Genomic DNA, 72,089 nt, shown 5'->3' on the forward strand with positions numbered 1-72,089 from the left:
TAAATGAATTTTTACAAAATAAAAATAAAAAAATAATAAATTAAAAATGTTTAGTTTAAATTATTTTTTTAAGAATGAAGAAAATAAGAAATTAAACCCTATAACAACATAAAATTTGAATCTATAAACATAAATTAGTATTTATTTTTATTATTATTGATGATGTAATCATGTTAATTTAAAGTAAAAAATACAGGACATAACTATAAAAAAACCAAAGTCAATTAGTCTTAATTAATAGTGGACACATAAATAATATTGAAGTGTCTACCCTAAATGCAAAATCCTAAAAAAAAAACTAATGCAAATGCTACACTTAATGCTTAAAAATGAGAAGAAAAAAATGCAAAAATAAATAAGTATAGAAAATAAAAACAAAAAATAAATAAACAATGGCAGAAAAAAATAATAACTAAAAACATATAAGATATAAAATAAAGGCAAAACAAAATAAGATAATTATGCAAGATATAAAAAAATATAAAAATCCAAACAAGATCAAGATAAGATATATAAGACGATACTAAATAAGTAGATGTTGATCATAAAAAGAAAATAAATGAAAGATGATCATTCATTTAATATTTTCTTCAATGGTACATTAAATAGTTTGTGCAAAATGAAACATAATTAATGACAAGAAGTGCACAATCCAATAATGTTGGGACATGTTCTTTTTATGTTTGACAATATGAACATTTTTTTGTTCGATCATATTGTTCTTTTATGTCCATATCAGTTCTTATTCGACTTGACTTATGTCTCCCCTTTGATGTTATTTTCATGTCAAGACTTGAGCATAGTATTTGACCAGTGTATGCAGGCCAATACTCTTCATTTACGAGTTCCATCAAATAGTCTTTCATAACATGAAAAATCTGTTGCAATGTTGTTGTTTTTATTTTCTATATTTATTTATTTTTACATTTTTCTTCTTCTCATTTTTAAGCATTAAGTGTAGCAATTGCATTAATTTTTTTTTTTAGGATTTTGCATTTAAGGTAGGTAGACACTTCAATATTATTTGGGCGTTCAATATTAATTAATACTAATTGATTTTGAATTTTTTTATAATTATGTCCTGTATTGTTTAGTTGAAATTAACATGATTACATCATTAATAATAATAAAAACAAATACTAATCTATATTTATAGATCAACTTTTATGTTGTTGTAGAGTTTAATTTTTTATTTTCTTAATTCTTAAAAAAAAAAATTAACTAAACATTTTTAATTTACTTTTTTATTTTTATTTTGTAAAAACTCATTTCTTTATTCATTAATTATATTTCTAACTATTTTAAACATTAAAAATACTTATTTTTTAATGTATTCAAAATTAAAATTATAAAAAAATATTTAATTTATTATTTATTTATTTATTTTTGAAATGGTGCTAGATAGAGAAATAAAAAATAAAAGGGTGCTAGATAGGGAAATAAAAACAAAATGGTGCTAGATAGGGAAATAAAAACAAAATGGTGCTAGATAGGGAAATAAAAATGTAAATGGTGCTAGATAGGGAATTGAGCCGCAAAATAGAATGTTTTGGGGTAATTTATTTTTGGGAAATGTTTTGGAGGAACGGGGAAAATTATTTTTGAAAAAAAGAATAATATTATGCACGGAACAAAAATGAAAAATAGTGGTGGTTCTAAATAATACATTTTGAAAAAGAAAAATGACGTTTATTAACTTGTCATATTATACGGAAAATTATGACGATTTTTAAAGAAAAAAAAAGAAAAGAGATTATGGAAATAGAAAGTAAAAAATTTGATTTCTTCAAATTGACATTAGATTTCTACACAAGGATCTAAAAGCAATACTTAAAAATACAGGTATATTACATGGTAACCCATATTATAAAAATATTACCACTCTCATTTTAGAGGTTTTATGAGACTTTATCATATAAATAAGAGTCTCTTGTACATGTTTTTCAACTTTGATTTGAGTAATAAAGTGTTATCCAATTTGTGAGACACTTTTACTTATTCAAAGTTCTCTCTAGAGTTGTCTTCTTGTTAGACAAATTTCTAGACTCCTCCTAGTAGTGTTGACCCAACTTTATTCTATAAATTAAGTGTTGGCCTAACCTCACTTATATTCATTGTCATAATTCCCATCTCTTTCAAAATTTCTACAATTCTTCATGTTTCCGCAATATCAATTCATCTTCCATAGAAGATATTCAAATCAAAACAACAAAGAAGAAGATCTACAAATGAATATGCAAGTTAGGATTTCATCTATTTCAACGACTTTTACAAAGTCATCCTGTAGAACCAGAACAATTACAAAGAGATAACCTATTCCACATAAAGTATAAAGTTTTTTGAATAAAATTTGTTCTGTAATACTGATAGTGACTTTTGATGTAACTATTATAGCTACAAGTTAGGAAATAAATTGGCCTTGCAAGTTATCCCACATCCCCATCCCTATAAACTAGATTGGATTAGTCAAGAGGGTGGTGTGGTAGCTGGAACCAAGTGAGTGTACCTATATCCATAGGAAAATAAAAATAGTTTTTTTTTTGTGTGATTGAGTTTCAATGAAAATAGGTCACATCATTCTTAGGAGACCCTAACAATTTGATCATAATATTTTTCATGAAGGACATACTAAGAAAATCACTTTCTCTTTTCAAGGTCATAAATTTGTTTTGTATCCTCTTACACCTCAACATGTGAGAGAGGATAAAATAAAACTAAAAACAAAATAAGATAGTGAAAAAGAAAAAGAAAAATTTGAAAAAAATTAAACAAATTGTTTCCATATAGCCTCTTTGCATACTCACATCACCATCCTTGGAGAGAGGTACTTCTTCTTCCATTTATATTTCTTCTTCTACTTTTGCAAAATTTCTCAAAATAAAAAACAAAAATTACAAAAAACTTTGATTTTCACCATGGTTTTATACCATTTGTTTTCTTTTGCATTCTCTTAGTGTTTGCTATTTTTTTTACAGGTGGATTCATGAACCTAGTGGCTACCCGAAGCAGATCTGAGGACAAATTCTTTTGAACAAGTGAGAGCCTACAAGTCATATCCAGGTCCAAGCCGAAAGCCCAGACCGAGAGGTCCAAGCCAAAAGTCAAACCGGCAGCTCGCACCGAGAGGTCAACAACCTCAAAAGAAATAAGATTGTTTATAAGTCCTTGCAAGAACAAGAAGATTTATCTTCCTCCATGTTAGTACATGAAATAAGATGAACCTATCCTTTTCAGAGACATAGTCACGAGATCCAATTCATGGTAGCACTATATTGAATAAAATATTGTGAATCATCCTACCCAATATCATAAGGTTCAAGCTCTTAATAAACCCTTGAACCACAACATTTGACCCCTCAGTAGGTATAAAGACACCATTTAAGATGATATCTACTTCCTCAATTGTCAAGTCATCATCTATGATGATGAGAACTTTACTCCTTCCTCCTTCAAGATTTCGATTTAGAGATCAAGTACAACATCATATTGATCATACGAATTCAGATAGTTGATTTATTGTATCAGAATCATTTTTTAGATAAACAAGTCAATTCTTGCAACTTGTAGATATTCTTGTAATTCAAATCGTGTCTTGAGATATCCACGTGCATGTTTCTTCTAATTATTTTGAACTTGTAATTTTGTATTTACATGTTTTTTTTATATATTTTTTTTTGACTTCTTTCTTGTTTTTTTTTTTTTGCATCTTTCACTCTTTTGATTTTTTTTTTATAAACTTTAGATCCATCTTTCATTTTTGTTAGACTCTCACTTCACTAGATTAATATATGAAAATTTATCTATGTTTTAACAAATTGTAGTACCTTAACTATTAGATGTTTTGAAATACCAACATTTTGTGACATGAGTATCACATTAGACTATGAACATTACAAAAACAAATAACTGCAACATTGTATTTTAATGGTGATACAGCATGGGAGGAATTAAAAATAATGAAATATATATATATATATATATATTATTTTTATTTTATTTTTCTTTTAGAGGAGTTTAGGTCTTTAGAGTTGGGGGCAAAGTCCATTAACCTTATAACCTTCTCCTTAGCCTCCAAAAAGTTTTATCGTACTCTCCCCTCATTTTCTTCTCTCATTTTGCTATTTAGTCTCCAAAGATTAAGAGAAAGTTTTCTTATAATTATTTATCCATTTATTTACTTATAATTAGTAAATATTTTTTTTGTTATGCGAATATTTTCATCTAGTTTGAATAAATAAATGAAGAGAAAACTGCAAGTGATTTAGTTTTACGAAAAAAAAAAGGTTTATTTTTAAAAAGGAAAAATTAATTTAATAATATAAATTATTGTGATATGAGGTAAAATTAAATAAAGCTGTTTTCTTAAAAGAAGATTTTGAAAACAAATTAGGAATTTAAATTTTTAACAAATAATTTGTATGTCTAAATAACGAAGACGTTGCAGGAAGAGAAATAGAATTCAGTAAAAGATGTTTTTGCATTTCAGTAAAAGTTAGATTCAGGGCTTGATTTTTATTCATGGATAATTAGTCCTTAGAAGCAGTAAAAAGTATTACGCATATTTAAATGTTCAAGCTTAACGCATATAGAATAAAAAATATGTAATTGAAGTAAAATTTTGTTATATTTAGATTAATGTATTCTTATTCAATATCTTTATCTTATCTTTACTAATAATGATATATTAAGTAAATATATTTAAAAAAATAGTAAGTGGACATTGAAATTCTAAACCAGCAAATACTTTAAAATAAAAATAATAATTACTCTTTTATTCCTTATATTAGTATAAAAAATAATTTCATCCCTAAAATTTTAAAAAGTTCAATGTCTGTGAAAATTTCTTTAAAAAATTCAATTTGGTCATAAGGTCAATATTATTTAACTTTTTTAAGATAATTGAATATGGTTTCAATGATAACAATACATATAATTCAATATCCATTTATAGAATGATTAAGATAAAAACAGAAAGGTAATAAAAACAGAAAGAATCACCTTGAATTATTTTAAACAAATTTAACATTAAATTTTTTAGAAATCTCGAGATTGAATTGATTTTTATCCTGATATAAAGATTTAAAAATATAATTAAGTCTAAGAAAAAAAGAGTAAATTGGCTATAGAGAAGGAAAAACAGAATCCAATTTTGACATGACATGATAGTTAGACAAAGAATATGTATTTGATGGATTAACATAATAGTTAAACAGGATATTCATGTAATAAGAATAAATGTTGGATCTTCATATACAAAACTTTGTTAGTAAAGTGACAATTACATTATATTATATTGCTGTAAGTAGAATAAGTATCTTAATTGCTTGAGAAAACTCATAACAGAAAAAACTGTAATATAGGTAAGCTGATATGCAGCATAAAAGTGCTTTTGAGATGGCTAGAAATTGCTTTGCTTCATAAAAGATACATATTTTTTTACACTTTCACATTATATAATATAACTGTATACTATTCTCAGCAGGCACTTAAACAAATTTCTGTCAATTCATGTTCCCAACAAAAAGTTCATCTGATTTACACTATTCTGAAAGGTTTTGTTGCTGTACAAGTTAAGATCATATGCAGCAGGACCTTGTAGCCAAGGCCACTAGAAAGTCTCTGTAGTCCCCAGATGGAAGGCCTTCACATATAACATCAGCAAGTTCCTTATCATACTTTTCCTTGAAAACCCTTCTAATCTCATCCATGTCTACCTCAGCTCTGCTTACCAATGCTCTTGCAAAAACTTTTGTTTCCCCTTTGATGCTTGTGTACAGTTTCTGTCATTATTAACCAAGTTGCAGTTTTTCATATAATCAGTTTCTTCCTGAACTAAATTTATTGATGAACATTACAAACAACAACTCAAGAAAAAAGCAGTGCATCCCATATCCTATTGCTAGTTGATTCCATGATAGAAAAACCATTAAAAAAACCATTAATTTTAATCCTTAAACATACCATGTTAATTTCTTCTAATCCTTCTGGTTTAAGACTATAGATAGTAAAGTTTGACAATAATATATATGAAGATTGAAAGATATTGAAATCCTAGTATAGGAACTAAATGAATAAGAACTTATAAATATAAAATTTATAATTAAGGAAATTAAATGAGTAGTTAAAGAAAAAGGCTTACCTTTGCATAATAGTGTGCTGGATTACAAATGCATTTCACAACCACCATTAGAGCTTTATCAAATTGCCCATAATTCCCTCTATTGATAGACTGAAACATAGTGCATTGAAAACAGTAAATTTCAAAACTTTTCACATAATGACAATACACTGAACAGAATTTTTACCTTTGTGTAGTCATGACCATAAATGTGTTTATAGCTAAGAAATGTTTGCTTCAGTTGGGGAATGCTTCTCTTGCTTAAAATTTCTAATACAACAGCTTCATCTGCAGCTCCTAAGCCTCCCTCACCAGTTTCATAGAGCCTCCTTGCATCACTCTTGGATATGTGATGGTTGACATCTACTTGGTGAGCTTTGTGTGATGCAGCCAATGCCACAAGAATCTACAAAATCAAAGCAATTTCTTTGACAAATTCCCATAAATCAATTGAGTGATTCTGATTGGAGTAATATCTCTCACCTTTTGAAATGGGTGTGGAGGGTCCAAATGGATAATATCTTGGTCTAACTGTCTCCTGAACATTCTCTGGTAGGCCTGTGTGATGAGAAGAACATGACTTGATTTTCTACACACGAAAATCTCCACAAGAGCCTTGAAATCAGTCTCATCTTGTTGAAGAGACTCTCTAACCACAGCAGCATCCCTGTCATGAGGGTCAAGCATCCACCAGGACAAGGCAGAACAGTTCATGGAAGGACAAAACAAATCTTCATACCTTTGAAGATAGCTTGTCAACTCTTCTCCATAGATTGCCTTGAAGGTCTCTTTGAGTTTTTGCTTTTCAAGGAGGGTTCTACAAGTCAGAGATGGGATCAGTTGACTCAAATCCCCCAAAGAATCATGAATTCTCTTGCACTCAAGTTCAAAATTGTGGTTTGTCATTGTAAGAATGTTGTTAGCCATGTGAGGAAATGATATGTATTTAAGCAACAATTGCTTGAAGGGTAAGGCAGGAATCCTACTTTAAGTTTTTGTGCCTTCTTCCATGGGAGAAAAATGGAGTAGGGTGGACTCATCACACACTAATGGCTATAGGGTAGGCTTGAAATTAATGTTCAAAAAGACAAAAGCAAGTGAAGTTTCTATGCATTGAGTTGATGGTGATGTGTAAAGCAGGTTGTACTTGTATGTGCTTGCCATGTGAAGCTTGTTTAGTAGCTGAATTTGTCATTGGTATCCAAGTAGACTCTGACTCCACCATAACACCTTTCCCAACATCAACTAGCTTCAGAGTTTCCATTCAAAATAATTTAATATTCAACCAGAAGAACTACCACTTTTTAAACACTTCTGAAATGCAACTTTTTCATTGCATGTTTACAGACACATCAAATCATTAAATACGTTTGTGTTTTGTTGTATAATGAGTATATTTTCTAATCAAAATGACTTTTATCTTCTTGTGATTTATTACCAGATCCAGAAAATCTATATAATTAAAAACCATCCTCTCCCCCATATTAAATTTAGAATTATAAATTTCTTTGAAGCTATTATATATGAATAAAAACTAGCTACGTTGTTATGCAATTAGTGATCTCATTTTTTTTTAAATATCACATATCTTCCTTTTTTTTTCTCCACAATCTTGTTTTGGAGATGAAAAATAGTTCTTCAATGGCTTTTTCACTTTTAAGAGTGTATTTCTTTCTTGGTCTGGTGCATTGAGAACAATAAAATTGATGGAAATCATTCAACCTTAAAATCATTAGCTAGGAAGATTGAGCTTTATTGGAAAGGAGCACATGATTGAATACTCTTTTTCTTCTGCTTTGTAAAAATTGTACATAGTAGTTTAGGAATTATTTTTGGGTCTTGTATTTTGGGCAATATAGAGTAGAATTTTATTTTGGCTTATTTTCATGAGCCATGTTGGGCCTAGTAGATTATGGTGTAAATAGGAAGAGTCTAGCTAGGGTTATAATGGGCTTCCTTGTGTCCAATGCAACTCTAGGCCATTTAGGGTTTCCAAGAGAAGCATGGAGCGGTTAGGTGGAAGCATCTGATGTCAAAGCATGGCATGGGAAGCATGAGAACCCCACCTAAGCATAGGCAAGGAAGACATGAATGTCAACATGTCATCTCCTCAATAGAGAGAGTTTTCCTTCAATGAAGAAAGGTCATTCGTCAATCTCTAATTTGAGAGGATTTGCTCAAATGAGAGAAAACCATTTGTCACCATGGAAGTGGAGAGTTTTTAAGGTTAAAATTTGAACATTGGTTGTCATTAGCACTATAAATAAGTGTGCTAGGCCTCTTGTAATTCAACTTTTAATTGAGTAATGAATTGTTGTCCAAATACTGAGACACATCTACTTGTCAAAGTTCACTCTATGTTAGTACATCTTCTTGTGACTAACCTAGGCACTTCTAGGAGTTGGCCTCACCTCTTCTAAACTTCTTTCTTCACGGATTCACTTCATTTCTCCATTGAAATTTCACTTATCCATAGCTTTTGTAAGGCATCATCTAGATCCATCCAAAGACAACGGAAAAACAAAAGAAATGAGCAAGATCGGTTTGCATCAAAGATTTGTCAAAACAAGAAAACACAAGAAATGAGTGTTGAATTGTGTTTTTATCAAATTTAAAAATAAAATCCTAAACATCATCTAATTGGATATACTCATACAATGGTTTATTTCATCAAGTGATCAAATTAAAACTCTTAACTCGATCACATGACTTGAGTATTTTCTAGCTTATTTAAAAAAAAACATCAAACAACTTTTCTTGCATATGATGGATTATAACAAATGCAACTTAAAACCCTGACTGAAACACTTTGAAATAAAGATGGTTTTCAAATAAGTGTATTTACAATAAGTTCTCCATTCCTTAGTTAGTACAAATAATAATCATATAATGTAAATAGAGTAAGGAATAGTTAAATGCACACAACAATTCATATTGGTTCGTCTGTCGCAGTAGGCTACATCCATTTTTCAATCAACAGACTAACTCCCACTTGGTAAACTAATATTGTGAAGTACATTTCAAGTATTTTTTTTTTACTTATTACCACTCCTGACTAATCCCTTGAGTGTTCTTGACATAAGTAACTCCTAACTTAATAGAGTATTCTTTTATATTGTAACCATTCATTGCTAACCTCATTAAGTATTCTTGACACAAGTCATTCCTAGCTTGACCAAGTATTTTTTATCAAGTCACTCCTAGCTAAACTGAGTATTCTTTAGCAAGCCACTCTAAGGTAAACTAAGTATCACTAGTAAAAATTGTGTTATTGATGACCAAAAACAACAACGGTTCCTTCGAGTGTCGTCTATATTTAATTAGTGGCTCTTTTTATAAATATAACAACCTATATGACGATGGTTAAATGGGAATCGTTGTCATAGAGCAAAATAATGACGATTACACTAAAGGATATTACAAAACTTTGTAATTTTATCTTTAAATTTTGGATATTATGTTTTAAATTTCTCATTTATCTTACTTTTTTATGGTTTCGTAGTATATTATTCATTCTACCTGGTTGTAGAATATATATTGTATATAGGTTGATTAATTATCAAGCAAGAAAAAACATAAAATAAAATAAATTAAAAAAGAACATGAACCCCAAGAACGACGATGGTTTATTACAAAACCGTCATTGTATACCACCCCAAGAAGCCCTTGTTTACACATTCAGATCACCTATGATGATGATTTTTATCCAACCATCATCGTTGTCGAACCATGTGACGATGGTCCAAACCGTCGTCTAATATAATATTTTTAACAAAGTCTCGAAGATGACAATTTAGAAACCATCGTCAAAACCTGCTTTAAAACATCATTAAAGAAACTTGTTGTACTGGTGTATTCTTTATCAAATCACTCCTAGCTAATCTGATTATTCTTTACCAAGTCACTCCTAATTAATTGAGTATTCTTTTGGCACCTAATCACTCCTAGCTAGTCCTTTTAATATTCTTTTCAAAACCACTCTTGGTTTTAACGAGTATTGTTTACCAAACAATCAATCCTGGCTAAGGTATCGAGGTTGACTGTTTACATGATCATCACATCATGGAGTTTTTATATTAGGCAGTGTTTGGACCTTACAACAAGTGCAAGGTTAAGCTTTCTCTCTAAATTCATATCATTATCTTTATTCTCTAGAAAGGGGTTGTGTCTTTCAACGTATACAAAGGGTAAACACTCTTTCCTAGAATGTTGGATGAACACTCATAGTGTCTTCCATGTAGCTTTTATGGATCTAAAGATTTGGTAGCCTCTCAGCATTGGGATCTCTTATCTTCTTCTTAGAAGCTTTGAGGAATGCTCAATATTTGAGAAGCATTTTAGCATAGTGTAACCTTAGCTCTCTATTTCTTCTTCTTTATGAAAGGCTTTATATAGGTGCTAAAATCATATATCCATTAAGAGACCATTTCTAGTCGTTGAGAAACTTTAGCTTTCATCCATGTTCTTTTTGTGTTTGACGAGCTTGAAGTGGATGTTGAATTAAATGTACTCCATATAGCTTTAAATGCTCTTTCGAAATACTCATCTACATAGGTAGCATAGTCTTTTGCACAAACTCATGGTAAAAATGAACATCTTACATGGTAGATGGTTGAGCCCTAGTTGAAATGTTCTTTGTGTCAAAAGGCTGGTAAAAAAATCAGCTTTAGATTTTTTCCCAAGATATCGTTTTATCTCTTGGGAAAATGAAGGCAGTGGACATTTATTGCATCAAAAGAATAATTATACATATGTTCAAGTAGTAAAAAGTTAGCTTAATATGTGTGTGTAAGTTTAATCTTGTGTGTGCTTTATCATATGTAAAGGAAGATTACACAGTATTATATTGTTTATCAAATGGAACACTTGTGTCTTACATGATATGTGAATAAAACATTAGTTTTATATATGATGCATGATTATGTTTTATGCTTTGTTTGTATTTAAGCGTCTAAATCAAAATCACAAGGTGTTGGATTTTTTCTTAACAGATTCCTACAAGATTTTTTAGAGACAAATAATCTAGGTTTTTAGACTTTCGCAATAATGTCAATTGTTACCTCCACTGTATAGGAAAACTATATAGTATCTTGCCAATGTGATCACATGTATCATAATGTTTGCCTAGTGAACATAGTTTATTTAATGAGTTTAAATTTGTTAACATATGTTTCATACTTCCATATTAAATAACTCGCATTAAGCACATTGAGTTTGTTCATTTTTACCTTAGTTGAACCTTCATACATTACTATTAGTGTCCCACTTTTCTTAGCACTTTTAAAGGCATGATTTTTTTTATTTTTTTTTGTATTCTTCTTTAAATAAAGCAAGTGTGAGTGCCTTTCTAGACTTTGAGTTAAGCATATATCTCTTTTTACAATTATCGTCCATGTATTTCTTCGAAGAGTTTCTTTGTTGATGTATAAAGAAATATAGTCACCATTCTCCACTATGTCCATCATTTGACATAACTAAAAAACTGCAATTATCATTTCCTTCTAGTAGTTGAACTGAACTCCCTCAAACATGGAACTGTCCTTTCTCCGTGCTTTGTAGGATCCTTTATTTTGATCCTTCAAAGAATTAAGAGGTTGATTATGATATCAATTGAACTAACTTTAAGTATCAAAATATAAATTGTAAAAGTTAAGTATTTTTCAAAACTAAATTAATATAATATTTTTCAATCACAGAGTACAATAAAAATTTATTATGTTAAAAAACAACTGACATTGAAACATTAATATTTTAGAACATTTTGTGAAGTTATGCAAGTTTGTCAGACGATACTTCTTTATCTCCTCGAGATCAAGCACATATGTTTCTTGTATCATTAGACCTAGGTCAAGTTACTTGTGGTGAATGTTGAGTACTAAGAAGGAGGATTGTTTCATGACCTTTAAAGTTATCAAATTTCTAATTTGTTTTCAAGAAAATGCTTATAACAAATTATCTTTTGCTAAAGGTGTATCCATTAACACACCACCTATGTTTGGAAGGGTTCATTACCAATTTTGAAAAGTGAATATAAAAAATCTAATTGAATTTATTGTTAAAGACATTATGAATGTTATTGTTAATGGGCCATATATCCCAATGCATAAATTTTATCATTGCTCTTAGGTGGATTTGACTAATGTTGAAAATCATTACACAAAATATGATTGTAACATCAAAAACAATATCTACACTAAATCTTTATATTTTTTCATGTTTATCAATATAGAAGTTCCAAAAAATATGTGGGACACCTTAAAAGTTACTTATGAAGGCACAACTAATATTAAAAGAACAAAAATATATACTCTAGTGCAAGAATATGACATGTTTTGTTTGCAACAAGGTGAAACTATTTTAGATGTGTAGAAAATGTTTACCCACATCATAAATTATCTTATTGAGGTTGCAAATATTTTAAGAAGGAAGGTACTTGATAAATATTGGAAACCAAAAGTTATTGTAATATTCAAATAAAAGAATTTGTCTGCTATGAATCTTGTATCTTTGTATGGGCAAGATGAAATATCAAGAGTTAGAAATGAATAGACTTTTTAACCAAGAACTCAATAAAGAAAGAAATAAAACACACAAAAACAATTATACAACAAGAAGAATCGAGTGAGAAAAATCCTGAAGATGGAACATGCAAAATTTATCTCACTTGGTTAAAAGATTTTTGGAAAACAAGAATAGGAACAAAAACTTCAATCAAATGAAGCACTTTCATAACAAAATTTAATTATAATCTTCGTAATTTCACTTGTTTTGATTGTGGTGAATAGAAACAAAAGAAAATTAAGTGTCGAAACACACAAAAAAAAAAAATATACATTTAGTATAAAAAAACATAATTAAAAGAGATTATGGTTGCATGACATTCACAATGATACATCATCATTAAGGGTATTCTGAATTTTGAAATTTACTCTAACTATGAAAAACTTGTATATGCATTTAAGCATTTAATGAGATGCATGATAAGGAAAATAAGTTGTTATATTCAAATAATAGACTAAAAGGTATGAAGAGTTGACTTGAGAAAAAAAAATGATTTAATTAGAAGGGAAAATGGAAAATTCAAAATCTAATTACGAGGTATTAGAAATTATTTATAAAAGTTCTTCTTTCCTACTTCTCCATGTGCAGTTCTCTAATGTGAAAATTACATGGCTTTGGAAGATAAAATTTAGTTTTTGATAAAAACCACTTCCAAAATTCATAAAAGAAGAGCTAATTTGGATAAATTTTTATTCCGAGAATATTATATGCCTAATCCAAAAAAATTAAATTTAAAAATGAAGAGAAAAATTCAGATTTTAAAAACAAAATGAAATCTCAAAACAATTCTCCAATTCCTAGTCATGTTTCCTTTATCATGCTTTTAGTTATGTGGATATATGGATTTGTGTTAATTCTCTTCTTTCTTGTCCATCTGGTGACAAGTAAGAAGCACTACAAAAAATTATTAAATACAAATTATTTTCAAAAAAAAAATTAATTATTATATTAATTAAATTAAATACCACTTTATGGACTTAAAAATCATTAATATTTAAAGTTATTTTAATTAATAGAGTATTTAATCATTTTAAGAATTCAGTATAATCTTCTGAGAAAAATTACTCAAAATACGGAAAATAATTAGAGTGATGGTAGCACTACAAAATGTGGAGGTAGTAGACTCTTAAAATACATAAGTTAATTATAAATAAAAATATTATTTTTATATATGTTATGAGCTTGGTTATGAATTTCAGAATATTAAGATTCTCATTTGTCTTATTTTTGTTAATCAAAGGAAGTAGGGATGTGTATGGATTGGATTAATCTAAGTTCAAATAACCGGAGTAGAATTAAATCTAAATCTATTTTTTTTTTAAATAAACTAGTTTGAAATTTTGTAGATTCAGATCTAAATAATTGGATTAAAATTTATCTAAATTCATAATTTATTTTTAAATCCAAATCTGTGTTATGAAAAAAATAAGTTAGATTTTTATAAATTGGTATAGTATCAATTTTAGAATTGATACTTTATTTTCTCAAATCAGTATTAAGAATAATTTTTAAAATGAAAATTTATTGAAATCTTCAAAATTTCATAAATGTGTGATTAAATAATAATTCTAAAAATAAGTTAATTTTTGTTAGTTAATACATGTTTTATGTAGAGTTGTCCATAATCTTTGGTAAATGAATGTGAGCAACATCTCACTTCTCAATAAAAGAATATGAATTTTGTTTATCATGTTCCGTTTTCAAAGAAAGAATTGATCTTCATCTTCATCCTCTTCAATAAGTATGAATTTGGTATAATCTTCATCTCCATAAAAAAAACAGGTATATCCATACCGATCATCTTCCTATTCCAGCTATTAATTAATTATTTTTTATAAAAAAATCACATTAAAAGAAACATGAAATATTCAATATCAAATATTAAGAAATTATAATTATATAAATATCAAATAAAAGTATAACAATTAAACAAAAATTAAATGATTATAAAAAAGTGTAAAAATAATCACATATAAATAAGTTACCAAACTAAAAACCAAAAAAAAAAAATATAACCTTTTTAAATCACCTAATAAATTAAAGACAATTTAGTAATTTAAAACTGAAATTATAAGACGAGAATAGGTGCTGGACAGACAGTACTCATCCCTTTACTCATTCAATAAGGAGACTCCCAAGTAAAATCAAAACAAATGAGACAATAATTTGTCATTCCTATTACTTTTACTTGATTTCAAAAGATTCTGCAAAGTTCAGAAGATAGTCAAACCTTTGAGGTTACTCCTTTATGATCAACACAAGGTTAAATAAGGTCAAAATCAAGTTATTGTTGTTTAGGGTGTAGGATTTAACCTGACTTGAGTTACTATAGTAAATTACAAATAAAACAAATATTCAAACCTTTGAGGTTAAGAATGAAAAACTTAACAAGAATGCCTAAAGATATTTTCAGCAAAACTACACGGAGGAGAGTAGTGTCTGGAAAAGACTCGTTAAATCAAAAGTTGTGAACTAGAAATTATGCCAATAGAGATGTACCAAAGCATTGTGCCCCTTCCATCAGAGAAAAAACAAGGTGAATTTGAACAGTCAGACTGTTGGATTATGGAATTATCTATCTTATTAGGATAAGGGAGGTAGGATAAAGGAAGGAGAGATTAAATTCTTCTTTCTCCTTCCTTTGTCCGAAAATAAAGCTATATAATTCCAAAATCCACTTCTTTGTCCGAGTGAAGCTATATAATTCCAAAATCCAACGGTAGGATTCTCTACCTTGTTCCATTGAGATATATGTAGAGAGACACACTATTTAAAAAATTGTAAATTTTTAGTTGCATAACAAGTCTTTTACAGATTTGCTACTTGTTTCAGTATCTTAAACATGTACTCTTGTCGGCACTTCCCTTCCATCTACATTTGGGATTTATGAAAGAGAATAAGCACCTTTTTAGTGTTTGAACTAGTGAAAATAGTCCAAGATTATCCGAAAAAATCATTAATGCACACAGCTACTTGGGGGATGGAGTGATGAACTTGCCTAACCAATGTAGTTAAAACCGCAAGTAAACTCGCAAAATCTTACAATGCAACGAGTTCGGAGGCCAAAACAAGTTGACTTGGATGGTGGATCGGCGTCGGAGCAGATCGTATCGCGTCGCCGCAGAGTTCCCTGCATCGGAGGCCATCTCCGAGCTACCTCATACTTAGCGTGACATGTTGTTTGCCCAAAAATAAACCCTAAATTTTTTTAACCTAGTGTGCCCAATGCAACCCAAATCATATTTCTATAGAGTGAAGAGTGAATAATCAGAAACCCTAAAGAGAGAACAAGCACCACACCCATGGTTATCAAACTCACGAGTCAACTCGTTGACTCGTCCGAGTTTACGTGTCCACTTTGCCTTACCGAGTTAACTCGGTAGTAAACTCGTTTTTGGGGTAAACTCAGTGGACTCGACACGGACTCGGTGAAATCGTAGTGGACTCGCGACTCTAGTCCGAGTTGAAGAGTCCAACTGGGTTTTTTTTAAACCCAAAACAGTGTCGTTTGTGTTTGTGTGTGGACTACGTGTTCTTCTGTGGAGTGCGGCGGTAGATCGAGCAGAGCGTGCGATGGTCGCGGGTTGCAGGTGGTGGCGTCGCAGTGGTCGCAGGTTGCTGCTTGAGATGGGTGGTGTGAAATTAGGGTAGGGAAGGGATTAGGGTTCTATTTTTTTTTATTGGGCTGCTGCAGAATGAAGTCTGTTTTTTTTTAATTGGGCTTGCTGCACATTAATTTTTTTTGGGCAGAAGTTGAATTTGGAGGAGCAGTATATTTTTTAAGGAAGGTCTGGGAGGGTGTGGATCAAATTCAAGTGAGGTCAGTAGAACTGCATCTTCTAATAGAAGTAAAAATGCTCTAAAAAACTATTAATTTTTTGTAATAGGAAAGTAGACTCTTACGAGTTTACGAGTTTACGAGTCGAGTCTACGGAGCTCCCACGAGTCTACGTAGACTTGCGAGTTTGACAACCTTGACCACACCACATCGTCACGACCAGTTGCGAACACCGCTGCAGCCTCTCGCAAACGCCATCATCACCGATCACGAACACCATCACCGTTGGTCGCAACACCACTGCCACCTCTCACGAACGCCACGGTTGTCGTCACGTTCTCCTCTTCTCTCTCATTCTCCATCACAGTCACGTGTTCATTTTTTTCTTCTCCCAAGAGAGTGCCTTTTATTATGGCTTAATGAAACTAGTTAGTTGTTTTATGTGGGAACAATTTATGTGAAGTTAGTTGTTTTTTATGAACAATTTATGATTTATGAAAATGTTTCCAGTTTTGTTATGTATTGAATATTATTTTTCATATGTTAGTAACTCTTACGAGTCGAGTTACAATCCTCGGGTTACGATCTTTTAGCTCCATCCCAATCCTCGCACGAGTTACAAGTTTGACTACATTGTGCCTATCCATCATCTTTCTTAATAATAGCAAGAGAAGTTCCACTTTGTCCTTCTTCAAATGGCTAGCTATATATTATTGAGGGGAGTTTAGTTATTTCAAGAAAAATAAAGATGTCGTTAGAGACATTTAAACAATATGAAGGAGGTTAATATGATTTGTCCAAAGATTATGAGCAGAAAACTACACTTCTTTAAAGAGCAAATGCATTAGCAATTTTAGAATTATCACAAGGAGCAGAGGCAAATTTGCATGACATTGCATTAGACAGTTAACACAACAGTTCTTTCCATTATCCCAGCCAAGTGTGGATGACAATGAATGTTCCAGCCATCCCAAATTGCACACCCAAATAATCAACAACTAAGGTTTTGCCTAATTGAACATATTATCAACACTGGAACCACGTATTCTCCATCAGAGTTAACAAAAGTTGCTACTTATTGCTAGAATTCAAAAAGGCTAGATACCAGGTGCATGAAAGAGCCTCCCATACAGACAGCAAGATCAAATATTATGACAAAACCCTCCATGCACAATTAATCAGGAACACAAACTTACTAAATCAGACCAATACTGCCTTTCGTATCCGGCAGTTTGGTATATGTGTTTAAACTTTCTATAAAAAAAAAATTAATAAACATTATCACTTATCAGCAACTTTTACATACTTGGGTCAACTTGTTTTGGAAAAGCAAAAGCAAGCTTCCGCTTTCTGTTAATTACTGTACTTCGGAGTTTGAGAGAACAAGCAATGGACTATGCAGAGTTTATAAGTCACTTCGTAAAAAAGACTATACCATAGACACACACAAAAATAATCCACAAAATACATGATACAGAGAGTAGCATAAAGGCCAATAAACGATACCTAACACAATGAACTAATTGCTCGATGACTGAAGGGCTTCAGATATCAACTTAATCTGCTCCCCAATCAGTAGAGAGCGATTCGCAAGTAGTTCCATCTCAGAATGTACCAACATGTTCCACCTTCTCTCCAATTCCTTCCTCTTGGATTCTCCAATTAAAGTAAGTCCTCTCTTCATCTCATCCGCGTCCAGCTCTTCAAAACAAGAAATCTTGCGGTAAAGCAAACTCACGTCCCCACTATCATACTCTCCAGGCGCCGGCAACGCCAGCAGCGGCGCTGATGGCTGCGGCAAAACGTTGTCCTTGGCTTTTGGCACACTTGTGGTGGCAGATTCCTTCTTCTTTGGTTTCCTGCCTTTCCCATTAAACTTGGGCTTTTCCACCAGCCCGTTGGGCCAATCAATCCAAATCTTCTTGGAGAATTCAAACAGGGTCTGGTCGTGAGGTTTCAACAACCGAGGCTCCTTCCCCTCTGCCTGTCTCTCCAAATGAGTCTTGCACCTCTTCTTCATCCGTCGGATCTTCTCCTTCAGCTGCAAGCTGGAAAACTCCACGTGGAGTGACTTCTTAATGAAGCTGTGGAAAGCGTCGGCGTATCTGTAAGGGTCTTGCCCTGTCATTGAGATGAACTCAAGGATGCCCTTAAGAATGCCGACCTCGTCTTCAGGGCTCCAGATCCTCTGGAACAACTTCGCCTGGCTGCCGGACTTATTCCCGTCCTCCTCCGTCGCGTCATTAGCAACGGAGGAAGAAGGAGCGTCGGCTCGTTTCTTCTTCAAGCGTTTCGGGTCAGTTTTGTGGATGGAGCGCTTCGATACAGGTTTCACCTGCGCGGAGGAACGCTGGGCCTGGTCCTGGGGCTGGAGCTGGTCCGTAGGCTTGGATTTTGGTTTGGGTTTGGATTTGGATTTGGCTCGGGTAGGTTCGGAATCAGTGTCAGATTCTGAGAAGGAGGATTTGGGGTGAGCGTTGGAGGGAGGGTTTGCAGAAGCAGGGAGAGTGGAACGTTGCTTCTTGTCTTCTTCGGAAGAATCGTCTTCATCTTCAGATGAGGAAACCTGTGCTGCTGCTACTGGTGGTGGTGCTGCTGCTGCTGCATGCGGTTGAGAGGAACGCGGTCGGTCATCACCTTCCTCGGATTCGGAGGAGGAAGCAGTTGGAGGATCTTCAATGGGGGGAGGAGGACGCTTCTTCCGCTTCTGTGGCATGGTCAAATTTGGGAATTAGGGTTTCCGGAGAGTGACAGTGAGAAAGAACTCAACACAGGAAAGTGGATCGGTTATTACACAGGGAAACAAGGGAACCAACACCAAACATATATATATATATATATATATATTAATATTACTTATTGTAATTAGTTTTTTTATAAATAATAAAATTAATAGAATGAACTGTGTTCTAAACATAAACCCGGTAACATAGCGATAAATTTGTTTTTGTTAAAAATTGAATTGATGATTGTTTTTATAAATATATAAAAAAAATAATAAGTTTTGAAAAATATTGAAAGACATAATATTTGATAATTTTTTTATTGATGGAAAAAAAATAAACTTACACTTGTGTAATTTGTATTGAATATCATATGTCAATAATTTTATATAAAATAATATTTTTTTCAATCTAACCGCTAAATTATAATTTCAAAATTTCTTAATAATTGATACATGTAAATTTACACAATATTTTAATCTTTCAAAATACGGCTCAATTCCCTATATAGCATCATTTACACTTTTATTTCCCTATTTAACATCTTTTTGTTTTTATTTCCCTATCTAGCACCCTTTTATTTTTATTTCCCTATCTAGCACCCTTTTATTTTTTATTTCCCTATCTAGCACTATTTCAAAAATAAATAATAAATTATTTTTTTTTATAATTTTAATTTTGAATATATTAAAAAATAAGTATTTTTAATGTTTAAAATAGTTAGAAATATAATTAATGAATAAAGAAATGAGTTTTTACAAAATAAAAATAAAAAATTTAATAAATTAAAAATGTTTAGTTTAATTTTTTTTAAGAATGAAGAAAATAAAAAATTAAACTCTACACCAACATAAAAGTTGAATCTATAAACATAAATTAGTATTTATTTTTATTATTATTAATGATGTAATCATGTTAATTTCAAGTAAAATAATACATGACATAATTATAAAAAAATCAAAGTCAAATAGTATTAATTAATATTGAACGCACAAATAACATTGAAGTGTCTATCTACCCTAAATACAAAATCCTAAAAAAAAAATTAATGCAATTACTACACTTAATGCTTAAAAATGAGAAGAAAAAAAATGTAAAAATAAATAAATATAGAAAATAAAAATAGCAACATTGTAACAAATCTTTCATGTTACGAAAGACTATTTGATGGAACTAAAAAATGAAGAGTATTGGCATGCATACACTGGTCAAACACTATGCCTAAGTCCCGACATGAAAATAACTTTAAAGGGAGGACCTAAGTCAAGTCGAATAAGGACTAATATGAACATAAAGAGAACAACATGATCGAACAAAAGAATGTTCATATTGTCAAACACCAAGACACACAAAAAGAACATGTTCCAATATTATTGGATTGTGCACTTCTCGTTATTAATTATGTTTCATTTCGCACAAACTATTTAATGTACCATTGAAGAAAATATTAAATGAATGATCATCTTTTTATATCTATTGAAGAAACTATTTTCTTTTTATGATCAACATCTACTTATTTAGTATCGTCTTATATCTCTTATCTTTATCTTGTTTGGATTTTTATTTTTTTTATATCTTGTATATTTATCTTATTTTGTTTTGCCTTTATTTTATATCTTATATGTTTTTAGTTATTTATTTATTTTTCCATTGTTTATTTATTTTTGTTTTTTGTTTTTATTTTATCATTGTTGTTTTTATTTTCTATACTTATTTATTTTTGCATTTTTTCTTCTCATTTTTAAGCGCATTTGCATTAGTTTTTTTTTAGAATTTTGCATTTAGGGTAGACACTTCAATATTATTTGTGTTTCTACTATTAATTAATACTAATTGACTTTGGTTTTTTTTATAATTATGTCCTACATTTTTTTTCTTGAAATTAACATGATTACATCATCAATAATAATAAAAATAGGGTTTAATTTCTTGTTTTCTTGATTCTTAAAAAAATAATTTTAAACTAAACATTTTTAATTTATTACTTTTTTATTTTTATTTTGTAAAAACTCATTTCTTTATTCATTAATTATATTTCTAACTATTTTAAACATTAAAAATACTTATTTTTTAATGCATTCAAAATTAAAATTATAAAAAAGAAATTAATTTATTATTTATTTTTTAAATGGTGCTAAATAGGAAAATAAAGTATAAAAGGGTGTTAGATAGAGAAATAAAAACAAAAGAGTGTTAGATAGGGAAATAAAAGCAAAAAGGTGTTAGTTAGGGAAATAAAAATGTAAATGGTGCTAGATAGAGAATTTACCCTTCAAAATACTCCACTTATTTTACTTATTTTTCCATGTTTTCTCTATCCGTTTGTTGCTTCATATCATTATTACAAGTTGCATTTTCTGTTTTCTTAATTTTTTTTCTACTTATTTTGTTTTCATTATTTATTTTACCGTTTTTGTGATTTTTTATAGGATTTTGTTTTGAGCAAATGATTTGGCATTGCTCTCTTCTTTCCAATTTTTACATTTTCTTGTGTGGGTTTTTTTTTTTTTTAGTTTGTAAGTATTTTTAGTTGAAACACTATACCTACAAAATATTTTAGAACTAAATTAAATTAGAACGAATTGTTTAGTATTAATTTAATTCAAATTATTTATAAAAAATTATAAATATATTTACTTTACATGTTAAATTTTATATTTTTTAATTTAGTATTTGACATCAAATTTCGTCACCAATTAGGGTGATATTACTATTTGATTTTGTAATGTGAAGTACAAAAACATTAACTTGAACAATAATATAAATGAATTTCTAAATTCTCTAATTATCTTTAAAAAAACATTGTTTTGTGTCTTCTTATAATTAGTTGATTTTTATTTTAAAATTAAATAGTTACATTGTCAAATTGACGAAAAGATCAAGTGATATTGACTCAATTAGAAAATATAAAAGTTTTAGACATTCAACAAAGGATTTTTTTTTAATAAGAATTTAGTTGAAAATACTCAAATTTACATGAGATCTAAAACTTAATTAAGATATTTTTTTTATCTTTTAAGTAGAGACACGTAAGTAATGACAAGATAAAATGATCACGTCGGCTAAATTTTAGTCTTAGAAATAAACTAAGGTTGATCATCGACTTAACGGGTATAGCTCGATTAGATTCCAACCTTAGAAATAAACTAAGGTTGACCATCGACTTAACGAGTCTAGTTCGACTAGACATCAACCTTAAAAATAAACTAAGGTTGATCATTGACTAAACAGTTCTAACTCGACTAGATTTCAGTTTTAGAAATAAACTAAGGTTGATCATCAATTGAACAAGTCTAACTCGACGAGATTCCAACCTTTGAAATAAACTAAGGTTGATCATTGACTGAACGGGTCCAGCTCGACTAGATTCTAGCCTTAGAAATAAACTAAGGTTGATCATCGACTGAACGGGTCTAACTCGATTAGATTCCAACCTTAGAAATAAACTAAGGTTAACCATCGACTGAATGGGTCTAGTTCAGCTACATTTCAACCTTAAAAATAAACTAAGGTTGACCATCAATTGAACATATCTAGCTCGGCTACGTTCCAGCCTTAGAAATAAACTAAGGTTGATCATCGACTGAATGGGCATAGCTCAGCTAGATTTTAGCCTTAGAATAAACTAAGGTTGACCATCGACTAAACGAATTTAGCACAACTAAATTCCAGCCTTAGAAATAAACTAAGGTTGACCATCGACTAAATGGGTCTAGCTTAGTTGGATTCCAACCTTAGATTAAAGTAAGGCTCACCACCAATTGAGTAAATCAGTTAAAAGCCAACCATGGAAGCTACAAAACAATGAATGTCAAGCAACTGAATGATCAAAATGAAATACATGAGTTGAAGGCTGATCTGTCAAGGTATTTAATATTTCCCTGCACTTGATATTTTTTACATGTTATAAGGACTTAACGCTTTTTTAATGTTGTATTTGTCAAAATCTAATATTTTCGTACACAACCATAAACAAATTAGGCACAACTTACATTGTGATTTATTTCTTGATTTTTTGCTAGATAAATATCTTCGTCTTGTTTCGCTTAAGGTTGGGGGTTGTGCACCAATAGTTGATTTGATCTTCAATTAATAAGGGAATGTAACTTATCTAAAGTTGGTTATTGGACCCTATTAATTATTAACCCTTTTCACCTTGTTTGCTCGGCTTGAGACTGGGGGACTATGTACCTATAGTTGATCTGATTTCCTATTAATAGGGAATGTAAATTATCTAAAGTCGGTTATATGACCTATTAATTATTAACATAAAGATTCAATAAAATGACCCAAAATCTTAGTAAAAAATAGAAGGTATCTACTAGTGGTACTTAAAGATACAAACTTTAAAGATTTGATAATATTAGTTAAACTTTAGAAGAAAACAGAAAAATAATTATTGTGAGATTTCTTGAAAATTATCATAAATTTTTGAAAACTAATAATGCTCAAAGTTTGAAAATAATTTAAAATTTGATAAAATCAAATATTTGTAAGAATTTTAACTCAACTTTTTAATTAAAAGAAAAAATATTAATATAATTTAATATTAAAACTCAAAAAGATAAATATCAACAAATATTTATTATAAATTAAATTAGTTGATTATATAAATGCATAATTTTTATTCTTAATCAAATATCACATAACATAATCTTATTTTACTTTAAGAAATTTGACACCACCAAATACCAATGGAATAAACCCTTCTTTTACTTCAAAAGCATAATATAAATGGAGTACACTTGTTTCTCAAAATGGATAGATAACTTTATTCCATACATGCTTTACAAACTTATTATTGTGATGTAATCAAGTATGACACTGTATGTGATAATCTTTTGGTCTCTTATTGAGAAAACTTATTGAATTTAACATAATGATACTCAACAAAGGTTTTTGTTGAAAACTTGGGTGGGTTGTGATCATTAATAGTTCCTATCACAACTAGATGTGGAGGTACAACAAACATTGCCCATGACATGCGCATTCATTCCTTGTTCACCAAGCTTTTATGTAGAACACTTTTATACCTTCCATTATTGAACACTTGTCACGAGAATAAGAAGAAATAAAATAATCTTAAGATAGTTGATGAGAAATTAGCTGAGAACGAACTACTTATACAACAAATCCTAGAAGCAAATGAAAGAGCTAATTAAGGAAAGAAACTGTACAGTTGGAAGACATAGTAAAAAGTTGATGCAACACAAATTAGCTATGATGATGAAACGACAGTCAGGTCCATCCTCACTATGTGAAAGACTTTGATGATCACCCCTTTCTAGATGACCACTTACATTATAAGTTAAATTAGTTGTTTATTGTTTTCATCTACTAAGTGTTTCAATAAACATGTTGAATACCTCTTTGTGTTGTATATTTTTATTTCCTTTAATTGATTGTCTTCTCAGTTTTTTATTCATTTTAACTGTTGTTATTCTTTTTCATAGGTACTTTCCATTGTCCACTCACTATGATGCTTCAAGAAACACTATATTTGTCAAATGGAACACTTTTTTTCCTTTTGTGTAATATCCATCTTATATTCATACTTTCTTTGATTGACACATTGATTGTTTTTATTAAACACACATTACTACTTCTTATGTTACGTAATTTTAATTTTCATGTGGTTTTTATATATAGTTTTCATAATGATTTTTCCTTTCCAAATTAAAAATGGATTTTAATTTGAACTTTCAAATCGTATGTGGATTTGGCATTAAATTTCATTAACATGTGTTATAATTGAAATTGAAGTTATTGAATTCAAAGTTTCAACACTACCAATTACAATTAGATTAATCACATTGTTATGGTAAGATTGTGGATTCATCGATCTCTTGCTATAACACCAATTAAGTTTTATTTTATTTTTATACTTTAATTTCACAAATTTATTCTATGAATTTGTATAATTTGGTATGTTATTATACCTACAAAATCATACAAAATGCAGATTTTGTTTCCACTTGTACTATGTGTGAGCTAGACCGATGTTGTGGTCACCCATTATTTTTTTTTTGTGTAGTGTCGGCTAATACCCTCTCTAAAATCAAGAACCATTATCCAAAGTGTGTCTTATAACGAGGGCTGAGTCCATGCTATTAGCGTCCCTCTTAGCAAGGACTGAGCCCACTCTATTAGCATCCATCTTAAAAGAGTTAAGGCCACTCTATCAACGTCATTTTTATGATGTTAACGCAATTGTCTTAACACGTGTAAAATGTTCATTTTTTAGCCCACACAACACCGACACAAATTTATCCTTAATGTCAGTTTTTTTACCTTTGAGATTGTTGTTAACCTACTCTAACTTGCAGTTTTCCTGCAGTGAAATAAGAATTTTTTTTACTTCGAAAGCATAATCTAAATTGAGTACATTTATTCCTTAACACAGATAAATAACTCCTACTCCATACATGCTTTACAAATTTATCACTATGATGTTATCAAGTATGGATGCCTGCCATTATCTTTGGGTCTTTTAATGGGAAAACTTATTGAATTTACGATAGTAATGATCTCTTGGTCTCTTATTGGGAAAGCTTATTGAATTTACGATATCGATACTCAGCAAAGGTTTTTGTTGAAAACATAGGTGGGTTGTGATCATTAATGAGAGAAGGAATAGGTCCTATCACAGCTTCATGTGGAGGCACAACAAATACTGCCCAGGACATGCGCATTTGTTCCTTGTTCACCAAGCTTCTATGTAGAACACTTTTATATCTTCCGTTACTTAACACCTATCACAAGAATAAGAAAAAATAAAATAATATTAAGAAAATGAAATTTAAGTTTAACTTAATTTATAAAAAATAATAAGATAAGTTTTTCACTCATTTATATATTGCATAGATATGATATCTTCAACATTCTTCTCACATCAAATACATTGAACATTCACACCAAAAACATCAAATATAAGAATATAGTGACCCAGATGACACAATATATCTAACTAATTTATACTAAGATAGACTCTTAATAAGTATAATACCATATTAAAATAATAAAATTTAAATATAAGTCAATCCTACAAAATTAGTTCAATGTAATAAAATTTATATTTACTTATATTATAATTTATTTATATCCTAATTGATGTTACATCTCAAAAAATAAAAATAAAAATTAAACATTTTTATTTAGAATTATAAATGTTAATTATATAAATGTTTAACACACTTTTATATTATTATTGAAGGGAACATATATTCCATCACCACCGTGTCTTTATTATCACTTTATTAAATATTTATTTATCTGTTATTTAAAAATTTGATAATATTTTCTCAATTATACTCTAAAAGAGAAAAGTGAAAGTGTAGTGATTGAATTATCAAAGTAATATATACATGGATGAATGACATATTAAAAAAATGTCACGCTAGTTTAAAGACAAAGAAAAAAAAAAGTTAAAATAGATGAAAAATAAATAAAAATTTAAAATATCTATTTAAAGAAAAAAGAATAAAATGAAAAAATATAAATAACAAAATAGATAATCATACAATAAATCATATAAAATGTTAAATAAGTCTTTTATATCTAAAAATTTGCACATTAAAACTAGCATCACCAAAACATTTGTTATTTGTAATATTTAATTTAATTACATTTCAATTAACAAAATTTCTCAGTATTTCATGTGCGTATATATAGCAACTCTATTAAGTTAAAAGTAAGCATATTTCTGTGACACTAATAAATTAATATATTATTAAAGATAGAGATTAAAAATATTTTAAAAACATAATTTTAAAATATGTCGGCATAAAATCTCTTAATTTTTTTTTCTGTAAAAAATTACCAAGATAATTCGGCACCAATAAATTCACATAAAAACACCAAAACATCACTAACAACCAACCAAAATCCTTAAAACAATAGACTTCAGAATCTTATTTATTATATATTACTCTCCAACCTCATTTCTACTTAATGTGGGATCTAACTCAGACTTAAAATTCTAACAAAACCTTAATTATTCTAACAAAACTTTTTCTTCATCATCAAAGTAGTTCCATTGATTTTATCATCTTTACTTTTCACTTCCCAAAACAACATAAATAGTTTACCTCTAGTTGATCACCAACATGAACCAAGAGTGCATCCTGCAAGTAATTGACTGCAATCCAGTTATTGTCCTTCCAAACTTGCAGACCTGGAACTTCATTAGGAACAAGTAGGGTTAGGGCACTCATGTCAGTGTGAGGCTCAACACCCAAAGCCAAATGTGGTTGTGGGCATGGTGGATACATATTTATCTTCATTTCAAGTTCTATCATTTCACCTCCCAACTTGGACTTCAAAGTCTTTCTCTCCAACCCTAACCCTTCAGATAGAACCTCCAAAACCTTCTCTGTTACCCTTAACATCTCCTTCTTGTAATTTTCTGTCACTTCCCTGTCACACACACATCATACCTTAATTAGTACCTACAAATAGATACACAGTTTATGTTGACATGGTTTTTATTTTTTTTATTGACAAAGAATAAAAATAAATTAAGAGGGACACTTCAACCGTGTTTCAACCCTTATACAAGATTCAAATCAAACCAGAAAAAGATTAAGAGTGTTCTAACCCTAGATTCAAATCAAACCAGAGAAAGGTAGTTATGACAGTAAAACCAAACCAAACCAGCAGAGAAAGGTAGTCATGACAGCAAAACCTAACCAAACCAAACCAGCAGAGAAAGGTAGTCATGACAGCAAAACCAAATCAAACCAGAAGAATCTAAATTGGTTATTTACATGGTTTTCATAATTTCATCAGTGTAGAATATTAATCTCTTTAGTTTAATTATATATTTCATCTTCTAGTTTTTCAAAACCAAACAATTTTAATTGCATATTAATATATAATTTAATTACTAAAATATGGTAATACATTTTCAGTGGCAATAAATGTTTTTTAACAATAAGAAACTCTTACCATGCCATTAAGGATATTAAATTACTTACCATTGTCATGATAAGTTAGCATTTGCTTCTGTTTAAGTGTATAATAGATTATGAACCCATTTATCTATTATTTTTTATATAGTTAATTTTTTTTAATTAATATGTATATTTTCATTATAAAAAATTAAAATAATAAATTGAATTAAACTATTTACATTTTAATATTATTATTTAAAATATGATTTTTATTTATTAAGATTTTATAATAATTTTATAATATTATTATTCTAAAATATAATTTTTATTCATTAATATTTTATTTTTGATTGAAACTTATTTCAATTGAATTTATATTTTTTAAAATTACTTTTTACATTAAATTATTTTTATTGTATTACAGAAATCAAGTAGACTATAAACTTTTCACCTATCTCTCTTTTCTTTCTCTTAATTCAACCATCCACACTCTCTATTCTCTTTCTCATCCTTTTTTCTCTCTCTCCTCTTAATTCAAATACACATAATTATATTAGCACTTAATTATAGTTGTTTATGTTTTATAGTCTGAAAGATCAAATTAGAAATTAAATATTCACATTTATTAAAATATGTAGATTCACAAAACTTAACCAAAAGTACATTTAGGCATACATTTGATGAAGTAGCAAGAATTTCCATCCATTTTATGTAAAATTTTAAAAATATTATCTGGTATTATCTTAATGGATTCTTTAGATATTATATTAGAGATGAAAAAAAAAATTATGCACTCAATAAAAATAAATAAAATTTTGAAAATATTTCAATTAAAGATGATTTTTCTAAAACATGTTTGTCATATTAATATTTTGTATATATGGACATAGTGTTTATAAGTACCAACAACAAACCTCAATGCATAAATGGCTTAACTTTCAACTTAATTTCTTTTCACTGTCTTTAAACTTGCTAATTGACTGTTTCTTGTGAATGACTCACATTTAATACACATTGGTAACATTTTCATTATGCTATATTAACTGGCTAAATAAAAATAAAAAAACTCCAATGTGCAATAACTACATTGATTTTTGCATGTTTGATATGAAATTTAAAATCTTAAATGCATAGGTTCAATATGACCCTTTTATGTTTTTGTTGGTAGTAATGCATTGTAAATAAGGAATCATCTAAGAATTTTTGTAAAATCGGTTTACTAGCAATCTTTATATACGAAATGAATTTTTCAAGTGTTTTTTTTTTATGTTTTTGTTGGTAGTAGAATGCATGGTGCATAAGGAATCATCAACTAGTTTAAATTTTTTATAAAATCTGTCTATTAGACTATAAATATCATTAAAAAATCATTAAATAATAACTAAATTTAGATTAAAAAATAATTAAACACTCTATTTACTAAATTATATATTATTTTAAAAATTAAAAAAAATATTCATATCTAAAGTAACTTCTATTATTAATAAAAATTTATAAAATAATTTTTAAATTAATATATAAATTAGCTACCAAGGTTTTAGTTACTAATATTTTAGATTCTAAGTTAATCCTTAAAAGACTAATAGAGACTAATTTAGAATATAAAGTAGTAAGTAGTAAAATCTTGGTAACTAATTTGGACTAAGTTGTTGGATTCCTTGATAGATAATTTGATTTATGTATTGACATCCTGTTGTTTTTAAAGAAGTTTGAATTATCATATATATGTGTAGAATATGTCTATGTTTTAGCATTTGATCTGGAAACCTCATTTCTCTAGCATAGAAAATTTTTGTACATGGGTTGGAGTACCCCTAGTATTCCTATTTATTAAATTTTTATTGCTGATTGAAAAAAATTTGGTAACTAATGATTTTAGATAGCAATTTAGAAACTATTTTAAATTTTTTATTAATAATAAAAACTATTTTGAATACCAATATTTTTTTTTAATTTATAAAATAGTTTTTAACTTAGTCAAATAATAATTAATTATTTTGGTCTCTAAAATCAATTTTTATTTAATAATTTGTTTGTAGTGTAGTAATTTTTGTATCCAGAAACATCTTTAGATTTTTCATTTTATTTATTTTATTCTTTACCAAAAATAAAAAGTAAAGAAAGAAAGTATTTGAAATAACAGTTGTTATGAGTTCATGTTTAATTTAATCCCACCTAAAACCAAAAATCTATAGCATAGTTTTGTTTTCACAAACACCAATGCAAAATGAATATATAGCATGGATGATATATAGATATACCTGTAGGAAGAAGGGTGTTTAGGCCACATGTGATAGTTGACCTTAGAAGGAGGGGCCATGAGATGAAAAAAGTAATCAACCCACTCCAACTTTTCCTCAAGGTTTTTGGTCATTCTTGTGCCATACCCATCAAACTTCCCATTGGAAGGGTCATTTGCATAACCCTCTTTCTCCTCTTGAGGTAGGGCAAAGAACTCCTTGCCAACCTTCTGCAAATTTTGGATCAGTTTTTCTGATATACTGTGGTGAGTTATTTGGAAAAATCCCCATTCAGATGCAGCTTCTGCTATTTCCTTCACCAAAACATGGTGTGGCTGAGACAGTGAGATGAGAGGCACAGTGACACCTTCTATGGCTTTGCTGTTCTCTGGCCTCTCACTTGCAGAACGGATGAACTGTGGTGGAACCTCCTTCAGCTCCTCCAAAGCCAAGCTCTGTATTCTTTTTACTTCCATTAGCAACTTTTTTCAACATGCATACACAATAACAATGGAGTTATGTGTATATATATATATATATATATATATATATATATATATATATATATATATATATATATATATATATATATATATATATATATATATATATATATATATAAAGATGTTTTCACCATCAACCAACCCTTTTAACAATCAACCAAATCTAACTATCACTATAAAAAAAATAATAAATCATAATATGAAGGTTATTAAAAATGGTATAATTAGCTATATCAGTTCAATTTAACAATCATTTACTTCTTACTATAATCTTTGATTTTTCTTTATCTTTATAGCATGTATATATATAATGATTTTGTATAAATAAGTATGGTTTTTAGTTTGGAAGTTATAAATGATGAAAAGTTAACTTATGTTTGAGTATGTTTAAGAAATCAGTTTCTTTTAACAAGCAATTACTTCTATGAATAAATTAAGTAGTTATGTTTGGAACAAGAAAACTATCAGTATTTAATTAGAGAGATATTTATTATTTACGTTTTAGTCTTTATTTTTTTAGGGCAAAACGCAAATAGTTTTTGAAGTTATCAAATATACAATTATGAGACTCCTTGAATTCAGATTATATTTATAAATCATTGAATAAATTTATGTAGAGATTGTATGAAATACTATTAAAATATTTGTGAAATTACATATACATTTCATTTTAGTTTTCCTAATTTTATTAATATATTACATGAATATAGTGTAAATGTGATGCCCTAGATGATGTCAACTATCTACAAACAAAAGCATGATTACGAAACTAAATTCATGATAAAACCCTATAAAAAAACCATTAAAGTATTATAAATAGGATGAGGTATATCATCTTCAATTATTTTACTTATTTATTACACTTTTAATATGTTATATGTCATTTGAACAGTGGAGTGTCTTCAGTTAAAAAACAAAAAGAAAAAAAAAATCCTCTCAATAGTCTCAAGAGAGTTAACGAAATATTAAAAAAAATATCATGATAATTTATTTTAAAAGACCATTCTAAAAATAAATGTAATAATAAAATTATTTATGTAATTTCTTTTGATCTATCTCGTCTTAAAATAATGGCATCTATAAAAAATACCACAATGCTAAAATACTTTATTAGTATGCATATAAAATTTTATATTAATTCAATATTTTTTGCTATTTAATTTATATTATATATTTTTTAAAATATACTAAAATATGAATTATTTAATTTTTTTTATTAATTTTTATTTTTGATAAAAGTTTACATAAATATTTATAACTTAAATAATCGACACATTTATTTTTTATTTAAAATTATTAATAATATAATAGTTCATAAAAGTTACAATTTTGTATAATTTGATCTCTTCATACATTCAAAGAAAATATAACATAGTAGAAAATACATTAGTTTATCTAAAATAAAAATTAAAAATTTAAATTTAAAAATTTAAATTTAAATTAATTTATTCAAACAAAGTAATCTGAAAATATAAAAAAAAAATCAAAATAATTTAAATTTCAAGCATTTTAAATTTTAAAAAATTTGAAAATTCTCTTACATTCCAACCACAAGGTTAAAAAGATGAAATCCTAATTTTTAATAGGATAGATATTAAGTAGGTTTTATATTAAAGTTAATTGAGTGCTAAACCACTTAATGTAATTACATGTTTACATGCAAACTCAAAGATAACATTGATAAAATCTATTTCTTTAATCCAAGAAAGCTTAAATAAATAACATGGCTGCAGTAATCCATTATTAATAACAGTCTTATATAACTAAATAAATGTTTAATAACCTACAAAATAAACAATTACCATTGTTATGAACTACAACATATTTGTTAGTATTTAGATAACCCATTAGTGAATTATAGTTGTTTAATTTATAAAATCTATATTTAATTTTAAATTAAACTGTGTGAGTATATTTAAAAAATAAGAATATTTTAGCAATAATTACTTTCATGAATAAATAGTTTTGGTGGTTCCTTTTTAGAAATAACAATAGACAATACAAAAAATATATGCATGCTTTTTACAATGAAGCTTGTGTTCCTCATATCCAATTATAGTTTTATTATGAGGCCTTTTGATTTTTTTTATAAGAAGATTAAAAGACTTTTCACTTATAGTAAATTTGAATATGACTTTTTTTTGAAGAAAGTGCTTTTAGGTCAAAACATTCTTCAAGACTTTCAATTTCTAAAGTGACTTCATTCTTTAACTTTATCAAACTTTGTGCTTTGACAAGTCTCTTTCTTATATTTTTGTTCTCTTTGCACAATTTTTTTATTTTCGTTCTTGAGTTTTAAACTTTCTTTTGATAATATCATTTGATGTTTCAAACTTGGTTTTCTAAGGCTCAAGCTTCGTAGAAACGTTTTTAATTTTAAGACATTTAAAAGCATGAAATATTTTGAAAGTATTGGAAATAACTTCATAATATGCTTTTAGTGATAGAATGTATCTCAATAAAATCTATCTTAAATCAAAGTCATTAATCATTATATTTTTCATGACACCAACATGAGCTTCTTCTTTCTTATCTTTTGATTCAAAGATCAAGATTTTCCTATTTAAACATGAAGTTTTTCTTTTATACAGAGTAAGATATTGTATCTTCTCAATAATCAACCCAAAGATTAGCTTTGATGTCACTACAATAATAGACCAAATTTAGAAAGAGAGCTTGAACATAACAACATTTTCTTTTTCTTATACATTGTAATATACATAAAATTTCTAGAATTTACATTCGTAGTTTAAGTTGAATGTGTTCGTTCTAAATTTTGTATTCTATAATAAGCAATTTATATTTTTGAAATCGTTTTACAACAGTTAATAGGAAAACCATTATAATTTTAAAAAAAGATGGGTTGGTTGATCATTCATCTATAAATTATATAAACAGTGACTAAACAGACTAAACCGGAAGAAAACAAATGTAACCAGCATTACACATCTGAAGCTCTGATAATTACAATTATAGTATAATTATGAACAAAGGTGGATTACCGTCAATAGTTGCTGAAATGGTGAAGTTCAGTCCCAGCCAGATCACAAAATAAACATCAAGAAATCTAACTAATGTCTCTCAATTCCAGTACTGCAATTGCTGGATCAGGGCAGAATATACCGGGGACTAAAATTGCAAGGCACTACTCCACTTTTGCTCCCACAAAGCATTAAATAATTCCACGTTCAACGACTTCCTACCAATGAATTTCTATATGAAAGGAACGGCACAAAACAATCCTATGCAAAAGGATTTCCCCCAAATGAAGCAACTGGTTCTGGTGTCTGGATGTTCCTGTAAATATGCATGCAACTCAGTCAATACAGCACTTCTTTTGACAACATAGAGATAAAAAAAAAGACCACATTGTAATGTACTGCTGTACCAAAACAAATTATGAAACATGCTCAACAGAACTATTAAAGATGGAACTTAGGATAAAAAGAATCTTATGTTGCTTAATGAAGATGTTCATTCAGTACACCACCAAGCAGCCAACTATCAATATGGAATTCGATCGTATCTAAAAAAAGGTGATTAGTGCATAAGCTTGTCGACCCAACCCAGGTGTAGGTCTTTCTGTATCATTTACTTGCCTGACACCTTGGTGAGTATCGTAGTGTTCTATTGATGAATTAATAGTGCACCACTGATCACTAATGATTACAGTTACAGCTAAGAAACAGATGCCAAATATTTCCAGTCTTGGTAGAAAGAATGATATCCACAAGCAAAAAACACATATAACTTCAATGGCTCGAAACCAAAAAAATCCAAAAAGAAAAAAGAAAAGCAGAGGAGAAAAGGACCATGTATTCAACTTACTGTATTTGAGAGCCAGGTGATTGCACAGCCATGAATGACAAACCACCTAAATCAAATTATCAACAAATGAAAAATAGTTAATGCAGTAAGAAAATTGCATTAAAACAATTATTTGAATTGCATTTACAAGAGTAATATAGAAAACATACTGGATGATTCAAAACAGTAAAGAAAATGGAAGTAGGCAAGACTAAAATATTTGATTAGACAAATAATGTTTTAATTTTCACTAGATGTTTTCAAGCACTACCTTCTCCTGAAGAGGAAATATAAGGGGTCACTGTGTTTTTAGGAAGCCAAGATTCAGCTATACCACTATGGAAGGAGGTTGGAAACAGGGCATCTGGCAGTGCATCTTGCAAAGAGCTCATATCAAGAAACTGAAATTGAAACACAAGTGACGTGTTAGATATAATAGGTGACTGAAGGTAAGTCACAATCTCACTGTCTTCTATATCTCATGATTCGCATTGCCATATTTGTATCTTTTCCATAGGAAGTAACTCCAGAGTATTAGAATCCATGCAACAAAAACAAACTAAAACCCTTTAGATTTTTTGAGGTGTGAGGTGGAATTTCAAAAGGTTTTAACTGAAGGTGTTTCAATTCAGAACATTCAAACGAACCAAATAGAAAGGCTGCAAGTTAAAATTCTGAATTTAAAATCACATGCTAGGAACCTTGAAGAGAGAGATCCGAGGAACTATCACCAATGAGTTAAAATTTTGCAGCAGTATCACTAGGAACCAGTTTAATGAGGCAATACTAGAAATATTAAATAGATCAACAGCTAGCTATTCACTATTCATGACATACCATATTGTTGTGATCTACATCAGATTCATGAGGATAATCAAATGGATTAGTTGATTTACATTTCATTCCAATAGGTTCAGTGTCTCCCTGAAAGAAGAAATAATATTAAAGACTATTTAAAACCTATCACTTTATTGAATATAAGAAATTTTCAGTCAGTCTAAGAGAACAAACCATTGGAGGGAGCATGGGTGGGGGAAATGCTGAGCCACTGACAAGCGATGGGATGTCATGATTATCAAATCCACCAACAGGGGCTATGCCTTTAACGCCATCACTTTTGGACCCCTGATTTTGTAAAAAGAAAAAGGTGGGCGAGTGAATAAAATAGGAGAGGTTGTGAATTTTACAAGGTCATAAGGTAATTAAGGATGCGTGTAACAACCTCAGACTCTCTTAATCCCAAAATTTGATTATCAGCTGTGGGACAATTGTGAAATTGTAATCCTTGACTAAGGGCATCCACAGGATGATGGCCACCAGAATCTTCAAATGCATTCCATGGCTATACAAAGTACAAACAACACATGAAACCTTATACAAGCTTTCGATATACTCCATAAGATCTTTAAATTTAACCAGGAACAAATGCAAAGGGTGTCCATTAACTTATTCATTTCAGAACAGACACAACATACACAACATGCAATCTATTCTATAATATCTTGAAATTTCTCCACAAATAAAAGCAAGGAACACAAATTTCAAATGGAGTATTTCACAAGAACACAAAACCAACCATTGACCAAACATTCTTGTACTTACTTGAGTGTTTGTTGACATAGCAGAAACTTGTTCTTCTCCATTCCACACACCATCATGCCACAAATTAGATGTAAGTGAAGAATGTATACCGACACTAGAAAATTCAAAAGATGGCCATTGTGTGTTTGCATTTGAGGTGGGAAATGGATCAAATCCTTCTTGTAAAGATTTAGAACTTGAGGGTACAGTGGCTGGAATTTCCACTTGTGCTGTAGATGAGGTGCTCTGAGGCACATCAAAAGTTGCCCATCCTTCATTTTTAGGGACAGATAAATCCAGTGCCTTTTCATTTGAGTTTACAGTAGAAGGCTCCTCAGAGAGATTGGCAAAAAAATCAACAGATGCAAGTTGGGATGCTTGAGTAAGTTGATTCTCATTGAAAAATGGAACTGCAGATGAAAAAGATGATTGAAACAGATCCACTGTTGGAGCGTGGTATGCTGTTGCTGATTCCAGTGGTGCCTTGGAGAGGTCCATGCTAACAGATCTTGTAGGACCAGGTGGTCGTGGAATGCCAAATGCTTTATTCTGAAGTGGTTCTGAAGGTTGAACTGGTTCAGAGAAAAAATCAACTAAACTGCCAGAGTTATAAGATCTCAAGGACGAAAATCTGTTGTCTGCTGATTGTGCAGATGCAGTTCTCTGGGGTATGAGTGCAAAATAATGTCATGAAAGTAGAAAACACCCGATCAGCATGCTACAGAAATAAGGCCACAACACAAGCACTTGGAAAGTGAAATAAACACGATCATTAGAAGAAAATGCTTATTCACCAAGGACTTTGAATCAATGTTTTAAATCCCTGATTACAGCGTGTAGTGATCAGCTCTACAAATGCTTCAGTAAGATAGTATCCGGTAGTAGAAGTATCCTTGAAAGGAATTATCAATCATCGTCTACTAAATTCAAGCCTTTATTGTTGTCACTATTACTAGATCTATAGATTTCATTTTGAAATTAAAATCCAAAAAATAGCCAGACAAAAAAGCCATAACATCTTTGTTCAGAGGTCTTGTTTCAAATCAACACATTGCACCTCTATAGCACCAGAGTGTCAGCAACTGAGCCAGCTATTTGATCTTCTAGAGCAGCTACACTAAATTGCTCTGTGTGTGCTATGTAAATCCAAGTTTGAAGAATGCTCAAGCTAAGCTCTTGGTTATTTTAGAAAGGTGGTATTTGAATGCTTGGACTTCACACAAGAGATAGTAATGCAGAACACCACATCTCAACATTTTAATAGATCTTCTCTGAATAGTGCTGACTGATTAAGAAATCCATTATTAACAAGAAAATCAGACTCAATTTTCTGTGTACTTGATTTGTTATCCTTCTGGCCTGAATTATGTGACTATCGCTAGAGATCAGAAAATATATTGCTGCACTAGTAATTTTTTTAATCTTTCCTATTTCATATTCATATATTTGTACCATATTACCACAATGATAACTTTAGATACGTAATTTTACCTGATAATAATTTTCATCCTAAACTAGAAACAGCTTGCAAGCCATATTTTATTTGATTCCTACAGGAAAAGCCAAATATTCTACTGATAATATTCCAATAATTTAATACCTGCGGAGGAAGAATTCCATCTGCATCTCTCTTGGCATTAACATTAGTTTCCAGAGATGCATTTCTTGCTTGGGACCACACATCTTCACTCGAACTGGAACCAGAACGCCTTTGATAGGATGGACTGCTAATCTTGATATCTTTATAGAAATTGGGAGACTGAACATCAGATTTGAATTGTTCGCCACCACTAGACACAGAAAAGTCAGAAATTCTTGGACCAGATCCTTCATTTGCAAATCTGTCATCATATGCATGATCACTGAAGCGGCCAGGACTATAAATAATACTAGAAATCTTCCCTTCATATCGAGCTTTATCTGAACCAGGCTTCCTGGTAAGCACAGCTGCTTGTTTTCCATACTTCCTATCCTCATATTGATAATCATATGGAGGACTTTGAGAATATGAATGATAAGAACTGGCGCGCCTAATCTCATCTTGATGAATCCCATGGCTCTACAGTTAATTGCAGATATAAATGTTCAGCATTAAACCAAACGGTTAAACTAACTTGTTGGACTACAAGGATAGTTAATGTAATTAATTATGTAAAGCTGATTACCTTAATCATTGCTAAGGCATCGTTTACTTCATTAATTCACAAATTTAAGTTTCATTAAACAATTATATGCAGAAATTAGAATGCTAAAAAAATATCAGTGTGATTGATCATCTTATTCATTTATTTATTTATGAAAACTGAATTAAATAGAATATTAATATTATTATATGTATTTAGAACAAGTGAAGCACACAAAAATATCATAAACCACAAAATATTTCTAGAAACCCAATACATCTTTTGCAGGGGAAGAATAGCATACCAGATAAAAGAATAAGCAATACACTCATAAGAAAAAAAATTATTCAGAGAAAAAAATCAGTATCTAAGTATATATTGCCTGTGCATCTCTTGGAGGCTTTTCTGAAGACTTCACTGCAGCATATCTTCCATCCACATATACACTCCTTATAAATTCCCTTATTTTATCAACATTGCTGCAAAATGCATGAGATCATAATGTCACACAATAAGTAATACATATTAATACAGGTAAATAAAAGGTAACTTTAATAGCTTTAACCGCAAACCGTGTAATAATTATACCTGTTATCTGGCAACCGCTGCCTTTGAAAGTCCCAATTTTTCAAATATATTTCCCTTGCACGCTAAATCAAAGAGCCACAGTTAAATCTTATTTAAGAATATGAAATATAGGTAGCATCAACTGTCAAAAGAAGAAATTTCAACCTTTTACCTGGTTACCTCCACTTTGAAGAGCATCGACTTCTTGTGAAGTGAACTTTGCCATCGAGACGGACTTCACACGATGAGTAAACTCACGACTGCAGGACATGAAAATAAACAGGTGCTTTTAAGAAATACGAGGATTTCATTATTTTCTATGATTTCAACTCATGTTAAAATTCAAAAGTAAAGCAGAAATTTATAACAAGACCAGTTTCGAGTTAAAGATTCTCTCAAATTATTATGAACTACTGCAGAACACATAGTTTCATTTTTATTAAAAAAACAGAAAGAAACTTAGTAAAGTTAACGAAATAATGCATGTTCATGATTATTTTCCTCCACAAGAGTATCTAACATTCAATGACATTGCAAACATGTTCTGACTTAAAAGTACATATATAAAATAAAAATTAGCTTAAACTTGACACCAAGGCTCATTTTTTTTTTCTGAATCAAAATCCCCATCTCCTTCGATCATTGAGGAGTTGACAAGGAAATCAAAGGGGAGAGATATAAACATGAGTTAATAAAGTGAAAAGGAACTCACTGTATTCCACTGCATGTGGTGCAAATGAAAGTCCAAAAACTTGTACATACATATTGTGGTCCCTGTACAAATAATGGGGATCCATTAGCTGGAAATCATCTCATAACAATGACAAAAAGTTCACAAGTCCTTTCATCAACTACTCTAGTAATTAAGAGTAAACCAGCATCGTACAACAAACCCAGAAAAAGAAAAAAAAATAAAATTTGAAGTCCTATTTCTTAATAATAACCTTATGCACATAAGACTAAATTTTGTCTGAACTCTAAATCAAAGTAATCCTGGGAATCCGAAGAGAAAAATGGACTTTAAAATTTTTAAACAAAATATCAATATTAAATTCTAGAAAAACGTGTCCAATCCTTCCAAGTTCTCTACAACTATCCCCACTTCAATTCAAAGACTTAAGATTTTTTCATGTTCGAAATAGTCATAAAAGTCAAAGCCCAAAACCTTAGAAACTACAACACAGTTTCACTAAACCAATGAGAAAAACGAAAATCAAATTCAAAAAAGGAGTTGAATTTACCAAGCTGTTGCAGTTGATACATCTTCGATTAGGTGGAAGCTTCATGAGACCTCTGATAATTTTCTCGTTCTTCTCTTCTTCCTTTCTGCTCCCCATCACCAAACCCCAAATCAGAAACAAATAAACCCTAGAAACTGCAATCGAAGTCACAGGAGAAAAAAAATGGAGAATATTCAAACTTCGGAAACAGAGAACAGAAATTTTCCAGTGTTCGATCTAGGGTTTTGGGGTTCCTGAATTGGGGAAAGGTAGAAGGCGAAGAACCCAAAAACCCTTTGGTTCACAAAAAAATGGATGATTCAGGGAACAGGAAAATACAAATAATAGAAACTTTGTTTTGTCACATTTTTTAAATTTAAATTTTGTCGGGAATTTTTACATGAACGTTACCAATCATTTTATTTTGACATAAAGTGATAAACCTTATTATTTTTATTTTCTTTTTCTTTTTTATCTGATAAGCCATAATATATTATTGTACATAGCTCAATAACAAAAAGGCCAATCATCGAATTTCATAAATGACATTAATTAAGAGAATAAAAATTAATTAAAAACATTTTTTTCTATAAAAAAATATTTTCTCATAAAACAACAAAAATATATTTATTTTTCTTTATCAATACTTGCCTTTTACTCTTAATTAATCATAATTTTCAAGATATATTAACAAAAAATTAATAAAATAATAAAAGTTTATTTTATTATAATTCAAAAGTTTTGTTTTATTTGTCTCTTGTTGATTTTGTTTTGTTTTAAAAGTGAAATTATTTAGTGAAAGGAGAGGAACAAGGTTTCCGTGTTTCAATCTTGAATTAAATGCTTTCTTTTTAGTAATGAGGACACGAAGTATGTCTATTTACATTTCCGTGCGATACCATAATTAATTTTAATAAAAAAATATTATTAGATTTAAAATTTATATTTATAAAAAATAATTATAAAATAAATAGCTTTTATAATTTATAGATAATTTTTTATTCTAAAAAATTATAAAATTTAAAAAGTAAAATAATAAAATGAGATATATTGATGAAAATAAATTAATAATAAATTGTGTATATTAACTGTGATGGTTACAAAATAATTATAGAGAAAAATATTTTTTTATTAATATTAATATTTAAATTAATAAAATAATAATTAAAAATATTAATGGAGATTGGATTTTGTAATTTGTTTTAATTCTTTTATGTTTTGTAACTTTATTTTTATTATCTGAAAATACATGAAAATTAGAAGTCTTTTAATTGTATATATAATCATAATTCTTATAAAAATTAAAATATTTAAATTATTTTTCTAAGCATTTTATTACAATTTATTTTTCATTTTAATGAAAATTTACAAGTTTTTAATATATGATTATAACATAAAATTAATAAAAAAAAATTATAATTATTTCTTATGTATATAAATTTTTATAATTTTAATAAAATAATTGATATTTTATAATAATTTTAATATTTTATTATAAAATAATAAACTCATAATATACATGTATTTCATTAATAATAATGACAAAATAATAATATTAATAGTAATAATATTATTATTTTATTTTCTCAAATGATTGAGAAAATGGGAGAAATAATTGTTCTTACAAAACCTATGAAACAACTAGCTTCTTTTTTTCTTCTTGGTATCTCGGTCTCCAACTGCTATTTTGGACCATCAGAGTCTCCTAAATCATCAATCGGTGCCTTCTCCCTCTCTATGAGCTTACACCCAAGATCTCTACCTAATTGATCCCAAATGACCTTTCCTTAGTCGTCTTGGGCGACTTCAAGGTCTCTTGGATCACCAACCTCTGTCAACCCCTGTCTCGAACTCGCCAGCTTGGCCAATAGGTCTTCTCGAGAGTTCTGCTCTCTAGGAACATGGACAAGTTCAAACGTGGAGAAGGCTTTCTTCAAAAGCATGACATACCTGAGATACGAGGCTAGCTGCGAATCTTTGGCCTGATACTCACCGTGTCCTACCTAGTGACAAGCAATGAGTCACTCTTTACCAACAGACTTCCAGCTCCCAACTCCTTGGCCAACAACATCTCTGCTACCAAAGCCTCATACTCTATTTGGTTGTTGCTTGCTTTGAATGCAAACCTCAAGGCTTGCTCGATTAACAGGCCATTAGGTCCCTCCAAAATGACCATAGTTTCACTCCCCTGTTGGTTGGAGGATCCATCCACTGAAAGGACCCACTAAAAGTCGTCAAGGATCAGGCTGAGGGCCCTCTGATGCAAGCTCTACCATGAAGTCAGCATACACCTGCCCCTTAATCGGCCCCAAGGCTCGTACTATATATCAAACTCGAACAACTCCACCGCTTAAATAACCATTTGTCCTGCTATGTCAGGCTTCTGAAGAACCTTGTGAATGGGCAAGTTAGTCATTACAATCACAGTGAAGCTCTAAAAATAATGGCAGAGCTGCCGAGTTGTGAATAATACTGCCAAAGCAGCCTTCTCGATAGCTTAGTATTGTATCTCCGGTCCCTGCAATACCTTACTCATAAAGTATATCGGTTTTTTGACCTTATCTTGATCTTGCACAATGACCGAGCTGATTGTCCGATTTGTGATTGTAAAATAAAGTCAAATGGGGGTACCTGAAATGGCTTACCTATAAAGTCGAAAGGCTGAGAGGCCGAAAGAAGATAAGGACCAGTGCGAATGTGGAAATATTACGTGGAGAAGCATACAAGTGTCAGTGTTAGTAAGGGACAAGCATGAAAGATAAATAAAATTAATTAAGTACACAAATCAATTAATAAGAGATAAGAGAGTGTTTCTGCAGTACCACCTCACACACGGAAAGACCGAAAGATAGTTCCAAAGAGTGATCGAGAAAAGAGGTACGAATGGAGAAAAGGAGAGTCAGGAAGGATGAAGTGAAGATAGATTTTGGAGTCTTTCTCACATAATTAGTACAAATACAGCTTTCATAGTGTTTATGTTGGATGTTGCTTTTGCCTTCCCTAAAAGGCATAAGGTGATGAATGACGCCTACTCTAAAATAAAGAGAGATTAAACTATATAATAAAAACAAGTGCTAAAACTTTTGTTTAAAAATTATAACATGAGTTTACATTTAATACAACAATAGGCCACATTTTTTTGGGCTTGTACTGTAGCCTTCATCATGCCTATGGTATGTCAATTTGATAAATACGTCAAAGACAAAACATTATCATAAGCCTGTTTAAGATCCAACAATAACAACGTTCTTCGTGCCAAATACCTTTACAATATTTAATACTAAAAGGAGTAGTAAAAACAAAAAATGAAGGTTGAAAAACATAACAAAACACAAGAGATTGAGTTTGTACAAAAATGGAAGGGAACCATTTTGGCTCTCCTGGATTTTATCATTAATATCTCTACATATATAAAATTAGTAATGGTGAACAAAATCTTAGAAAAATAGACTATGTGAAGAAGAATATGTGCTACATTTTTTTTAGAGATATTAATTTTGAGATGCAGAATAAAAAATGAATTATCTATCTATGATTAAGTAGTAGTTTCTTCAGAGGTGTCATTTATATAAAAAATTATAAACGAAGATTATATAAAAGTCCTAAACAAAATTGCCCTCATAGTACAAAATTTCGTGTTGACGGTTAATGATTTTGATTTTTTTTTCATAATTATTTATATAATAAAACATATTTATAACATTTAAAATTATTATTTCTTTGCATTTTTTTCATCTCAGTCCCCTCTTTTATTTAAAGAAAAACATGTTACATTTTTCTATGCTCCCTTTTCCCAGAAAAAAAAAAATCATTTTCTGAAAAAAATTCATTTTCTTTGGTGTCCTGCATGATTTCCAAACCCTTTTTTTGAAAACCCTCCTGGCCAATCCTCATCGTCACCCTCGTCACTGACCAATGAGACATGACATTGAAATTGATTTCTAGCAATTATAATTGAAATTAAATTTTCATTTTATTTTGATCTGAAAATGAATTTTGCTATTACCTATTATAATTAAAATTTAATTATTATTTAGAATTTAAATTAATTAGTACAAGAAAACAACTAATTAGCTTAAATAATATTTACGTGGAACTAGTGTGGACGCGCTTTTTGTCGATCAAATTCACGAAAAATCGATGCAAATTAATTTTTCATAGGTTTACAGGAAGAAATTTTAAAAAATAATAATAATTTTATTTTGCTTCGACCATCACCAATGTTTAATTTAAGTTGTGAGTCGACATGGCTGACGGTACTCGTAGAAAAAAAATATTTGGTGTGGGCTGTAGTGGACTCATAATATTATTTTAATATTTAAATTTTTTAAATATATAATATGGTAATAAATATTCTAATTTTTAATAGTGTATAGTATTTATTTTAAATTTCATTTAATATTATAATAAATTTTTTAATTTTAATAATACATGTTTAAATTGAAAAATGTATAATTGAAAAATGTTGAAAAATAATAATTGAGTAAAAGAAAATACGTATTTAAATTTTATAAATATTATATAAAATAAATATTATAATAAATATTTAAATTTTGATATAAATTAGTTAAATTAAATTTATTAAATTGAGTAAGTGTTCAATTTTAAAATTATTTGAAGAAATTATCTTATAAAGTTTATAAAGAATTGAAAGATGTAGAAAAATAATAATTGAGTAAAATAAATACGTATTTAAATTTTGTAAATATTATGTAAAATATACATAAATTTAGAAATATAAATTTAACATGAAGTAATTAATTAATGTAAAATGTAATGAATGTATTTAAAAATAGAGAATCAATTTATCTTAAAATCTGAAAGTAAATTTAAGAAAATAAAAAGTGAGATAAAACTTTTTTATTGATAACTTGAATAATTTGAATGTATATTTATGTAATGGATAAATGAATTTGTGATATTACTTTGATATCTATTGTGATTTAAAAGATGTTACTTTTCATAAATGAACATAAGATCACTTTAAAGATTTATCGAGAATGTTTATGATTCAAACATATTAAGACTAAGTGTGTGAGTAAGTAACTTATTCTTAAGTCTTAGATTGCCCCAAACTTGCCCACGTTTCTATAAATGCAATTGTTATAGTTACTGAATATGATCTTCAAAAGAAATTGATGTTTTTTCAGCTGAAAGACATAATAATGTAGTAAGTTTTGAGTTACGAGATGACACATGTGCAATATTCCATTTAAGTGTGTTAATACAGTTTCCCAATACACTAAAGAACATATTCATAGATTTAGGTTCTTTTACTGCATGTCATTGACCTCATATTAAAGAACATAAATGTTGTACCATGTAAGACAATTCTCATTGCATGAATAAGAGGTCTTTGACATAGTATTTTTTGTAGACTTACTTATTAATAAATGTAACATATATAACTCCATTTCAATTGAGTTTGGCATAAAATGAATTTAGAATCATGGAATATAGTTGATCATTAGATTTTGGATTATAAGTTCATAACCCTAACTCATTGCGCATTTTGGGTGGGGCATATGTACTTGTTTTTTTTTATTTCATTTAATAAGGTAAGAGTTGAACTAAGAACTCGATTGTAAAGGTTAAAAGAGGGTTTCATGAGCAATTTCAATAATAGAGTTCATTGATATTTGTAGTAGTAGATGCTATGACACATACAAGTTATACTTAATTTGATGGAATTGTTTGATTGGGAACCTTTTTTTTCAATATCACATCTTAAAAGTTATTTTTTGACTTCGTCAAGACATTAATAAATTGATTATTTTTAGATAATAATAGATAGAAAGAACACTTGTAAGGATAAATGATTTTCCAAACCAAAGTTTAATTTAATTATGTATTTATTTTTGTTGTATAAATTAAATTATTATTTTTGTATAAATTAAATTAAATTTTTGTTGTATAAATTAAATATATTTTTTGTTGCATAAACTAAATTAAGTTTTTGTTGTATAAATTAAATAAATTTTTTGTTATATAAATTAAATGAATATTTTTTTTATAAATTAAATTAATATTTTTGTGTGTAAATTAAATATATATATATATATATATATTTTATAATTAAATTAATTTTTGTTGTATAAATTAAATTAATTTTATGTTGTATAAATTAAATTAACTTTTTGTTGTATAAATCAAATGAATATTTTTTTCTATAAATTAAATTATTATTTTTGTATAAATTAAGTTATTATTTTTGTATAAATTAAATTATTTTTTTGTATATATTATTTTATTTTATTTTCTATAAATTAAATTAATTTTTTTTTGTATAAATTAAAGAAAGTTTTTTTAGTTGTATAAATTAAATGCATTTGGTTTTATACATTAAATTAATTTATTTGTTGTATAAATTTAAAATAATACTTTTTAAAAAAAATTGAATTAATTTTTTAAAAGTATTAATTTAGTTTTTGAAGTCTTAATTCTGTTTTTAATTAAATTAAGTTTTATAAAAGCTATGTGTCGGTCATGTCTGATGCATAGTCTACCTATTTAAAAAACAAATTCACGTTGTCCCGCTCAGTTTAGTTTTCTCCAAATCACAAAACTTAATTTCCCAATTTTCCTTCCTTATACATTCTGCCTCCACTGCCCGCTACACTCCGTTGTCCCTGTTGCACTCCACTGTCGCCGCTGCACTCCATCGTCACCACTGCACTCTACCGTCACCGCTGCACTCCACCATCACTGTCGGCACTCCACTCCGCTCCTACGCTTGTTGTTGCCGTCTCCGATGCACTCCACCATTTATTGTTGTCACTGTCGTCGTCTCTCCACTGCACCATGTCGCCATCATTGGTCTGACATTGTGCACTTTGGTCTTCATTTTTTGCCTCTTCTCCATTTTCGCTCTCGCTAAGTTTTTCTCATATTTTTCATTTCAGCTCTAGCCTTCACCGCAACTGTTGAGGTCCACCTCATGCTTCACGAAGGTCAACTTAAATTTCAGAATTTTTTAATTAATTTGATTGTTTTGTTGATGTAGTGCTCTCTATTGAGTTGTGTTGGTCTGTGAATGTTGTTGTGTGAATGTAATGACACACATTTTACTTAGCCAAAACTTATAATTTTAATGTCTTAGTCATTAAGATGAGATTAAAATTCAACAAGTTAATCAACATATTTCTGAATAGGTTATCTCAAACTTTTTAAATCTTTATGGATTGTTAATATGGACTTTTGTTAATGTTGTTCTGGAATAAAAATGGAATTAAAGTTTGAGTTTAATAATTGATAGAATATGGCTGAAAATTTTGGAGAATTAATTAATAAAAGGATACTTAATTAATAAAAGGATATGAAATTAATAAAAAATCATAATTTGTTTTGGAAAAAAAATTATTAGCGTTTAGAAATAATTTAGGAAATTGCATTTTTAATTTTTCCTTAAATATCTTGCAAGACTTCTCTAACTATGTTGACCATGGTGTCACTGCTGCTTTAGAGCACGACCTCCCCCTGAAGAGGTCCAACGTGACCCTACTAGTAGGGTCATCATCCGACTTCTTAGTAGAGGGTAAGTCATCCTAAATTTATATTTAATTTTATCTTCATATTACAATGTATGTAATTTGATTTGTTTGTATTGTAGTTGGATGCCAAATCATTTTGCTAGTGAGGCCACTGAACATTGCATTCAATTCAATTTAGAGGTCCATATCATCATTATGACACCATGCCTGAGGAGGACAAACTAAAATGGTGGACTGACTTTTAGGTAATTTTAATTTTTAATTACAATTTCATATAGATAAACCAAAATGGGAAAATTGAAACAAACTATTTTCTTGTTTTTAACAGAGTAGAGTCACTTGGGCACCTCAGGATGAGTGACAAATTAAAAAGGACTATAAGTCTAAAGTCAGAAAACGACTTTGTGACATGTTGGCCAAAGCTAGGGCGAAAAGGTGTCCGACCTACTTGGATAGACGAGCAGCCATGGATTGAGCTTCTGAACTGTTGGGATTCACAACAATTCAAAGATAAATCAACTCAGAATAAAGTCAATAGGGCTTCAACTCATGGTGGAGCACTGCACTCCACAAGTCGAAAACTACATACAGATATTGTAGTGACCTTGGTAAGTACTTGTCACTACCTTATATGAAATTCATTTTACATTTGCAACCTATAATGCTTCTATTGTACAACATTATTAGGAATGTCAATATGGTCATCCTCTAGAACTTGATGAACTATTTATGGTCACCCACACAAATAAGAAGGGTAATTGGGTTGATACTCGTGCTCGTGAAACTTATGTAAGTTATTCTTTTAACATTTTTTTTATATTTATATTTCACTACAAAAAACGTTGTATACGATGACAATTATTTTCATATAAACTGGCATTTATAAACACCACATTATACGCGTATGACGGTTTCCCGAACCGTCATAGAACTGGTCATCACAAAGTTTAATGTGGCGGTCTTATGCTACCACAACAACACCCGTCACTTTAACACTTTGTTTAAAGTGACGATTTTTATATGTAAATAGTGCCAATCATAATGGTCACAATTTAATTCATTGAAAAGTATTTCAGCGTCATTATATATGCAAATTGGACTTGAAATTGAAATTCCATTTTGTTCCTGCTAGGGAGATGGGACCTAGAGAACTATTGAAGTCTTCTTCGTCTTCCTTCGGTCGGTCAGGTGACTGGGTGATGAGCTGGGATTCTTCTCGCCCTCTTGCTTATCCTTCGGCGCTCGGGACTCGGTCGTCGGGGGAACACCGGATGGTGGGGGTACCTGCGAAGGCACTCCGACGCTCAAGTCAGTAAAGCGGGTGGTTAGCTCTCAGGTAGGTGAACAGTAATAATGACATACCTTACTCTTTGAAATGCGTGCTATTTATATTATTCTAGTGGGCCTACCTTGTTGGGCCCGTTTATCGAGGTGGATACCGCTTAGGGTTGCATTACCTAATTCTTGGTGATGGATTAGCTTCACTGATCTTGGTTTGAGCGTTAATTGTAATGGGGTTCGGCCATCGGCCAAATTCTCAGGGTGAGGATTGGCCATCGGCCAAACACCCGTGGCCTTCGGCCGTCTTAGTTGAGTCTTCAACGGTCTCGGTCTCTCGGCCAAGTCTACAAAAGGTCTCAGACCCTTGGTCTTTCGGCCAAGTCCTCAAGGGGTCTCAGCCTTCGGTCATTCGGGCAGGTTGACTGGACATCGGGCAGCCAGGTGGGTCCCAGTCTCGCCCGGTACCCGTACACATTTGAATTAAAAATTTGATTTAAAATTGATGTTTAGGGTTTACAACCAGGTCCTCAAATTTGAATTGATATTTTTAATTGAAACAGGAAATTTGGTTGAGCTAAATCAACACAATAGACACAATTTTATTTATATATATTGATAGCACCAGCTATAACCAGCTAGTCAGACGCCACACTTTATATTATTTAGACTAAATAAGTACTTAGCCTCAACTAAACAGACATTATATTTTTAATTTTTTCATAAATCTTAGTATCAACTTTATGAGATACTATTTTAATTTAAATTTAAATTTAAATTCCGTCAAACTAGTTTTACTGAAATCGATATATTTGAATTAGTATATATATAAACTAGCTTCCTCAAAGTTAAGTTTAACTAATAACATAATATTTTTTATTTAGTAACGACTTATCATTTCTTTAACCGACGTTAGTTCCATGCACTAAAAGATATGTTAACATAATAACTTTAAGAGTTTCTTTTTAATTTAATAGCTACATGAACAATAAATCTTGATAATTGATCTATTAAATATATTGATCAATGATGATCATTTCAAAATCTTTTGGAATTATATCTCTCTTGAAAACTATGAAGTTAAACTTAGAAAATTTAAGATAGTATTTTTAAGATATCTTGAAAATGTGACAAACATTAATTATCCACTATTTATTTATGAAGAATTTTTCCTCTCATTCTTTATAAAAAGGGAAACTTGTAAGGAAAAGAAAAAAAAAACAAGGGAGAAGAGCAACATAGAGAGTAAATGAGGGTTGATATCCATCATAGTGTGAGATTAGAAATCCTAGTGAGAAGCTAGAGAGATATTGTATTTCATCCTTCTTGTGTGAGATTAAGTGGTATCCTCATAGAGTGAAAGAAACAAATATTGTAATCCTACTTTCATAGTGGAGACTTTTTCTAGACTAGGTCCCATGGATTTTTATTTCTCAAGTTAAGAAGGTTTTTCCACGTTAAAAGTTTTCGATGTCATTATTCTATTTTTCTCTATTTTCTATTATTTTCTTAGTACTTTTGCAAGTACCTATTTTGTATCTATACCAAAGAGAAAATTAATTATGATTTTCCAAACAAACATCTATAGAATTCTTTAAAGAACTAACTCAATGTTTATATTAATAACAATTTAACATCAACTTCTTACCTTTTAGATCGATTTTTTAATGTCGCTAAAATAGGCTTGTTTATGATGTAATTTTTCAATGATATAGCAATATTTTTAACTTTTTTTTACTATGGGTGTCAAATATTACATTCAATATCTTAATATTGAGTTATAGAATCTTGCTTAGACCATTTAGTATATATATTCATTGTTTTTTATGAAGTTCTTTTTACTATTTGAAATATTTTCTAGTAATTGTTTCTTATAGGATATTGGCCCATGTTCGTAATGACATGTAATACATTAGCTACTTTTGTTCAATACGTCTACCACATGAGCCATGATCCTCGTCACTCCAAATTATCCCTAATTGCCATGTCTCTATGGATGAGCACCACACTAAATGATAGATGATATGATGAGCACCACACCAATAATTATAAATTATTTAGATTTTATAATTGATAGCTTAAAATCTTGATAGTTAATTAAATAAATTTAAAAAATATTTATTAATAATAGAAAATAATTTAGATATCAATATATTTTTAGTTTATAAAATAATATTTGTTCCCGTACACCAACATAGTTCTACATCGTTCAGGAGTTGAGACCAATGACAGTTTATATACTTCCCCTCCCTCAACCCACCGATACGCCTTTTAAGAATAAAACCGTGACGAAACACCGACCTCCAAAACAGACAATACCTCAGATGTAGTGATTAACCTTAGCAATGCTGCCCAACGGAGTTGAGGTCAAAACATTATCTAACTTTGTTAATATAACAATTAATTAATCTTATAATAATATACAATCATCTGTATAAAACAATTTGATAAAAAAGTTGAGGTTGTAATAATGCACAAAATTGAATAGTGAGGCTGAATGTATAGCCAGAAGATCCAATCAATATAGCACATGTAAATCCATATAGATCCCATGATAATAGAGCTACATATAAAGCAAGTGAATGCTTTAGCTTTGTTCTGGTCATTGGCCACGGGGATTATGATAGCAAGTGTTCAACCTGGGTTATCCACATTTACACAGTGATGATGTAGACGTAAACAGAAGTGGATTATAGCTAAGCATAATGGTGAATGGTGAATGGTGAATGGAGGAAAATCTAAATCAGTTTCTCATAATTGTTGTTGACATGTGATGGACACAATCATGCATGTTGGAACTGTTCAGAAGTAGAAGACAAGCCACAGAGGAGACAAAGACTTTGGATCAAAAGCGAGTTAGAAAAGGACCCATCGAACCTATTTGGAAACCCAGTATTGGTGATTTCACAGGTGCATGCTCATCTTCCGGAAAGAAAGAAAAGTAGAGAATCATCTCGGTGCCCTCCTCAAATTGTGAGGGAAAGTGGATGATGTGTTAAAAGCCAATTTCTTTGCTTAACTTTTTCATGGCTGTCAATGTTTTATCAGTTTAAATTCTTCTTGGATAGATAAAAATAATATAAGATGTTTAATATCAGAAGAGAAGTTGAAAAATAGTTTTAGAAGATCACGAGATAGTTGCTTTTCATTTTTTAAGATATTTTTATTTAAATTTAATTAGTGACGTTTATTAAAAATTGGATTTTAAGTCTTAATCTTATAAAACCGGTTTATAAGGTGAAGTTTGCACCTACTTATAAAGTATGAAATGTTCTAATTTTTCTAGTCGATGTGGGATCTCCAACATACCCCTCATGCCGAGGCTGTTAGCCAACTTGTGTGTGAGACTATATATTTATGGGTAGTCCGATAACGGTCCGATAGCAGGTGGCATAATAAGCCCAACAAACTCTCACTAGGATAGACTCTAAATGATTCTAATACCATATTAAAAAGTGGATTTTAAGCCTAACTCAATCTTATAAAATTAGCTTATAAAGTGAGGTTTGCATTTACTTATAAACTATGAAATGTTCTATTTTCTAGTTGATGTAGGATCTCTAACAAAGTTGAGAATGTTTAAATTTTGACCTATTCCAATGTATATGTTTTGTTGATTTATTTAATTCATTTAAATCTAACAAAATACAATAGATGATATATAGATTTGTATTTGACTCTTTAAAACTCTAGAAGGATAGATTTTATGGGATAAAATGTAATAATAATAATCGAATAGGAAATTAATAATTATTTTTAAGATAAATTAATATGTATTTCTTTTTTATCTTCCTATGACGAGGTGATAAGTATAAAATACTCATGGTTTAGTGGAGTGGATAATCTAGTGACTCATGTTACTTAATTGAAAAAAACACAACATCAAGTTTATTGCATTGATGCATGAGTATGATAAGAGCATCTACTTATGCAAGTGGGTCTGATAAAAAAAATCCAAATTTATTATCTAAATCAAAACGAAAAATGAATTTGAGTGAAAGAATTAGAGAATAAAATCTACAATATCATAGAAATAGGATTGGAAACAAATCATCTGACAAATTCGCGACAAAATGGAAAACAAAATTTGAAAATTCTAAAATGTTGAAAATTAAGAATTTGTGAACAATATCCAAGACAAAATATAATTATGAAATCCATAGAGCAAAGAAACCTATAAATGCATACAAACTTCAAGTCAAATCAGAATCAAATCCCATTGTGAAATCATAAAACAAAACATTTGACTTGTAAGAAATAAGGAAAAAAAAATAACACCAATATTTTAATCACATAAATTAAGTTAATAAACTAATTTCATGTTTTTACACATTCTACAATAAAAAAAGAAATACGACATTACAAGAGTCCTAATCCTAGTCAAGAACAATACAACTTAAAAAAGAAAAAAAATTATTGAATAAAATCACTTGGACAAATTTCATTAAACCATATAACCATGACGAAAAGGAAAAATGGTGATTTTTTTCGTGTAAGTTGATCAAACTATCGTCTTCATTGCATGATTATTACATAGAATTTCAAAAAAAGTGCTTTCGAAAATGTAAAGCTCTCAGAAAGGTCTCATTGTAGTTAAACTTTGAGTCAATATGTATTTAAAAAGAATAAGTAACATACATTTGCAAGTATGACGCTTTTAGCGAATTAAAAATTGTTTTAACCAATTAAAAGAAAATTTTATAAAGTTCCACCAAATTTTAGCCCATTATAAACCAAATTTTAACAAGTTAAAATCACTTAAAAGTGCAGTTTTAGTGATTTTAATATATTTAAATGTGTTTTAATTGATAAAAACAAAGCGGGCTTAATTTTTACAATGCTTAAGTGAATTTAATCAACTAAAACAAAGATGTAATTTAGTAAAACATTCTAGCTTGTAATCCCCAGAAAATTTAAGAACATTTTTAATCATCTAAAATTAACATATCATTAAAAGTACAACTACAATTTTAATATTTATTATTTAAAATGACCTCTTCTAAATTTAGTAAAAATATGTTCTCACGATATTTTATACAAAAATTATTGAGCAAAAACCAATTATATTGGGGGATAATAACAATATTTACTATTTAACATTTAAAAAAAAGAAAACTCGTTTCTCTTCTCTCCTATGTTTTTCTCATTGCCTTTAAATATGAAGATTATTTTCACTTTTCACCAACCTGATCACATTGTTTTATCTATTTCAAAAGAATAAATTTTTTTTGACACCGTAAATAATAAAAATATCTACTCTACAAGTATTTTGTTTAAATAAAATATTATATTATAATAAAATCATAATTTATTTTAGTATCAAATTATTACTTATTCTAAAACTGAAAAAAAAACTCTTGCTAAGATTATTCGAACTAAGTGGAAGTAAAATTAAAGAAAAACAAAAAAACAATTTTATTTGCCTTTTAAATTTTTCAACCCGTTTAATTTAGTATTTATTTGATTTTCAATTTTCCTTATTTTTTTTTATTGGATTGATTTGATCATGAACATCCTAATTCTAGCACTAATTTATTGTGGTTCATTGAGATAAATAAGTACTACTTCAAACACGTTTAACAATCTTTCAATTTATTCACAAATTTGACACCACAAAGAGATTAAAAAGAATTTATTTTTACAAGCACAAAAGAGAAGAGATTAACATTCACACTTAAATTGAGACAAAAATAAAAAGTATTCATTTGACTCTTCAGCCAAGTAAGTTCTTTATTATTTGACCTCATTGTTTGACCTTAAAGTGGTGGCAACACCTCCGTGTCCCTGAGCCGCCGCCACAAACTGCTGCCGGCGTCAGCCGCCAAGAAGAACTCGTGATCGGTGGTTTCAGGGCACTGTGCAACAGAGGGTGTAATAATAGGGTATGGGAGTGCTGTGGGTTGAGTGGAGAAGCTCTCAATCTCAAAAAGATCAGAACTTGCATCACTGTCCGCATCATCATCCATGGCATGTGACTTGGAGGGGCTTGGAGGCTGGAACACATGCAAGGACTCTCGTGGCGGCGTGTCCTCTTCTTCATGAACAACGTTCAGAAGAATCTGGTGAGGTTTTGCGGATTTCGTGGAGTTTGCTGTTGCCATGACCAAAGGGAAAGTGAAGCATTCATTTGATGGCCGTCTAGCTTGGTTCATGGCAGGTTGGAATTGGAACAGCCTTTGAGATTTCAGCTCCTTTGGTGGTGGTGATGCTTTGTGATTCAAGGAACCATTGTGGATTTGGTTGTGTGAGAGGGTTTGAGGTTGTCGGGGTGAGGATTTGGGTCTTGGAGAGTTTATTCTTGTGTCTCCTTTGACTTGCACTGACTTTTTGTCATTGCAAGGGCATTTTCTTCTCAAAAGGCAAATGGGTTTTGACAGAGAAGTTCTGAGTTTCTTTGTGAGATTGGAGAGGGTTTGAGGAGGGTTTATAGCCGAGGTTGTAGTTTTCTGAGGGTGGTGGAATAACAAACCAGCCTTGTTGTTGAGAGTGGACTTGGATGAGGAAGGTGATGGAGTTGGAGTTGCAACATGGAATGAATGAGCTTTGTAGTTGTTGATCATGTTGTAGTAGTTACCATTGCCACCAAGTGATGATGAAGCAGAATCAGAGAATGACCTTGTGGACTTTGTGATGTCACTGTGTTCTGGATTGTGTTTGTGTTCTGTGTCCATGTTGAGCAGGGGAGAGACTCTACTGTTGCTGTTGATGGTTAGTTTTTGGATGTTGTCATTTTTGGTTTCACGGTTAAAGAAGTTGTGTGCACCAAAAGTTCTGAGCTCTGAGGTGGGATCATGGTGAAGGGCTCTGAGACCATTAGGCCTCATGGCATGGTGTGGTTGAGGTTTGTTTGGTTTATCAGATGTGAGATGATGAGGAGAGGAAAAAGATTCATTATTTCTGTCTTTGGAGGTGGGTGACTTTAGATTCAGGTTGGTATGAATTGCTCTTTCCATTTTTTGCACTCTTTTTCTTTATGAGGGGATGGAAAAGATGAAGATGAAACCAAACATTGGAAGTACAGACTCTGAAATTCCTTGTCCTCGTATATATTTATGTGACAGTGTGGGGTGTCCTGGGCTAGGTAATTTCACATATAGGTTGAACAGGAACCTAAGGAGTGAACGGATGTGGGAAAATTTTCTAGTACATTAAAAAGTAATACTTGAAATTTGTTTAATTCATTTTATCTTTAATTTTAGATTTTCATTTCTACCATATTTTACTTGTTACATGGTAAAAAGGTAGTGAAAGAAACATTTATCTTGTTGAAAGATTTAAGGTCCAATTCTGAGATAAAGTATTCTTACTCTCTAAATAATAGGTTTATTGAGTATAAGTCTTCCTCTAGATGATGAGTATGTCGGTCATAGAAGATCATTTTGATCAAAATTAGTGAGATTGACGAAAATGATAATTCTATTAGCGAAATATTTCATTATTTTTTATGTTCTTATTCAAACTGCATTTTGGGGTGACAGATAAATTAGTTAGGATTCAAAAGAATTTTCTTTGAGGGTGGGGATCAAAAGGAAGGAAGATTGCTTGGACTTCTTGGCAAAAGGTATGTAAGCCTTGCGAATTTGAGGGGCTTGGTATTATTGATTTAAAGATTTTTAACCTGGCCCTGTTAGGTAAGTGAATTTGGAGGTTGGGTTCGAATAAGAGTGGTCTTTGGAAGGAGATTCTTGATTCTAAATATGGTGGTTGGAGATGCTTGAGAGAGGAAGGAAAAAGTCGTAGGAGTTCTCTTTGGTGGAAAGACTTGAAAGAGGTGTGGGCCTCCGAGGGTTGGTGAAGAAGTTTTGAAGATGGGTTCAAATGGAAAGTTGGTGATGGAAAGGTTATTTCCTTCTGGGAGGATAATTGGTTGGGGTTTGATGCGTTAAAGAGAGCCTTTCTGAGACTGTACTCTCTATGTTTGACCAAAGATGCAAAGGTGGCAGAGCTTGAATCTTGGTATAATGGTGTTTGGGTTTGGAATTTAGTCTGGTGAAGACCTTTTTTCGATTGGGAGAAGCCTTTGGTGGATCAGTTTTGGTAGGTTTTGCAAGATGTTAGGTTGGTTTTGGGAGAGACGGATAGTTGGGTTTGGAAGGTCGGGGGGTCTTCAGACGTTTTCAGTTAATTATGCTTATATTCATGTTAGGAGGGATAGTGAGGTAGAAGGTTCTTCGGTATTCAGTAAGTTGTGGAGGTGTAACGTCGTGTCTTCTGCTTTAGTTACTGCTTAGAGGCTTCTGGAAAATAAGATCGCTTCTAGGGTCAATCTGGAAAGGCGAGGGGTGATGGTTGAAACTACTTTGTGTTGTCTATGTGGGAAGGAGGAAAAGTCTTACCGTCATTTGTTCTTCAATTGCAGTTTTTGCTTGGCCTGTTTGGTGTTGTTGCTATAAGTGGTTTGGAGTGTCGTTTGTGTTTCACATTGACCCTATGCCCAACTTTGCTCAATTTAGAATGAATCAGTCTTCTAAATCAGTTAATGTTGTGTGGAGTACAATTTGGGTGGGGGTTGTGAGTGAAATTTGGAATCACAGGAATTTCATCATTTTCAAAAGAGGAGTGACAGATGTGTCAGAAGTGTTTGCAACGGTGCAAGTAAAGGTTTGGTCTTGGTTCTATGCAAAATCTCGTTCTGCTTCGTTTTCCTATTCTGTTTGGTGTTTAGAACCTTTGGCGTGCATGATGATGGTTTCTTGACGTTTTTTAGGTTGTTAGTTTGGTTAGTACTTTCGCTGGTTAGGCAGACGATTCTAGTTAAAAGTTGGTTATTGTGTATTTTTGTATAAGGGTTGAACTACCCCTGAAATGGTTTAAATTTATTTATTGTTTATTGTTGATAAAAAAAAATAGTCACTATAGCAATTAATTATTTTTTATTTTAAAAAATTAGTTTCTATTTCATGATTTTCTTGTAGTATTAGTATTATCATTATTGTTATTATTAGTATCATTCGAAATTAAATTTACCCAATTTTAAAATAAAAGATCAAGTCGAAAAATTATAAACAGTAAAAAACCAAATTTTGTCGCATTGTATCTTTTTCTTTTAAACTGCCTCTTTTGATTTGGTGGGAAGTTTTGAGAGTTCAAAAAAATCAACTACAACGAAATTAAACCATATATTTATTTATTGCTTTTGATTTATGTTTTTTAATGCAACTAAGTTTCTTCTATTATAATTGAAGTCATAATTGAATTTGATTATGCTTTAGGTGTAAATCTTGACATTTGCCAATTGAAATTATTGTTAGTGTTACACTGTTGTAATTGACTTTCTAAGCCTCTAACTTTTTAATTACAGTACAAAGTTAATTGATTTTTTAGAGGGAGTACAATTAATGTGTAAAGTTTTGTTTTGAATTTTTTTTTCATTGTTAATTGTTGTGATAAAAAGTCAATAAATAAAAAAAAATGAAAAATGTGTCAAACATATAAGTAAAGCACATTAAATTGAAATAAAGAACAAAAGAGTAAACTCAAAGTTAAAAATGAATGAATTGTGTTGTGTATTCAATAATAAGCATTATTACATATATTATAACGTGTCTTTGTTTCACTGTATGTGCATATGAACAATTCTCACAATTATAAAGGGTTATAAAATGGTTATAAATAGGTAGATCTATGAAATAAAAATATGGATAATATATACATACGAGTATTGATTTACCAAATGATATTAGGTCGTCAAATAACCTTTTAATGGATATCTAGAAGTGTCATAAGCCTCTATTGGATGGTGTTTACTATTATCAAATGATTTATCTTAGAAATGTTGAAGCTATTAAGTTGTATTTGATGAATACAACTTGTGATTAAAGAATCTTGAAGATAGAAGTCTTAAATAGGTTTAGAGTGTGTTATTCTTTAGTATTGCATGTAAGTTTTTCTTTAGATATTTTGAACTTTCATATTTTTAAGAAAAATGTTTTCAAGGTGTTTAGAAGTTATCTTAATGACATGATCATTTTAATTGATTAAAAGATGTTTTAATTCATTAAAATGTTTTTATGTAATGTCTGAAATAACTGGAGACCGCATTTTAATCAATTAGAATTACTTAAAGTCATAACTAGTTTTGAAACTTGGTTTTAATCTATTAAAATGAGTTTTTAATAGACAAAAATTTTCCTAAGCTTTCACAAGATTTTGGACCATGTTATTTTAATAGATTAAATGACAATTTAATCCATTCATTTCACAAGTAAGTGAAATTAATAAATTAAAACATAATTTTAATCCATTAAAAATGTTAGTTTAAATTTATATAACTCTCTCTTTTTAAACTTTTATTATGATTTTTGAACTTACGCTTTTGAAATCTTTTCTACTATCGAAAAAGAGTTATTTCTAAGCTAGAAAATATTTCTTAGAGCTTTCTTGAGGTTATTTTGGAATCATTAACTTTGTGGGAAAGAAAAACATTATCATTCATCTGAGTTTAAACTTTTGTTGCTTAATGCGGTTCAGGTGAATTTGTTCCGTTGTAATATTTTTGTTTTTTGTACTGTATAGTTGGTCCTGGATAGGATTTCCAGTTTCAGTTCAGGATTGGGGTAGAAAATCAATCTTGTAGGGTTCAAGAAGTGATTTCTTATGTTATTTTTGTATTGATTGAAAGTTTGTAAAACTTTGGAATAGTGTAAGTTTGGCTAGTGTGACTGGGCAACTAGATGTCGTTTTTGAATAATAGTGAACCAATACAAAATAATTTGTGTATCTCTTCTTCCCTCTCTTGTTACTGCTTTTTACAAATCATAATTATTCTTTTGACTATTGGTTTTGAAACAGGTTAATAAAAGCAACCAAATATGAAAATCAATTGAACCATTTTAAAGTTTTTTTTTAAATCAATGATAGTTCAATTCACTCACTCACTTCTTAAACCCAATCCTTTTATTTTGACAAGAAAGAGTTTAGTACATCAAGATCTAGAAAACTCCCCTTTTGACTGCAACTACTTTTCATGGAATTACTACCAACATTTGATATTGAACAAGTCCAAGCAATGTATGAACTTGCTTATGGGAACATGCTTCATGAAGACATCCACTGGTTTTCCTTGATGTCAATCTTTTTAACTTTAATCCCTTTCTTTTTATATAGAAAGTGATATCTGATGCTAATATAATTTATCGTCTATGTTGCACAAGATCCTTGGTCAGACAAATAGTACTCAAACTAGCATAGTTGAGTGAAACTTTAATTGACCATCAGACCCTTTAACCATATACCTCCTTAGTGGCCACTAATCAAGAGTTAACTCCACTAAACATGATTAGCAACTCTTAATTCTTTGAAATTAGGGAATGCACATGGGTAGTTCCTTGAATTTAGTGAAATGTAATTATTACATGTGAAAAACAATGATTACTTGCATGAGTTGGCACATGTAGTGCCACTTGTAAAGATTTAATGGTCACATATGTGTCTCCAAAGTTTGAAGAGTCAAATGGAAAAGTCTAACTAACCCATGTGTTCATATGAGTGTCATGTGTTAGTTTAGAAGCTTTAAAAGTCACTTCTAACTCTACATTTTAGACCATGGTTCCTCATGTTCTAACCATAAAGTGCTAACTTCTCTCAAGTTCCCCTAAAAACTAAGAGCTACTTATAGGAATTATTTAATCTCATCTTCTAAGGTCTTGAGTCTCCCTCTAGTCAAGCTTTCTTGGAATCTCTCTTATTTCTTCTTGTTTATTTTATTTGCCATGTTTCTTGTTTGAATTCCATTAAGCTCGTATTCTCTTTCTTCCTTAGGTACTTCTTCATCTCTATTTATATCAATGATGTCCAAGGTGTTACTACAAGAAAGACACAAAATTTACAATGCCATCAATCTTTATCAACGTTGTACCTCCAACATATTATTTTCATTATGTGCATCCAAGCATTTACAAGAAGACAAGGTTCTTTTTCAAGCTTGGCAAACAACACACCTACATACCTTTCTCAATGTACAAAGGAAAGGAGAAGATAGGAGCTGAGATAAAGATGAACAAATCCCTCCCACCTTGCATAAGACCCCACGATTAGAATAACGTGCTTAGAGATGCAAAATCTGTTAGATAAGCATCCTAAGAATTGATCAACATATGATCTTAGATGAGTGCACTACTTTTATGCATCATTTGCTCATACCTCTACATTTTCTCCCAAAGACAAGTATTTTGCTCATCCTTACACACTATCAAGCATTCCTTATGTGGATATCTCTTTCTTGTCTGAATTCCATTAAGCTCATATTCTCTTTCTTCCTTAGGTACTTCTTCATCTTTATTTATATCAATGATGTCCAAGGTGTTACTACAAGAAAGACACAAAATTTACAATGCCATCAATCTTTATCAACGTTGTACCTCCAACATATTATTTTCATTATGTGCATCCAAGCATTTACAAGAAGACAAGGTTCTTTTTCAAGCTTGGCAAACAAAACACCTACATACCTTTCTCAATGTACAAAGGAAAGGAGAAGATAGGAGCTGAGATAAAGATGAACAAATCCCTCCCACCTTGCATAAGACCCCACGATTAGAATAACGTGCTTAGAGATGCGAAATCTGTTAGATAAGCATCCTAAGAATTGATCAACATATGATCTTAGATGAGTGCACTACTTTTATGCATCATTTGCTCATACCTCTACATTTTCTCCCAAAGACAAGTATTTTGCTCATCCTTACACACTATCAAGCATTCCCTATGTGAATATCTCATTTCCTCCCCAATAAGTTATGTTAAGCAAAGTGCAAAAGTTAAACTTATACCCTTTTCAAAATCTACATGCTTTCAGAGTGGTTATGCCTTCATGCTCCTTTATTTTTTATTCTGAACCTGGAAGACATGCTTCAATTATCCTCAATGAGAACTTATGTCTAATTATGATTCAACCAGCACCAAAAGCTCATGACTAAGCCTTTCAAGAAGATTTTTGGTAGAAGACCATGACCACATTCTTGCTAAGACTCAGACCCAAGCTTTTGCTACCAACAACCTCTACTACTCCATTAGTTCTCTCATATGGTGATGAGGAAATGAAGGAGGTTAGCTGAAGTTATCCACCCCTTGTTATTGTTTCTTAAAAAGGGGGACAACTAGCATGAGAAGTTGTAACAAGGAAGAGAGATTAAGGGGGAGAGCTAGTTAAAAGAAAGTGTCTAAAAAAAAGTTAAATTATGGAAGACACCATCTCCTCCAAGTAGAAGAAGGCTATTTAGAGATTGTAAATTCTTAAACTTCTAAGTTTCTAAAAACAAACTCATATTATTCCTTTACCAAGAAAGGTTACTTGGTAAAGAACTAGGAGAAAATTATTCTGATGTATAACCCTATAGAACAAGAAGACAAGCTTATAAGAAAATTCATATTTATTCAATCAAAGGTGAGTGTTACAAGAGGAAAAATAGTCTTAGTAAAATATGCCTATGTCCCTTGTACTTAATGACACAAAGGATATGGTACTAAAAGCTCAGAGTTGAACGTCTGAACCATGTCAATCAACACCCAAATAAGCCTAATTTCCGCTTCTCCCGAGTAATGTGGGACTTCTATGCTTTTATAGTTCTCTTCTTCCCTAGCCTTTGGCCATATTTTGACAATGTATTTTAGGGTTCTTAGCTAACTTCTCAAACCTAAATCAAGACCCAAAGGAAGCCCATTCATGTCTTTACAAAATTCTACAAAAATAAAAAGAAAATTCGCACCTATCAATTTGTACAAGAATAAGAAGAAAACCCTAATGTAGAGTCTTCTTCCTTCAGGCTTCACCTTCTTCTATCCTCTTAGCCAATGGTTTTGTGGCTAGATAATTTCCATCAAGAAAGGAGGAAGTTCATGTGAAAAGGGGAGTAAACCAAGAAAAGAAGATGATCAAAGTTCACAAGCTCAGAGGGAGATTTCAATTTTCACAATCTTTTATGTTGTTTTGTTCTTGTGTTAAAGTGTAATAGAAGGATGTATAAAGTCTGATTTTTTTTATTAAAATAATAGGTTTAATTTTTTCTTATGTATACTAAAATTGCTTTGCTATATGCTCTGATACTTTGTTGTAATCTGTACTAAAATTACTCTTTAATGTAATGATAAAGGGTTATAACATCTAGATATAATCCACCTAATGAGAATTAAATATTTATTTTAACAATTTAATAACCCATCAAACTTGCGTTTCATAATATATTTATTAAGTTTTTATGGTTTTGAAATTTTTTTGTTGAAAACATCATCCGTTGAATCTTGTTTTAAAATATCATGTTTAAAATTTATTATTTTAAGCACCATAGAAAAAAGAGAGACTTTTAGAAAAAGCTTAAGCACCCATGAGTTTTATTAAATGCTAACAAAAACAAAGTGTATAAAGCATGATCATGCTTCATCTATAAGACACAAATCTTGGTTCAGCAATGGATCATGTAAAACATAAGTGTTTTATCTATCAAACAAAACAATATGCAGTCTTATTTTAAGCCTAATGAGCAATGTGTTTACACAGACGATACACACATAGTCTTAAGCTAACATAATAGTTCACGAATATCTTGTATGCTTATTCTGTATTACAAGATATGTTAGTTTGTTATGTCTTACCAAGAAGATCTCAATAAGAATCTTTCACATCAACGATCTCTTGGTACATGAGCCAAAGTTTCTTTGGTACAACAACTATCTAACACATGCTTTGTCAGTTCTAGAAAAGTTTATCTTCTTTGTATGACTTTGTGCATGATTTCAAGTAAAGACACAATGTCAAAGGAGAAATAAGTACATTTAAATATCAGGATGTTGCTTAAAGAAGATAAGAGTATTTAATGTATGCATGAAGCACATTTAATGCATCTTCTACACAAGGAAGACATTTAAATGAGTTTGAAGCTGCTCAATGACCACAAAAGGATTAACAATGACTCATTCTTGCAACCTCTAAATAAATTTGTCCAATGAACTAATAGCTTTGTTAGAACATTGTTGTGTTTGTTTAACAATCTGGTAGAGAGAACTTAACTTTATAATCATCGAAAAATGTTACCCCTATCTAGTGAGCAAATATGTGAAAAGCCAGAATACTTGTTAAACAATAATGGCTATTTGTTAAACAATACTTGTTAGGTTAGCCAAAAGTGTCTATGAGCCAAAATAGTACTCAAATTTTTAGCCAAAAAATAACTAAGTGTTAAAGAATTAATATTATTATAATTATAATTATAATTATAATTAGTCATAGAGGAAAGAAGTCAAGCGACTATGGTTTGATCTTGTTGATGAGAGGTGGGATAAAGAGAGGGTGCGTCCGTGGATGAGGAAGAAGCAACAGAAGTTTTCAAGAATGATGCAAGATTGAGACTATGAATGACGGCCAACACCTAGAGTTTCCAGATTAGGTAATTATCATGATCAAGTTTGAAATGAATGAGAGTGCCAAAGATATGAGAAGGGAAAACATGTGATGCAGTGTTTGCAGTAAAGGTTGTAGTATTGGCAACGGAGGTAGAAGAAGTCATGAATGACTCTTGATACCATGTAAGGAATAACCGAGGAGGGAGAGTGATATATAGAAGGCAAAGAAGATGAGAGAGCTTAAATGAATAAGAAACGTAAATACAATGTTTTATAGAGTGCATGGAAACATAAAAATATTAACAGATAACAGAGTTTGTTGTTGTTAACTAATAAATACTAATAATATTATTGTAATTACTATTACTATTATTAATAATATTATAATTATTAATAATAATATCAATAATAATATTAATAATAATATCAATAAAAAAAATACAAAACAAACTAACACAAGAGAAAAAACCTTCCACTCCACAAGAAATTTTTTTATAGAAAAGTTGGAAGAGAAAACTAACAAAAGAAAAAAAAAACCCTAAAATGAAAATTGCAAGCAAATAATTAAAAAGATTTTAAAAAAATTTCCAGCACGTGAATATTGTTTGCCACATCAATGCATATGTTATCTGTTGTCAATATATCAGGATTTAATTACATGTATATTATCAACTAATACCTTTACATTTTTAGTTTATATATGATGTAAAATTAGATTAAAAAAAATAAGCTTTAAATATATATATATATATATATATATATGACTTTCTAAGTTTTTTTAAATACTAAATAGATTTTCATTTACCAAAAAGTAAATGTATTAAAAAAAATAGGGAATGTTTCTTACATAAATGTATATGGTGTGAAAAAGGCAAGCATTATATATGTATTTGGAAATACTATGATGAAATGAAAGATTGATTTGTATTTGGAAAGTAAAATTGGAATAATAGAAATAGATGATGAGTGATGGGGTTAAGGTGTTGTAAAATCTGATAGAAAGAGTGTAGAGAAAATGGTTCCCCATAGGGCAAAAGCAAAATCCAGAGCAGCTAAACAAGAAATGTACATGAAATGTCCAGAAGCAGGCAACGAAAGCAATAGAACCTTAATCCTGACCCACCCACTTTCTATCCTCCAAATCAATGATACAACCATTCATGCCATTTTAACCCTTAAACACACTTCTTTCCCATCTCCTTTCTCACCATCACTTCACACACACCTTCCTTCTATCATGTGAAACATATATGGACCCTCCCAATTCTACCTTTACGTTGGGGAACTAGACCAAAACTCATATGTTAACAAAAACGATATATATGTATACTATATTTATTCATAAAGAATTCTAAGAACAGATTAGATGGTAGTCTATTATATCAATGAAAAGATTCTCTATGAATAAATCCTAAATTAACCAACTTATCAGCATACACATTTTCTTCACGAAAAATATGAGTAATCCTAAACCTGATTTTCCCACATTAATTAAGACAAGTATTTCATCGATTACGAAACATCCAAGGAACATTGGTCCTAACAATAAACGTGGCACAAACCAAAGCAGAATCAAATTCTAACCAGACATTATTTTGAACTTTCTTCATAGCATGTATAATCCCATAAGTCTGAACTTAAAAAAAACACAGAGAAAACTCCAATAAATATATTAGTTTAAAAGTAAACATATTTATAATTAAGAGTTTCAAGTCACAGTTACATCTTAGCTAGAGTTATATGAGAATTTTGGTAATTGTAACTTATTTATTACGAAATATTGGTATCAATACATTTTTTTGTTGCTGATAAAAAGGATAAAGGTACTTAAATTTCTTTTTACAAGTAAAAATTTTAATATAAAGAAGAGTGCTTAAAAATCTTATTCCTTATCTCTTCTTGGCTCTTTCTCTTTTTTTCTCCTTCTCTTTATCTGCTGACCACAAAAACTTGAAAAAAAGAAAAGAAAAAGCAAATAGTGAGGAAAGGTCATATCTCGAGTTTGGATATATATATATATATATATATATATATATAGAGAGAGAGAGAGAGAGAGGTAATTACTAGTAATTCCGAAACTTGCCATTTATAATTTAAACAAAAAATTTAATTTGGAATTTAGTTATAGTAAAATTCTAAATAATATAAAATAGTATTTTTTTATAAGTAACCCAGTTGTGTATTTTTTATAGTTATTCACTATTTAATACTTTGTCAAAGTGTTGAAGTATAGTGCGAAATTGGTTTTTTAAAGACGGGAAGGAATTATCATTAGAAAAGTATTCTTCTTTTAAAAATCAATTATTAAATAATTGTTTTAATGAAGAAAACAGTTTTGTACATTATAAGAAACATTTTAAGTCAGTCATAAAATAACATTTAGTGTATTCATATTGAATTGGTTAATTTTATCAGTAAATTCTTTTCGCATGAAGTTATTTCTCTTAAACTTTTCTTACACGTCTCAAACTCTTTTATTTAAAGGGATTCATAACTTAAAAACTCAAAAATCTGAAACACTTCTCCACTATTCTCAGACCAGGAAAAAGCATGAAGGTTGGTAGGAGAAAGATGTGGTGACCATGATGATTTTGAGAAGGAAAACGATGATTTATTTCTGACAATTTGAGGACACTAAATGAAATATTATGGTTACTTAGAGTCATGTTGGTAATATAAAAGATCCTTAGTTAAAACCTAGTTATTTAATATCAATTGTCTTATGGTATAAATTATGTGGGCAAAGTAACATTGTGATGTTTAGGTTGTTACTTATGCTAAATGTTTTATTTTTACTATTAATTATATAATTTTGGTATAGTGGTAAATATTTAATCCAAATATTGGTATAAGAGTCAAGGTCATTAATTTGATTTTTAGTGAAACAATGTTTCATCATGGAGTCCAAGTGAATCAAGTGAAAATCAAATCATGAAATTTTGACTACTACATCCTAAAACTAGAAAGAGTAGTGCATTATTACAAAATAAGATATCAATGACACCAATTAACCATATTTAAAAGAGAATCGTCGTTAAAAACATGCAGTGACGATTTTATAATAATGTCAAAAATTTTAACGACAGTTGATATTTGAACCATTGTTAAAATTATTCTGAGAAACAAACAACAATAATCATGAAATAATGTCATTAAAAAATCATATAAGTGGAAACGGCGATGGTTATGGAAGAACCGTTGTTGAAAGTATGTTAAAATTTCTCCCAAAGTTTTCCTCCTCCTTTTTCTTTGCTTCCCCTCCAACTCTTCGTTTTTCCTCCAAAACTTGCACCTCTGCATTTTCCAACAATAGATTTGGCTCTCCTTGTCGTTAATTCCTACCTTATAACGACAACTCCATTTACAACCGTCGTTAAAACAATTTTATCAATGACGGTGTGTCCATTGTAAAAAACAACTATTTTTTAATGACACCTCGTTCAATGATGGTTATAGAATCGTCTTCATATGTCATTTTCAAGTGTCATTAAAATTATTTTCTACAGTAATGGTTTCATAACTATTAGCTATAGTTTTAGTCTAATTATAAATGTTCAGTCTAACAATTTATATATTTCCTATAGGAAAAAAATTGTAGGTAATTATCGATAGTCAATTGTCATATGCAAAGTTTCTCATGATCACATTATCAAACAAATGAAGAATTTATCTATGAAGATCACACAATAATGACTATATTTTTTAAGATCTATATAAAGGTCAAGCTACTAGCTAATTTTTATGAATAAAATACAAAGCATATACAATGTTTATAGCTCTTTTGTCCTAATTGTAATATCCAAGAAAGGATTTGATCATAACTTAAATAACAACGAATGTGAATAAATAAACTTACATGCACAAACATTTGCATAACATAATATTGGTTATACATTGATCTTTCCAAATTAACAATACAAAACCAAACTAAAAGACTGGGTGAGATTAACTCAGTGAGTGGTAACATAACATACAATAATTAAGCTTATCGTTAAACATTTCATAAGTTGGCATTTCAAAAATAATAAAATAAATCATATCTAAAATATAACTATGTAATTTAATATAATGTAAGAAATAGTGAAGTTTGTTTGTCTCTAAAAACATATCTTAAACTTCTTTTTTCTATCCTATTAGAAAAAAGTTGAGTTCAAACATTCTAAGAGATCTCTCTCTCCTTTGTGCTATGAATTCTCAATATTGATATCTTAAACTTTAATAGTAGTCATTTTCTTACGGTTAAATCAAAGCATGTAATCAAAGTCTTAATCACAAATTATTTGTAAGATAAAATGAAAACCTTTTTAGTAACAATGAAACTATATATTTTTGTTTTAATTACAACAAGTTTTGTTTAAAACGAATATATTTTACAACGTTTACATTAAAACATAAAAAAGAAAACAAAAGACTCAGAAGCCCCAACATATTCAAGATTTCTTTATCAAGCTTCTAATAAACACACATCAAGGAATGTAATGTTAAAACGTAACTAACAAAGTTGATTGAAGAAAATCATATCATAACAGTGGGATAAAGCAACGAACATCTTCAGAGTCCTATATAAAGGATTCAAGATGAAGATGAAGTAAAAAGATAGATACATACAAATGTTAGCCAACTTTCTAGTATTCATAAGCTTTTAAGTGTTCTTTGTGGGTGGGCAAAACCTTGTAATATTTCACTATGTGAAGCAATCCAGTAAATTTAAATTATCCTCTAGTTTTTTGTTACTTGTTTCGAGATCTTAGTCTTACGGAGAGATTAAGATGTGATAAGCAAGAGTTGTTTCTTTTTTAGAATTTATTGTTACTTGTTTTTAGAGGTCTTAGTCTCATGAGGAGATTAAGACATGATAACCAAAAGTACTTTGCATACTCATTGTATTGATTAAAGGAACCTCTTAAGAAGCAATCTTAAGGGAGAATTGCATGTAATTAGTGAACCTGGGTGAACCAATATAAAACTTTTGTGTGTTGTTGGTTTTGTTTGCGAAAAAAAGTATTGGGCTCTATTACCCCCTTCCCCCATTTTAGAACTAGTTGTTCCAACATAAGGATCTTGAAAAGCTTACCGTAGAAGAACTTATTGCCATCTTAAAATTTCATGATAAAATGATTCAATGTGATGTCCAAAAGAGCAAATGCAGTTCCCTAACCCTCAATGCCTATAAGGAAAAGGAAACTACATAGTCCAAGGCCCTAAAATTAGTGGGTGAATTATCAAATGTTGAAAATTCATATACCTTGCCAACATAACTTTTCAAAAGTCGAAGCATACAACAAAGCATAAGTTGTTACCCTTAAACAAAGTTATTAAATCTTTTGGATAGGGCACACTGAGCATATCTTTCTAACTAACTAGACAAAGAAGATTTTTGATAATTTATGTCTATCCTCGACACTAAGAAGATACTTAACCCTCAACTTTTATCGACTCTTTGCTAATATAGTGGAAATCGAAGTGTAAGATCTGGTTAAAAAAAATCAAGCTCTTTTTGGTGTTTTGGAACGATTTATGACAACAATTTAAAAATAATTGTTGATAGAACCATCATTGAAATTCGATGACAACTAAAACCACCATCATATGTATCACCTATAATAACACTTTTGTGAAAAATTGTCATTGTATATACAACAAGAATGACAGTTAACATCAACAACCATCGTCAGAGGTGGGCATATAATGACAATTCTCATTAAAAACGTTTGTTTTAGTTATATGATGTTTGCCTCAACTAAACAACCATGACATTTGTTGCAAACCAACGTAAATAAATGTTATGATATGAAAGAGTAAATTAAAAATTATATAACTCAATGAAAAACAATATAATAAAACGAAGTATATAAACAAATTAAAAATTAAGAGCAAGATATGAACCTACCTAGATTTTGAGGTAGAGTTGGTGGCAGAGACAACCATAATGTTAAAGTGGAGTAAGGAGCAGTCCTTAATGGGGTTAGAGAGAAGCGTTGTGATAACAATGGGAGCGTGAGAACCAATGACTGAACTTCCAAATCAGATGCAAAAGTAGCGACAACGACAACACTAAGCACAAACTATTGGCGACAACAACAATGGGCGTGAATGTCATTAAGAACAAGTAGTGGAGCAAAGATGAACAAACATGTAAGGAAGGAGAAGAATAACAAGGAAAAGGAAGAATTAATAGCTCAAGAAAGAAACACGTTCAAAAATCACTTTATAAAGAAACAATGATATTTTTTTTAACTGACGTCATATCCACTTTACGATGATGGTTTCCTCTAAAACTGTTGTAGAGTGAATATGATGACAATTCATAACCAATCATCATCAAATAATTGAAGAAAATTTCAAAAATGCGACTCTTATTCATTGATGATGGTTATAAGGGAACCATTATCGTTCGCAATCATCAATTTGTTATTTTGCACTAGTGAGGGGATGAGGTATTTTCCCCCACCTAATCCTCTTTCAAAGAGAATGAGTCAGTGTGAATCTTTGAAAACAGTTAATATTAAATTTTGATAACTTCCTTACTTACAAGAGGGTTACGTCCGTGAAAGGAATCAAAACGTAAAAAAATGAAAATGACACGATAAGAGAAAGCATACCTAAAGAAAATGAGTAAAAGCTACAAGAGATTATGAATGAAAAAGAAGGAATATGCCAATATGTTATTGAAAAACTTGTCAAAATGTTCTTGAAACCCAAAAAAAATGTAAATTTAGAGAATGGCGACAAAGGAGTTTTGAAAAAAGGCAAGGGTTTGAACGTTTCATGTGAAAGGATGTTGCCTTTCAAAATGTCACCTCCTATAAGACAACAAGTCATGAGAAACAAGGTGATTATCACCTATACGATATGACATTAAATCCCAAATTAACCAACATTAAAAAAACACTCACAAAATAATTAGTCATAAATACGAGCATCAAAAGATAAAGTCATAATTGCTCATAAAAATATATTATAGTAAAAGTTCGACATCATTAAAATTGTTGTAAAAGTTATACATCTAAAAGTAGTCATATATATTCAACCTTTATTGAATCAATTGTAAGAAGTCGACATATTAAACTCATGCATCCTTGAAATGAAGAATTAATCATTCGCGTACTTATTTAACGTAGTCTTTTGAATTATAAATCGGGAGACTTATATACCTAATTGTCTCATGAAGTCTGAAATTAACTTATGTGTTGACTTTTATGGATATCAAAATTGAATATTGTTAGCTACTTATTGACCCAAATGGTCGAGTACCAAATTAAAAACTGAAGGTCATTATTTAAGAACTTATTCATAACCAATTGTACACTATATTCTTAGTCATATTATCAGACGTGCAAAAGCCTATAAAATACATAATACATACCAATATGAGAATTATTACTTACTCAAACTTAATCAATAGTAAGTTATTTCCTATATTCTTTTATTTAAAGTTTTTACAATTTAACCATTGAAGAACCTTTTATAGATACAAATCTCTTTCAACGTCACCGATAGGTTGGAATTCTCTAAGTCCTCAAGAAATTCACAAAGCTTAGAGAAGAAAAATTCACCTCCCCTCCACTACTAGAAAATCATTGAATTGAAATTAATTTTAGAGATAAAAAATAATTAGTTGCTATTTTGACTAAATTAGATACTATTTTAGAGACTAAAAAAATTATTGGTTTCTAAATTAGTTTCTATTATTGATAAATAGTTTCTAAATTGGTATCTAATTAGCTAACAAGGTTTTAATGATCAATTATTTAGATTCTAAATTTGGTAACAAAAGTCTTAATAATTTATTAAATATCAATTTAGAAACTATTTATTAATAATAAAAACTAATTTAGAAATCAATAACCTTTTTAGTCTCTAAAATAATAAT

The 72,089-nt window shown here is 29.9% G+C and overlaps 5 protein-coding genes across 5 annotated transcripts; all 5 read right to left on the reverse strand.

The window, feature by feature from the left end:
• Positions 1-5,384: 5,384 nt before the first annotated feature.
• Positions 5,385-7,173, reverse strand: LOC137837104 (uncharacterized). Its single transcript, XM_068645963.2, has 4 exons — positions 6,602-7,173; positions 6,306-6,524; positions 6,140-6,229; positions 5,385-5,780 (listed from the first exon to the last, which is right to left on the reverse strand). The coding sequence occupies exons 1-4, from the start codon at positions 7,043-7,045 to the stop codon at positions 5,577-5,579; spliced, it is 957 nt and encodes a 318-aa protein (XP_068502064.1). The 5' UTR covers positions 7,046-7,173; the 3' UTR covers positions 5,385-5,576.
• Positions 7,174-17,776: 10,603 nt separating this feature from the next.
• On the reverse strand, positions 17,777-19,276 carry LOC137837106 (putative transcription factor At1g11510). The gene has a single exon (XM_068645966.1). It carries the CDS (start codon positions 19,171-19,173, stop codon positions 17,977-17,979), a length of 1,197 nt encoding a protein of 398 aa, XP_068502067.1. The 5' UTR covers positions 19,174-19,276; the 3' UTR covers positions 17,777-17,976.
• A 6,443-nt stretch (positions 19,277-25,719) lies between these two features.
• On the reverse strand, positions 25,720-30,787 carry LOC137836405 (flavonol synthase/flavanone 3-hydroxylase). Its single transcript, XM_068645129.2, has 3 exons — positions 30,333-30,787; positions 27,268-27,595; positions 25,720-25,932 (listed from the first exon to the last, which is right to left on the reverse strand). Exons 1-3 carry the CDS (start codon positions 30,785-30,787, stop codon positions 25,720-25,722), a joined length of 996 nt encoding a protein of 331 aa, XP_068501230.1.
• A 2,938-nt stretch (positions 30,788-33,725) lies between these two features.
• Positions 33,726-40,514, reverse strand: ZIGA4 (ARF GAP-like zinc finger-containing protein ZIGA4). The gene is made up of 13 exons (XM_068645967.1): positions 40,134-40,514; positions 39,605-39,666; positions 39,065-39,152; positions 38,914-38,975; positions 38,708-38,804; positions 37,803-38,261; positions 36,224-36,865; positions 35,844-35,963; positions 35,633-35,746; positions 35,459-35,545; positions 34,893-35,022; positions 34,643-34,688; positions 33,726-34,111 (listed from the first exon to the last, which is right to left on the reverse strand). The coding sequence occupies exons 1-13, from the start codon at positions 40,227-40,229 to the stop codon at positions 34,057-34,059; spliced, it is 2,058 nt and encodes a 685-aa protein (XP_068502068.1). The 5' UTR covers positions 40,230-40,514; the 3' UTR covers positions 33,726-34,056.
• Positions 40,515-54,455: 13,941 nt separating this feature from the next.
• LOC137837108 (uncharacterized) lies at positions 54,456-56,048 on the reverse strand. Its single transcript, XM_068645968.2, has one exon. It carries the CDS (start codon positions 55,831-55,833, stop codon positions 54,637-54,639), a length of 1,197 nt encoding a protein of 398 aa, XP_068502069.1. The 5' UTR covers positions 55,834-56,048; the 3' UTR covers positions 54,456-54,636.
• Positions 56,049-72,089: the final 16,041 nt, after the last annotated feature.

Source organism: Phaseolus vulgaris, chromosome 4 (assembly GCF_051622355.1).
Source record: "Phaseolus vulgaris cultivar YP4 chromosome 4, ASM5162235v1, whole genome shotgun sequence".
Classification (NCBI taxonomy): Eukaryota; Viridiplantae; Streptophyta; class Magnoliopsida; order Fabales; family Fabaceae; genus Phaseolus; species Phaseolus vulgaris.

What these genes read in the sequence shown, in the direction of transcription:
- LOC137837104 (XM_068645963.2), bottom strand. Translation starts at nt 7,045, where the DNA reads ATGGCTAACAACATTCTTACAATGACAAACCACAATTTTGAACTTGAG. An exon ending in CTCCACACCCATTTCAAAAG is followed by an intron (nt 6,525 to 6,601) that starts GTGAGAGATATT and finishes TTGATTTTGTAG; the next exon opens with ATTCTTGTGGCATTGGCTGC. An exon ending in ATGGTCATGACTACACAAAG is followed by an intron (nt 6,230 to 6,305) that starts GTAAAAATTCTG and finishes ACTATGTTTCAG; the next exon opens with TCTATCAATAGAGGGAATTA.
- LOC137837106 (XM_068645966.1), bottom strand. Translation starts at nt 19,173, where the DNA reads ATGCCACAGAAGCGGAAGAAGCGTCCTCCTCCCCCCATTGAAGATCCT.
- LOC137836405 (XM_068645129.2), bottom strand. Translation starts at nt 30,787, where the DNA reads ATGGAAGTAAAAAGAATACAGAGCTTGGCTTTGGAGGAGCTGAAGGAG. An exon ending in AAACACCCTTCTTCCTACAG is followed by an intron (nt 27,596 to 30,332) that starts GTATATCTATAT and finishes TGTGTGTGACAG; the next exon opens with GGAAGTGACAGAAAATTACA. An exon ending in ATGTTGGTGATCAACTAGAG is followed by an intron (nt 25,933 to 27,267) that starts GTAAACTATTTA and finishes TTCTTGTGATAG; the next exon opens with GTGTTAAGTAACGGAAGATA.
- ZIGA4 (XM_068645967.1), bottom strand. Translation starts at nt 40,229, where the DNA reads ATGGGGAGCAGAAAGGAAGAAGAGAAGAACGAGAAAATTATCAGAGGT. An exon ending in TGGGATTAAGAGAGTCTGAG is followed by an intron (nt 35,747 to 35,843) that starts GTTGTTACACGC and finishes TTACAAAATCAG; the next exon opens with GGGTCCAAAAGTGATGGCGT. An exon ending in CACCCATGCTCCCTCCAATG is followed by an intron (nt 35,546 to 35,632) that starts GTTTGTTCTCTT and finishes TTCTTCTTTCAG; the next exon opens with GGAGACACTGAACCTATTGG.
- LOC137837108 (XM_068645968.2), bottom strand. Translation starts at nt 55,833, where the DNA reads ATGGAAAGAGCAATTCATACCAACCTGAATCTAAAGTCACCCACCTCC.